We start from the raw sequence: 72089 nt of genomic DNA on the forward strand, positions 1-72089 counted from the left end.
AAAGAATAAGAAGTAGCAAAAATACCTTACAGAACCCCAAAAAAGGAGTAAGAACCCAAAATAGCAAAGGGGTAGTCATAAAAGCCAATGATACAGACTTAAAACATAACTTTTAATAATGTGCTCATTATCAAGTGATAAAAAATCACTATTTAAAATCGTGAACCTAATAAAAATGACACATAAACTAATTGGCCACCAAGCTCAATTGGACCAGAGTAGCATGTGAGGCACATCATAAACCAAACATCCCATACCGTACCAAAAAAACACCATTAAAAATGGCTAGAAAAGACGCCACAACACCCACAGAGAAGGAACCGCCTTCAAATGAAGTAGATTGGGTTTAATGTAATGGGACTATATATAATGCCAGACCTTCTTAATACAACCAGGATCCCACCCTTCACCACCTTAGATGGGTCCCGTTCAAAAAAAGGAATGGTCCTACCATAAACAGATGGGCATATATTTAAAATTCAAGCCAAGGCTTCACTTTGGTTACCATCCAGTGGAATTTATAAATACCAGATGTTGCCTTAAATCTGGATTTTTTAGGTTCATGATTTTAAATAGTGATTTTTTTATCACTTATTAATGAGCACATTATTAAAAGTTATGTTTTAAGTCTCTAACATTGGCTTTTGTGACTACCCCTTTGCTATTTTGGGAAGCCTCAGAAAGCATGCTAATGATATCAAGTATGGCACTGGGGCTTCCCTGCAATATCTTGCAGTTATCATTAGAGTTGAGCGCGGTTCGTGGTTCGTGGTTCTCCAGTTCTAGGCTCGAGTGATTTTGGGGCCTGTTCTAGATCGAACTAGAACTCGAGCTTTTTGCAAAAGCTCGATAGTTCTAGAAACGTTCGAGAACGGTTCTAGCAGCAAAAAACCAGCTAAATCATAGCTTGGTTTCTGCTATAATAGTGTAAGTCACTCTGTGAATCACACTATTATGACATTTCAGTGTATAGTGTGCGTGAACAGCGCCTTCAGATCACTGCTGTTTCTATAATGGCGATCGCCATTTTTTTTTTTTCTTGTCTTCCTTCCCTAAGCGTGCGCGTCTTGTGGGGCGGGCCAGCATGTCAGCCAATCCCAGACACACACACAGCTAAGTGGACTTTGAGCCAGAGAAGCAACGGCATGTGTGATAGGATGTCCATGTCACATGTACCTGCATTATAAAACCGGACATTTTCTTCCAGGACGCCATTATCTGCCTTCTGCGTCTTTGGTGTCAGACATCACTGTCGCAGCTCCGTCCTCCTCCTGAGTCCTATCGCCGATACAGCTGTATGCGCTGCATACACAGCGTTAGACAGCTTAGAGAGAGCACTTTATAGCAGTCCTTTTAAGGGCTCAAACCGGCTGTGTCAGAGAGCCATAGGTGACAGGTCCTGAAAACAGCAACAGCGTCTGTGTAGCCAAGGTCAGGGATTTCCTCCCTGCATTTCACCATTAGGAGGGAATAGAAAGGCAGGCTTCCATTCCTCTACCCAGAGCCCCACAATCCTGCCACTGTACCCTCCTGTCTTATGCACACTCCAACTCATTATAACTAAGCCATTATACTAGCAAACACTCAGTGTACCTAGTGGCATCCTAAACGTGGCTATTGGACTTTGCTATAGTCCCACTAGTGCAAAGACATTTGCAGAGCACGTCTGCCTGCATTGCACACTCCAACTTTTTTAAACTAAGCAATTTTACTAGCAAACACTCAGTGTACCTAGTGGCATCCTATACGTGGCTATTGGACTTTGCTATAGTCCCACTAGTGCAAAGACATTTGCAGAGCACGTCTGCCTGCATTGCACACTCCAACTTTTTTAAACTAAGCCATTATACTAGCAAACACTCAGTATACCTAGTGGCATCCTAAACGTGGCTATTGGACTTTGCTATAGTCCCACTAGTGCAAAGACATTTGCAGAGCACGTCTGCCTGCATTGCAGACTCCAACTCTTTTTAACTAAGCCATTATACTAGCAAACAGTCAGTGTACCTAGTGGCATCCTAAACGTGGCTATTGGACTTTGCCATAGTCCCACTAGTGCAAAGACATTTGCAGGGCACGTCTGCCTGCATTGCACACTCAAACTTTTTTAAACTAAGCCATTATACTAGCAAACACTCAGTGTACCTAGTGGCATCCTAAACGTGGCTATTGGACTTTGCTATAGTCCCACTAGTGCAAAGACATTTGCATAGCACGTCTGCCTGCATTGCACACTCCAACTTTTTTAAACTAAGCCATTTTACTAGCAAACACTCTGTGTACCTAGTGGCATCCTAAACGTGGCTATTGGACTTTGCTATAGTCCCACTAGTGCAAAGACATTTGCAGAGCACGTCTGCCTGCATTGCACACTCAAACTTTTTTAAACTCAGCCATTATACTAGCAAACACTCAGTGTACCTAGTGGCATCCTAAACGTTGCTATTGTACTTTTGTCTATTCACACTATTGGAACGATATTTGCAGCACGTCTGCCTGCATTGCACACTCAAACTTTTTTAAACTCAGCCATTATACTAGCAAACACTCAGTGTACCTAGTGGCATCCTAAACGTGGCTATTGTACTTTTGTCTATTCACACTATTGTAAACATATTTGCAGCACGTCTGCCTGCATTGCACACTCAAACTTTTTTAAACTCAGCCATTATACTAGCAAACACTCAGTGTACCTAGTGGCATCCTAAACGTGGCTATTGTACTTTTGTCTATTCACACTATTGTAAACATATTTGCAGCACGTCTGCCTGCATTGCACACTCAAACTTTTTTAAACTAAGCCATTATACTAGCAAACACTCAGTGTACCTAGTGGCATCCTAAACGTGGCTATTGTACTTTTGTCTATTCACACTATTGGAACGATATTTGCAGCACGTCTGCCTGCATTGCACACAAACTTTTTTAAACTCAGCCATTATACTAGCAAACACTCAGTGTACCTAGTGGCATCCTAAACGTGGCTATTGTACTTTTGTCTATTCACACTATTGTAAACATATTTGCAGCACGTCTGCCTGCATTGCACACTCAAACTTTTTTAAACTCAGCCATTATACTAGCAAACACTCATTGTACCTATTGGCATCCTAAACGTGGCTATTGTACTTTTGTCTATTCACACTATTGGAACGATATTTGCAGCACGTCTGCCTGCATTGCACACTCAAACTTTTTTAAACTCAGCCATTATACTAGCAAACACTCAGTGTACCTAGTGGCATCCTAAACGTGGCTATTGTACTTTTGTCTATTCACACTATTGTAAACATATTTGCAGCACGTCTGCCTGCATTGCACACTCAAACTTTTTTAAACTCAGCCATTATACTAGCAAACACTCATTGTACCTATTGGCATCCTAAACGTGGCTATTGTACTTTTGTCTATTCACACTATTGGAACGATATTTGCAGCACGTCTGCCTGCATTGCACACTCAAACTTTTTTAAACTCAGCCACTATACTAGCAAACACTCAGTGTACCTAGTGGCATCCTAAACGTGGCTATTGTACTTTTGTCTATTCACACTATTGTAAACATATTTGCAGCACGTCTGCCTGCATTGCACACTCAAACTTTTTTAAACTCAGCCATTATACTAGCAAACACTCAGTGTACCTATTGGCATCCTAAACGTGGCTATTGTACTTTTGTCTATTCACACTATTGTAAACATATTTGCAGCACGTCTGCCTGCATTGCACACTCAAACTTTTTTAAACTCAGCCATTATACTAGCAAACACTCAGTGTACCTATTGGCATCCTAAACGTGGCTATTGTACTTTTGTCTATTCACACTATTGTAAACATATTTGCAGCACGTCTGCCTGCATTGCACACTCAAACTTTTTTAAACTCAGCCATTATACTAGCAAACACTCAGTGTACCTAGTGGCATCCTAAACGTGGCTATTGTACTTTTGTCTATTCTCACTATTGTAAACATATTTGCAGCACGTCTGCCTGCATTGCACACTCAAACTTTTTTAAACTCAGCCATTATACTAGCAAACACTCATTGTACCTATTGGCATCCTAAACGTGGCTATTGTACTTTTGTCTATTCACACTATTGTAACGATATTTGCAGCACGTCTGCCTGCATTGCACACTCAAACTTTTTTAAACTAAGCCATTATACTAGCAAACACTCAGTGTACCTAGTGGCATCCTAAACGTGGCTATTGTACTTTTGTCTATTCACACTATTGTAAACATATTTGCAGCACGTCTGCCTGCATTGCACACTCAAACTTTTTTAAACTCAGCCATTATACTAGCAAACACTCATTGTACCTATTGGCATCCTAAACGTGGCTATTGTACTTTTGTCTATTCACACTATTGGAACGATATTTGCAGCACGTCTGCCTGCATTGCACACTCAAACTTTTTTAAACTCAGCCATTATACTAGCAAACACTCAGTGTACCTAGTGGCATCCTAAACGTGGCTATTGTACTTTTGTCTATTCACACTATTGTAAACATATTTGCAGCACGTCTGCCTGCATTGCACACTCAAACTTTTTTAAACTCAGCCATTATACTAGCAAACACTCAGTGTACCTATTGGCATCCTAAACGTGGCTATTGTACTTTTGTCTATTCACACTATTGTAAACATATTTGCAGCACGTCTGCCTGCATTGCACACTCAAACTTTTTTAAACTCAGCCATTATACTAGCAAACACTCAGTGTACCTAGTGGCATCCTAAACGTGGCTATTGTACTTTTGTCTATTCTCACTATTGTAAACATATTTGCAGCACGTCTGCCTGCATTGCACACTCAAACTTTTTTAAACTCAGCCATTATACTAGCAAACACTCATTGTACCTATTGGCATCCTAAACGTGGCTATTGTACTTTTGTCTATTCACACTATTGTAACGATATTTGCAGCACGTCTGCCTGCATTGCACACTCAAACTTTTTTAAACTAAGCCATTATACTAGCAAACACTCAGTGTACCTAGTGGCATCCTAAACGTGGCTATTGTACTTTTGTCTATTCACACTATTGTAAACATATTTGCAGCACGTCTGCCTGCATTGCACACTCAAACTTTTTTAAACTCAGCCATTATACTAGCAAACACTCATTGTACCTATTGGCATCCTAAACGTGGCTATTGTACTTTTGTCTATTCACACTATTGGAACGATATTTGCAGCACGTCTGCCTGCATTGCACACTCAAACTTTTTTAAACTCAGCCATTATACTAGCAAACACTCAGTGTACCTAGTGGCATCCTAAACGTGGCTATTGTACTTTTGTCTATTCACACTATTGTAAACATATTTGCAGCACGTCTGCCTGCATTGCACACTCAAACTTTTTTAAACTCAGCCATTATACTAGCAAACACTCAGTGTACCTATTGGCATCCTAAACGTGGCTATTGTACTTTTGTCTATTCACACTACTGCAAATCTATGTGCAGCACCTCTGCATGACAACCTCCTGCTCTGTTTTTAATAAGCTATAATGATAGCACAAAATACTGCCATTTAGTGGCATCATAGAACTGGCTGTTGTATTCCATTAGTGCCCCACTGGTGACAAGCTATTTCTAGCACCTCTACATCACACCCTCATGCACATTTTGCTACGCTAATGTTATAGCAAACTCATGGAATTCATTGCTGCATTTCATAATTCGGAGGGATAGAAAGTCAGGCTTCCTTTAGCTTTTCCTTCTGTTCATAGACAGCATCTCCAAGAGCAATTTCCCCTCCACGTCTGTGTGGAGAGGCAGCTAGTGCGCATGCGTGTGCCGATGTACCCCAGCTGCAGCATAATTACAGTGTTTCGCGTAGTGAGTATGCTCAGCCTGACTGTGTTATTCCTGACGCTAAGTCTTCTTTTCGGGATACAGCGCATGCTCCCACACTAAGTGTGAAAAGCCTCTTTGCACAGGTGCTTGCATTCCGTGCCGGGTCTAAGTCCTGTTTTGTGCCTAGACACCATGCTAAAGCTGATAGTCTTTTTTCAGAGACTGTATTTCATGCTACTGAGCATGCTCAGGCACTTCCTGCATCTGAGACTAGGTCCGGTAATGAACTCTTTGGCCCTGGCCCTGATGTGGGGGTCCCATATAGACCGCAGGGCATCAGGTGTCCTCCCAAATGGCTTGTAGAGGCCCACACCTATGACTTGTCACCGCATTATTGATGGTCAGACGATGACTGGTGAGGTGTTTGGGTCATGGCAGCCATGAGGTCATCATTGAAGTTGCGTTTCCAAATAGGACACTAGTTATGCCACTCATGACGTGTCACTCTACTTTTGTCTCCAGGAGGTGCATTGTGGTTCACCCTGGTTTGGGGCAGACCCAGGTTATAAAAGGGGCTGGAGCCAACAAGGAGGTGCGCAGTCTTCTATTATGCTCCGAAAGAGCACACCTCCATGTGTTGAACCCATTGCGGCTTTAGGCCAGAGGTAGGCAGGGATAGGGTGGTGGATGCAGGCCACCACCACAGTTGGTAACGCAGAATGGTTAAGACCAGCTCCTGTCCTACCAGTCCTGCTTGTGCAGCCCAGTGGCATTAACAGGCCTGCTGCTGCTGATGCGCCTGCTGTCCACAGGTGTGGCCCCTACGCACACGGTCAGCGTACTCAATGGCCCCTGTGTTGTTAACAGTGAGTTCCTGGGCTGGGTGGGCATGTGGACCCTGTGACGCTAACAGGGCTCACAGTCTCCAGATCCGAATGGCGTCTAACTCGGTTCAGGCTACTATTAGTTTCATAGCCACACAGCTCTGTATCCTCCACCAAACCTTCCAGTTGCCAACCTCTCCTTTTCCAACTGGGAGCACGGTGGACACTGACTGCTGATGGGGATATATACCTTTCTCTTTCTTTTCTTATTAATTTTCGTTATATAGCGGTCACAGATTATATACCACTTTATCCAAATCTGCCAGTCCCACTGTAACAGATGGTGTTTCTTCAGCAAATGTTACAGTTGCTTAACCACCAAATCCACGGACCAAAACTTTTTTCCCCTTTCCAACACACCTGTTCCCCTTTCCAACAGCATCTGTCCTTTTTCAACTCATTTTGGGATATGACCAAAAGTGCAACTGTGCATGGACACCGTACTCAACGCCATCTCAGCACAGCAGCCATCCCTCGGTCCCTCCGATGTGGACAAGTAAAAGACCATTTCCTCCTATCCATGACAAAGCGTTGTGATTCACTCTGTGCAGCACTGGTGTTTAGTGGAAAAGTAGATCTAAGATTGCGTACCACATTCTGCAGATACTCCTGTATACGTGCGTCCATTTCTATGGCAGGAATTAGTTTGCCAAATTTTGTCTTGTACCGGGGATCTAACAGTGTGGCAACCCAGTATTCAGGATTACTTCAAATTCATACAATCCGAGGGTCATGTAGGTAGTGCAGCAAGAAGGCGCTCATGTGTCTTGTGCATCCAGGAGGACCAAGTCCTTGGTGTGTTGGTGGCAGAGAGGTGAGAATCGTGCCTCCTTCCTCTGCCCTCTCCCCACAACCTCGCACAACCGAAATGTGAGCAAGCTCTCACTCATCTGCTGAGTCTTCCATGCCCATCGCCAGTTCGTCCTCCATTTCTTCATGGGCTCCTGCACTTTCATCAACACTTTTTGCTGATACTATGCGCCCTTGTTAATCCCTCTCCCTCACCATGACTGCCGCATAGGTGCCGCTGACCATCTGGACCTCGTAGATCTTGTTATCCCTTCCGCATATGACTCCTCTTGTACTTCCTCCCCTTCCTCTTGTCCCAACACCTGACTCCGAATAATAATTACAGTGTGCTCCATCATGTAGATGACCAGAATTGTCACGCTGAGAATGACATTGCCAGTGCTAAACATCTTCGTCGACATTTGTGAACTGTGTAGCAGGGTGCATAGGTCCTTGATCTGACACCACTCCAGCAGCGTGATCTGCACCACCTCTGGATCAAGTTATCCCAGGATATATGTCATACCGTATTTCAGCAGGGCTCTGCGGTGCTGCCACACACGCTGCAACATGTGCAGATTCCAATTCCTGCGTGTCGGAACATCGCATTTCCGGCGTTTAACTGCCAGACCCTAAGACTTCCGGAGTGATGAAAGTTGTTGAGCTGCTGTGTGCGCACGATGGAAGTGAGCACATAGCGAGCGTGCCCGCTGCACAAGGCCATGTAGGCCGTGATGGTGTTTTAAAAATTGCTGGAGAATTCGGTTCAACACGTGAGCCATACAAGGCACGTGTGTCACATTGCCCTGAGGATGGCCCGCAGCCAGGTTTGCATCATTGCCGCACACGGCTGTTAAGTCACCAACGGAGTCCGCTCCGTCAATTTGTACTCCGGTCGCCAGGTGACAACGTGTTCCTTTCATGAATAGTGCTGATGATGGGAGAGTAGTCGATGCCAGCGGCGCAGGTGGACGCAGGTTATGCTCACCCACTGGGCTGCATTACCTTGACAGATGCAGAATCTCTGGCTGAATGTAGCTGGTGGGTATCTCACAGATGAAATACCATCATTCAGCTACAACCAATGGGAAGACACCACACCCTTTTTTATGCCCATCCTGTCTGCAGACCACTGCCAGACATAGCTATGAACCTCTGGTTAATTTTACCCCCAGTTCAGTTTTATGATTTTGTGTGCTTGTTACCTGACTACTTTTCCTGCTTGCTGTTTATGTACCTTGTTGGCCGATCCGCATTTCACCTCTGCTTGTTTTCTGATTAAGTCCTGGCCGTCCCATTGTGTTCCTGTTCCTCAATTAATGTTTTGACCCTGCCTGACTACTATTCTCTGGAATAGCGGTGTGACTCACATTTCCCATACATTTCAAAGTAAAACTTTGACCGCCTGATGGCATTGAGCTCTGCTGCCAGCATAGTAAGGAGGTGTGTGGTAGTCCTTGTGCGCAGTTGCAAGGAAGGGTGGCCTGACCACACAGGGTTTGCGCCAAGGTGGAGGACCCACATGAGGTTGAAGAGGCAGAAGCAGTGTATTAACTTCTACACACAGAAGAAGGATTGAAACAACTCGTGGGGACGGCAAGACTTGTACAGCAGACCCTTCTCCATCTCTCACCATAGTTTGCCAGTGCCCAGTCAGTGAAATGTAATGACCCTGTCTATGCTTACTGGTCCAAGTATCTGTGTTGAAATGCACCCTGTCGCACACAGATTTTCTCAAGGAAGTGGTGATGTTGTGTGCGACATGCTGGTGTAGCGCGGGCATGCTTTTCTTGGAGAAGCAGTGGTGATTGGGCATCTGGTACTGGGGCACAGCGACAGACATAAGGTCTGTAAAATCCTGTGTGTCCACTAGGCGTAAAGGCAGCATTTCGGTAGCCAACAGCTTACAGAGGGATAGAGTCAACCACTTAGCTTTGTCATGGGTCGCAGTAAGTGGCCTTTTATTTGACCACATCTGAGGGACAGAGATCTGGCTGCTGTCTGTAGACGGTGTTGAGTAGGGTGTCCCTGGAAAAATGCAGGTTTGTGAGGAAAGTGCAGGCGGAGACATGATGTTGCCTTCATCTTGCCTTCAGATCTGTTCATCTTGTATCATTTTTAAAAAACACAGCAAGCAAGGGTTACTCCAAGCGGAGTCTACCTTTTTTCCAAAAATTGGGCACACAGACACCCCATCAGTGGCAGCACTTGTGCCCTAGTTGCAAACAGGATGTTTTGATTTGCATCAAGCACATTCAAAAATACGCCATAATTAACCGTCCCCAGCATGACACCGGGGTAGGTAGATAAAGTCTTTGCTGAACCATGACTTGGTCATCTTGGCTCCTTTTAAAAACAATGTAAGCAAGGGTTACTCAAAGCGGAGCCTCCCTTTTTTCCAAAAATTGTGCCCCACACACACCCACCCATTCAGTGGCAGCAGTTGTGCCATAGTTGTACACTTCACAGCTAGATTTGCATCAAGCACATTCCAAATCCACAAGCATTTACTCTCCCCAGGATGACACAGGGGTTGTAAATTCCTTCTGGATCCATGACTTGTTAATTTTGATGAACGTCAGTTTGTCCACATTGTCACTGGACAGACGCGTGCGCTTATCTGTCAGCACACACCCAGCAGCACTGAAGACACGTTCAGAGACAACGCTGGCAGCTGTACACGACAAAATCTCCAAGGCGTAACTGGATAGCTCTGGCCATTTTTCTAGATTTGAAGCCCAAAATGAGCAAGGCTCTATTTGCAAAGTCATGGCATCGATGTTCATTTGTAGATACTCCTGTATCATCCTCTCCAGCCGTTGACTATGTGTCAGACTTGTTGTCTCTGGTGGCCTTGCAAAGGAGGGTCTAAAAAAATTATGAAAAGATTCCATTAAATTGCTGTTACCAGCACCAGATACGGTCCTACTGGTACGTGTAGACTGTTGAAGATGACGAGACCGTCCCATGTTTGTCAAGTTACAACTGGGAGATTCCCTCCCTGCACCTGCACGGTTGTTTGGTGGAAAAGCGGATCTAAGATCGAGTAACAGCTTCTGCTGATACTCCTGCATAAGTGCGTCCCTTTCTATGGCTGGAATTATGTCACAAAATTTGGACTTGTACCGGGGATCTAATAGTGTGGCAAGCCAGTAGTCATCATCACTTCTAATTTTGACAATACGAGGGTCATGTTGGAGGTAGTGCAACAAGAAGGCACTCATGTGTCTTGCGCAGCCATGCGGACCATGTCCACGCTGTGTTTGTGGCATAGAGGTGCTAACCGTTCTTTCTTCCTCTGACATCTCCCCCCAACCTCTTTCAACTGAAATTTGACCAAGGTCCCCCTCATCTGCTGAGTCTTCCATGTCCATGGACAGTTCGTCCTCCATATCTTCATGTCCTCCTTCACCTTCCTCAACATCTCGCCTGCTACCATGCGCCCTAGTTGATCCCTGTCCCCCATGGTCTCATGCCTGCCGCGTTGGTGATGATGAACGTCTGGACCTTGGTGATGTTGTTGTGTCTTGCGCATATGAATCCTCCTGTAGTTCCTCCCCTTCCTGTTGTCCCACCCCCTGACTCCGAATAGTGTTTAGCGTGTGCTCCAGCATGTAAATGACTGGAATCGTCATGCTGATAATGGCATTGTCAGCGCTAAACATATTCGTCACCATGTCAAAACTGTGCAGAAGGGTGCATAGGTCCTTGATCTGAGACCACTCCATCAGGGTGATCTGCCCCACCTCTGCATCTCGTTGGCCCAGGCTATACGTCATGACGTATTGCACCAGGGCTCTGCGGTGCTGCCACAGTCGCTGTAACATGTGGAGAGTTGAATTCCAGCGTGTCGCCACATCGCATTTCAGGCGATGAACCGGCAGGCCGAAAGACTTCTGGAGCGATGCAAGTCGCTCAGCTGCGGCGCTTGAACGGCGGAAGTGAGCAGACAGTTTTCGTGCCCTGTTCAGAAGGCCATCTAGGCCGGGATAGTGTGATAAAAATTGCTGGACGACAAGGTTCAACACGTGAGCCATACAAGGTACGTGTGTCACCTTGCCCAGGCGAAGGGCCGCACCCAGGTTTGCAGCATTGTCGCACACGGCCTTACCAGGCTGCAGGTTGAGTGGAGACAACCATTTATTAAACTCGGACCGCAGAGCTGACCACAACTCCTCAGCTGTGTGACTCTTATTCCCAAGACATGTCAAGCTAAAGACCGCCTGATGCCGTTGCGCTCTGCTGCCAGCATAGTAATGAGGGGTGCGTGATTCCTTCTGCGCAGTGAGAACGCTGGTGGCCTGACCAGGCAGGCTTGGGGCGGAGGTGGAGGACCCAGATGAGGTGGAGGATGCAGAAGCAGTGGCGGAACTTGGACAGACAGAGGATTGACACACAAGTCGTGGGGACGGCAAGACTTGTGCAGCAGACCCTTCACCATCAATCACCATAGTTACCCAGTGGCCAGTCAGCGACATGTAACGTCCCTGTCCATGCTTACTGGTCCAAGTATCTGTGGTGAAATGCACCCGTTCACACACAGAGTTTCTCAAGGAAGCAGTGATGTTGTGTGTGACATGCTGGTGTAGCGCGGGCACACCTTTCTTAGAGAAGTAGTGGCGACTAGGCATCTGGTACTGGGGCACAGCGACAGACATAAGGTCTCTAAAATCCTGTGTGTCCACTAGGCGGAAAGGCAGCATTTCGGTAGCCAACAGCTTACAGAGGGATAGAGTCAACCTCTTAGCTTTGTCATGGGTCGCAGGAAGTGGCCTTTTATTTGACCACATCTGAGGGACAGAGATCTGGCTGCTGTGTGTAGACGGTGTTGAGTAGGGTGTCCCTTGAAAAATGCAGGTTTGTGAGGAAAGTGCAGGCGGAGACATGATGTTGCCTTCATCCAACGTTGGTGCTATCGATGTTTGAGAGAGCTGTACACAATCACTTGTTTCCCCTTCCAAACCAACTGACGACCTACCAAGCAAACTGCCTGTTGCGGTTACAGTGGTGGAAGTTGTGGGTGGAAAAACAGGTGTGACAGCTGTCCCCACAGTCCTAGAAGATGACGAGCGCGCGGATGCACTGGAAGGGGCAGGCGGTGGATGGTTGGCTCCGCTAGGCCGCATTGCAGCACGGTGAGCTTCCCACCAGGCCATATGATATTTATTCATGTGACGATTCATGGAAGAAGTTGTCAAACTGCTGAGGTTTTGACCTCTAGTAAGATAACCATGCCAAATGTTACAGATCACATAATTTGGGCGATCTTTTTTTATGTCAAAAAAGGACCAGGCTAGGCAAGGCTTAGAGGCCATGCGACCTGTTGATCCACCCCGAATAATGCTCAGAGGCAGAGTGGTGGCTGAGGATGCAGTTGTAGACGTGCTACCAGTGCTCCGACTGTGTCCAGGAAGGCGCAAGGTTACTTCGACGTCGGTTGCATCCTCCTCCACCGCCTCTGTTGACCTCCTCGAGTGTCTGACTGTGGGTTGACAGTAGGTGGGATCTAGAACTTCATCATCAATTGTTCTGTTTGCACTCCCCTCCCCCTCAGACCGAGCCTCTTCTTGCCCTGACCGAATATTTAAGTTGTCATCCCAATCGGGTATCTGCGTCTCATCTTCATCAGTATGTTCCTCATTGTCTATAACCACAGTTGTTGGAAAGGCAGCATTTTGGTAGCCAACAGTTTGCAGATGATGAAAGTCAACCTCCAAGCCATGTCATGCCCTTCTAAAAGCATGTAAAACACAGCGAGGGGACTCCAACCACAGTCTCCCTCGTTTCCACTAACTGGGCCACACACACCCCACTTGACTGGCATCGGTTGAGCCCCCTTTTGAAAAAGAAAAAGATGCTTTGCATGAAGCACTCTCAAAAATACGCGTGCCTTTCCCGGCCCCTGGCTGACCCAGGGGAAGAAAAGTCCTCTGAGAGCCATGACTTGTTCATCTTGGTTCTTTTAGAAACACAGCGAGGGGACTCCAACCACAGTCTCCCTCGTTGCCACTAATTGGGCCACACACACCCCACTTGACTGGCATCGGTTGAGCCCCCTTTTGAAAAAGAAAAAGATGCTTTGCATGAAGCACTCTCAAAAATACGCGTGCCTTTCCCGTCCCCTGGCTGACCCAGGGGAAGAAAAGTCCTCTGAGAGCCATGACTTGTTCATCTTGGTTCTTTTAGAGACACAGCGAGGGGACTCCAACCACAGTCTCCCTCGTTTCCACTAACTGGGCCACACACACCCCACTTGAATGGCATCGGTTGAGCCCCCTTTTGAAAAAGAAAAAGATGCTTTGCATGAAGCACTCTCAAAAATACGCGTGCCTTTCCCGTCCCCTGGCTGACCCAGGGGAAGAAAAGTCCTCTGAGAGCCATGACTTGTTCATCTTGGTTCTTTTAGAGACACAGCGAGGGGACTCCAACCACAGTCTCCCTCGTTTCCACTAAATGGGCCACACACACCCCTCTTGAATGACATCAGTTGATGCCCCTTTTCAAAATGAAAATGATGCTTTGCATGAAGCACTCTCAAAAATACGTGTGCCTTTCCCGTCCCCTGGCTGACCCAGGGGATGAAAAGTCCTCTGAGAGCCATGTCCACATTGTCAGTGGACAGACATGTGTGCTTATCTGCCAGCAGACCCCCAGCAGCACTGAAGACAGGTTCCGAGAGAACGCTGGCTGCAGGACACGACAAGATCCCCAAGGCGTACGTGGCGAGCTCAGGCAATTTATCAAGATTGGAAGCCTAAAATGAGCAGGGCTCAAGTTGCACAATAATGGAATCGATGTTTCCTTGCATATACTCATATATCTGTGTCTCCTCCTCTTTTTCCTTGTCCAGCTCTTTTGTTTTCACATGAGTATATGTCCTTGTCACTTTCCCATGTGTTGTGAGTTGTTTGTCACCTTTTGGACACCTTTGAGGGTGTTTTCTAGGTGTTTTTCTGTGTTTGTGATTGCCTGCCATTGTTTCCTATGCAGTTCGAGTTCGGTTCGTCGAACGTTCGACGAGCCGAACTCGAACGGGACCTCCGTTCGGCGAACCGACCTCGAGCCGAACCGGGACCGGTTCGCTCATCTCTAGTTATCATATTACATAGCCTAGCTCAGGCAATCAGGGGGTACTATTAAAGCAAGAATAACAGATGTTGGATAGTCAAACATCACCATTTTAGGATTTTATAGCTTAGTAAGTCAGAGCGCACAACTCATTCCACACAGGGATAGGAAAATACCCAAAATAATTGTGGTGTACTACTGCAGTTGTAGCCTTAGTCTGTGAATAATAATTCAAAGATAAAAGTGATATAGGGAGGTGTTGTACCTCAATAGTCAGTGTGACCTACTTGCAGTAACAGCACCTCACTAACAACATTTTTTTATTCTTTGCACACTGGAAAAAAGAGAATTTTATTACCCCGCTGCACTAATCTTACTACTAACAAAAGTCCTTAAACTATGGCTTGTATGTAGCAGAGACTGTGCTTACTGGTTTAAGAAACAGATAAGACATACTTAAAAAAAGAAAACGCTATAAATCAAAAATGTAAGAACAAATGTCTACCTCAAATTTTTGGGAAACATTTGGCAAAGCTGACAAATATTACTTTTAAATGATCCGCTCATCTCTAGTTGCAGTTTATTCACATTGTGCATTTAATATAGATTTTTGCTGCAATTTTTAACAGTGTGCCAGGAAAGCTTTTATGGGATGTATTTAGGAAGGACTTTGTTAAAAGAAAACAAAATGTGCCTAAACACTAACCTGCAGGTAGTTGTTAACTTTTCAATCCCACCCTCTCAATAAAGAAGTGTGGAAAAGAAGCCATCACTCTGTTGATGTGAAATCAGCAGAACCATCTGAATTGCTGGCAGAATCAGTATGTGCCACTGATGGTGTGAGCACAACAGACAGGTAGATAGCAACTACCTAGGTGTTGATGCTTCATATTATCACAGATGACCTACAATCTAGAAGTCCACTAATATTAAAACAAATCACTTTCTTATATGAAATAAAAGGCTAAAAATTAACTTTTATTAGTCTTCTAAAATAATGTGTATGACTCATTCACTTTTATTCTGAAGCCTATCTGAGTCCCACAATTTAAATCACAACTGGACTCAGATACTCATTTTGATATATTTATCTGGACCAATCTCTTAATATTAACACTAATTTACCGCAGTGATTCAATATTTGTTGCACCTTTACACTACATAGATCGCCACCTATCCACCATTTAGTTTATTATATGCATGCAGCCGGCACCTCTGTTTTAAAGTGACTAGTGCTTAATTGTAAACAACTGTGGACATTTTTATAATTTGCGTTGGTCAATATATTCTGAACAAGCTATACTGTTATACCTGCACTCTCTTGTTAGATCTATCTATTAAAACCACCCATCATTTCCAGTGTTTTCTAACCTATTCAATGGGCTTGGAGACCAGTCTCATGTCACCTGCCTGTATTATAGTCTCCTATATGGTCTCTGCCTTAATTAGAGGCAATAATTGAGGCTGAGACCATATCAGTGAGGCAGGAGACTACAGTTATGGCCAAACGTTTTGAGAATGCTACAAATATTAATTTTTACAAAGTCTACTGCTTAAGTTTTTCTAATGGCAATTTGCATATACTCCAGAATATCATAAAGAGTGATCAGCTTAACAGCAATTACTTGCAAAGTCAATATTGGCTAAGAAAATGAACTTTAACCCCCAAAACACATTTCAACATCATTGCATTCCTGCCTTAAAAGGAGCAGCTAAATACAGAAAAGTCCGGCTGCAACTGCTACAGATAGGTGCTATCGGGTAATAAATTAGTAACGAGTAATGGGGAACCCGAGCACTCAATAAGAGAGGAGAGGAAAATTTGAATGCAAGTGTTTTTATTCACAACCGACAAAAATTGCAAAATGTGAACCCTGACACAAAAGCAACAAACCAACTTTTCGGTTTATCAGACCTTTCTCAAGGTAGTTGCTTATAATAGAGACGCAGAGGTATACGGGTCACAGGGACAGCCGTCAGGGTAGAGGGTAAGTGGAAGGCGTCACATTTAGCATTAAGCGGTATCAGAATGGTGGTGATGTGAGGATTAAACACAGAGGCAGAGGAGCAGCTAACATTGTTTTAGTGATTGTTCCATTAACACAGGTGTGGGTGTTGATGAGGACAGGGCTGGTGATCAATCAGTCATGATTAAGTAAGAATGACACCACTGGACACTTTAAAAGGAGACTGGTTCTTGGTATCATTGTTTCTCTTCAGTTAACCATGGTTATCTCTAAAGAAACACGTGCAGCCATCATTGCTCTGCACAAAAATGGTCTAACAGGGAAGAGTATCGCAGCTACAAAGATTGCACCTCAGTCAACAATCTATAGCATCATCAAGAACTTCAAGGAGAGAGCTTCCATTGTTGCCAAAAAGGATCCAGGGCACCCAAGAAGGACCAGCAAACGCCAGGACCGTATCTTAAAACTGTTTCAGCTGCGGGATCGGACTACCAGCAGTGCCGAGCTAGCTCAGCAATTGCAGCAGGCTGGTGTGAATGCTTCTGCATGCACTGTGAGGCGGAGACTGCTTGAGCAAGGCCTGGTTTCAAGGAGGGCAGCAAAGAAGCCACTTTTCTGCAGAAAAAACATCAGGGCCCGACTGATATTCTGCAAAAGGTACAGGGAGTGGACTGCTGAGGACTGGGGTAAAGTCATTTTCTCAGATGAATCCCCTTTTCGATTGTTTGGGACATCTGGAAAACAGCTTATTAGGAGAAGAAGAGGGGAGCGCTACCACCAGTCTTGTCTCATGCCAACTGTTAAGCATCCTGAAATGATTCATGTGTGGGGTTGCTTCTCAGCCAAGGGAATCGGCTCACTCACAGTCTTGCCTAAAAACACAGCCATGAATAAAGAATGGTACCAGAATGTCCTCCAAGAGCAACTTCTCCCAACTGTCCAAGAGCAGTTTGGCGCCCAACAATGCCTTTTCCAGCATGATGGAGCACCTTGCCATAAAGCAAAGGTGATCACTAAATGGCTCATGGAACAAAACATAGAGATTTTGGGTCCATGGCCTGGAAACTCCCCAGATCTTAATCCCATTGAGAACTTGTGGGCAATCATCAAGAGACGGGTGGACAAACAAAAACCAACAAATTCTGGCAAAATGCAAGCATTGCTTATGCAAGAATGGACAGCTATCAGTCAGGAGTTGATCCAGAAGTTGATTGAGAGCATGCCAGGGAGAATTGCAGAGGTCCTGAAGAAGAAGGGTCAACACTGCAAATATTGACTTGCTGCATTAACTCATTCTAACTGTCAATATAACCTTTTGGTACTCATAATATGATTGCAATTATATTTCCGTATGTGATGTAAACATCAAACAAACACAATTAAAAACCAGAGGGCAACAGATCATGTGAAAATATAATTTTGGTGTCATTCTCAAAACTTTTGGCCATGACTGTATAATAAATGGCAGGTGATATGAGAATGCTTTCCAAGCCTATTGAATAGGTTAGAAAACACGGGGAAATGATGCATGGTTTTAATAGATAGATTTGACAAGAGAGTTCAGGTATAGCAGTATAGCTTGTTCAGAATATATATATTCAGAGATTGGTCCAGATACATATATCAAAACTAGTATCTGAGCCCAGTTGTGATTTAAATTGTGGGACTCAGATAGGCTTCAGAATATAAGTGAATGAGTCGTACACATTATTTTAGTAGACTAATAAAAGTTAATTTTTAAACCTTAAAGTCCCGTATAGCCACTTTAAGCCTAATTCAAAAATCTGTGAAACACAACCTGAATACATATCATGATGCACGGACTAGCAGCGTGTTCATTGACTGGTCTATAGACATTTGTGAGGCTGCCAAGTTCAGGTCAATGGACCAGCAGCTAATCAATGCATCATGATCTGTACTCAGAGTATCTTTCACAGATGTTGGAATGAGACTTTACACTTAGCTCAGATAATTTAATTTGTTATTAATTTCTACATCAAAGAATCTCCGTTTAAAAAAAAAAAATCCCATGTTTGAATGGATGCACTTGTTTAGACAGTATGTATTTGCAGAAATATTCAAATTCAGTGGAAAAAAACACGCCTAACATCTAAAGAGATTATTTAATGAAGTAAGCATCTCACATTTCATAGTCTGCAAGAAAACAAGGGAAAATGTACTTTCTGAGCAAAAAATTGGCTTAATTAAATGTTTGCACTAATGGATTTTCTATTAGTAGCCTTACATCTATTTCATTTTCACCAAGTCCAATATACTCTTTCATAAATGTTATTACAAGCATAATACTTTAGATTTTCAAAAATGGGGATAATGGGGAGAGCCGACAAGTGCCCTTTGCTGAGATAACACAAGTTTGATGCATTATTATAATACTATTCTAATGGATTTTTGGTATGTGACTGTTTTGATTATTACATTGCAAATTGCAAAACTGTAAGGAAGGACACCAAACCCCTGATTGCTTCATGAAAGCTTTACATTGTATGCGTTGAATACCACACAAAGAAAAACCCACTATGTGTATCTTATCCATTAAAGCAAAACTAGTAAAACATTTTTCATTGTTTTGGTTTGTTAATTCCCTGTTTTGTTGCATATAAGAAGTATTTTGTAAAGAAGGAAGAGTGTTTTATACAAAAATGAAAAAGTGATTCAAAGAAATTGTTTAATGATTGATGTAGTGGAAATCCTGAATTGTTATTGCAACATTGTCTTGATGTAAGGCAAAGTTCTCATGATAAGCATGTGTTTTGTTTTTCATAGTTCAGGTTTTCAGTATCATTTCTGCACCAATTAGATAAATTAGGTTACTTCTGTTTTCTCATTGCATTTTTAGTGTTGGTGTCATGTGTTTTTATCACAATTCTTATGCTGCGGTTTTTGTGTCCTTTTCATTTGTCAAGTTTTAAAATAAAGTTGCCTTGTTATAGAAATTACTTGTTTTTTAGCCTTGACCACATTTTATTGATAGTAATTGGGGATTAAATGTGCTTTTAGTTGGTTGAGGTTTTGTTCCCATAATAAGCATTTGGTGAGTTGCTCATTTTCCAGATTTTAGTTAATTAGGTTGCTTGATTTTTTTTCATTGCATTTTTGAGGGTTTTTTTACATATGCTTTTTATTACATTTTTGACATGAAATTTTTATCTTTCTTGTATGTCATGCTTTATATAAAACTACTTTGCTTTTGATACTGCCTGATATTTGGCTTTATTACAGTTTTATGAGGAGTACTTGCATTTTACGTGTATTTCTGCAGCAAAAGATGCACTTAACAAGCATATGTGCTTTCTACATGCAAATTTTTCATTTCTAATGAAACAGTAACAGTATAGGTAAAATCCGTCCATATAATCACAAGACAAAATGACATATTGTATTGGGATTTATTAAATGCACGGTGCATTTAAAAAAATAGAGTGGCAAGAAATTTAAATAAATCTCATTCACTTTGCTGGAATTAGAAAATGCTGAGTTACAGTTAGGTCCAGAAATATTGGGACAGTGACTGAATCTTTGTGATTTGGCCTCCATATACCACTATTTTTGGTTTAAATTAAGACTATATTTAGGAATCGCAACCATTTTTCTACAAAGCCTCCTCATATCAGAGACTCAAAAGTATTTATACAAATTACTTTACCTTAAATGAAATGTTAATTTTTAATTCTTCATAGAGAATCCTTTACAGGCAATGACTGCCTGAAGTCTGGAAGCCAAATACATCAGCAAACTCTGGGTTTCCACCTTTGTGATGCTTTGCTGGCCTTTACTGCAGATGACTTCAGTTGTTGCTTGTTTGTGTGTCTTTCTGGCTTAAGTTTTGTGTTGATTATGTGAAATACATGCTGGATGGGCTTGAGATCTGATGATTGACTTGGACATTGAAGAACACTCCACTTCTTTGCCATAAAAACTCCTGGATTACTTTTGCAGGTCATTTTCCATCTGTATTGTGAAGTGTATGTATGCCCATGCCTTCACACTGCCTGCACCATGTTTTACATACTTTCTGATACCCATAATTCCGGTGCAGGTTGATCTTAATTTCATCTGTCCATACAATGCTTTTCGAGAACTGGGTTGGCTTCTTTAGATACTTTTTGACAAAGTCTAATCTGGCCTTTCTAGTTTTAAGGCTGATAAATGGTTTGAACCTTGTGGTGATCCCTCTGTATTTGCACTCAGGAAGTCTTCTCTTTATGGTAGACTTAGATACTGAAACACCTACTTTCTTGAGAGTGTTTTTCACTTGGGTGGATGTTATAAAGGGGTTTTACTTCACTAAGGAAAGGATTCTGTGATCATACACCACTATTGTCTTCCTTGGACATATAGGCCTCTTTGAGTTCCCATGTTCTCCAGTGTGCTCATTTTTTTTCAGAATATACCAAACTGTTGATTTGGCCACCCCTTAACATTTCTGCAATCTCTCTGATGTATTTTTTCCTTCTTTCAGCCCAATGATGTGTTTTTACTCCATTGAGAACTGTTTTGACTGCATGTTGTGGGTTTACAACAGCTTCCAAATGCAATTGCTACATCTTAAATCATAGCTTCAGATCTTTTATCTGCTTAATTGATGCTGAATTAATGATGGAATAGCCCAAGCAGCCTATTAAAGAGCTTTTGAGATAATTGTCCAATTACTTTTGCTCCCTTTAAAAGGAGGCAGCTGCATTTTAAAGAGCTGTAATTCCTAAACCTTTACTCCAATTAGGATGTGAATACCCTCAAATTAAAGCTGAGAATATGCACTTAAAAGCACATACTGATTACATAACTGTATAGAGAAAATGTTTTGGTAAAGAGGTAAAATGCCAAAATGTATGTCACTGTCCAAATAGTTCTGGCCCTTACTGTATTTGCACATCGTAAATATGCATAATTAAAAATACACATTGTGGGAATTTAGCCTGAAGAGTACATGTTATCATGTTAAAAGGTCAGTTTTAGCTCCTGTTTATATCTTCTGCTCTTCTGAATATTTTTTTCTGAAATTCACTATATGGTTAAAGAGATATTGTAATTTTTTTTTTTGCACCCAATATGCTAATTTTTATGGTCTGTAGTAAGATTCTCTAGTGCCTGGAAGTTTAAAGAATAAAATGTGTGCCCTTGAAACTTATCTACATATTTTGGAGAGCACAGTGGCTCTTTAGTTAGTATTATAGCCTTGCAGCACATGGAGTCCTTGGTTCAAATCCTACCAAATAAAAAGACCAGCAGGGACTTTATATTTTCTCCAAATGTTTGTGTAGGTTTCCTCCAGATGCTCTGGCTTCATCCACACTTCACAGATATCGAACTTAAGGCCATGTCTAACTAAGCGACATCGCTAGCGACATTGCTGCTGAGTCACGGTTTTTGTGATGCAACAGCGATGTTGCTAGCGATATCACGGTGTGCGACATCCAGCAGCGACCTGGCCCCTGTTGTGAGGTCGCTGGTCATTGCTGAATATCCTGTACCATTTTTTGGTCATTGCTCTCCCGCTGTGAAGCACACATCGCTGTTTGACAGCAAGAGAGCAACGATATGAATGTGCAGGGAGCCGGCTTCTGCGGACACTGGTAACCAAGGTATACATCGGGTAACCAAGCAAAGTGCTTTGCTTGGTTACCCGATATTTACCTTGGTTACCAGCATCTGCAGCTTCTGTAAGCTGGCTCCCTGCTCCCTGCACATGTAGCCAAGTTACAAATCGGGAAACTATAAGCAAAGTGCTGTGCTTAGTAACCCGATGTGTACTATGGTTACCAAGCACAGCATTGTTACATGGGTCGCTGGTGGCTGGTGGATAATCTCTGATCGCTGTGGAGATCTGTCTGATTGACAGCTCACCAGCGACCATGTAGCGATGGCTCCAGCGATCCCTGCCAGGTCAGATCACTGGTGGGATCGCTGGAGCGTCGCTAAGTGTGACGGTACCTTTAGATTGTGAGCCCCAATAGAGACTGTGATGATGATGTGTATATAGCACTGTGAAAACTAATGGTGCTATATGAGCAAAATAAAGAAATAAATGGAGCTGCACTTTTCAGTTTTGTTCAAAGTTGTGACAATCAGAGCAAATAAGGGATTTATGGAGGTTTTAGACTGATATAATATTGATAACCTATTATACTACTAAAATTCAGATTAATATGTTTTCCCACCATGATAATGTTTAAAAAACACAATTGTACTAGTGTTTCATACAGTATAAAACAAACATTGGTGTCAAAAGCAAAAACATTTCATTTATGATGAACATATAGATATCTAGAAAACTCATATAAATTAGGATGGATTTGTCATCTGTACTTAGCCATGCCTCCACACACTTGTGCAGATTTGTCAAAAAGTTCCTTGAGCTAGCCTCAAAGCACCAAAAGTCACTTAATTTTTGCAGAACTACAACTTTCAAAAATGTTTTGCAACAATTGTAAGACAGAATTCTGGGCCGTTGAGTTAGTTGAAGGGTATGTAATTTTTTTTCCATAAATTAATAGTACACATCAAAATAATCAAAACATATGTTATCTGAGTAATTTGCTTCTTTCTCTTCTTTCTGTAGATTGAACCTCCATTTTCAATTCATGGGTAAAATCTGTGGCCAGTGAAGACAGATTTTCCCATTACTGAAAAAGGAAATCAGAGTTGGTTTTCTAAAATTGTATAAATTGAAAATAGGAAGAAGGGGGATCATACACATGGACAGTCTTTAGGAATCGCTCCTGAAACAACAGTTTTAGTACTGCATAGAACTATAAGAGCTGAATGTCATCTCCGATCTAAAATTTTTAAAAAATCTCCAGTATAAAAATCTCTCCTGTCCATTCATTATTACATACGCCCTTGGAAAAAGTCACGGCGAAACGCGTGTCGGTGTTCTTCTGGTAAGGTCCTTCAGCATGTGACTGGGCTGTATATACACCTGGGCTGCATATGGCTACTTTATTTCTTTGAAGACTTTTTTTGTTTATCAGGATGCACGCTTTATTGCATTATTTATTCATGATCATTGTAATATAATTTTATGTCGCTCTGTGACATTATTTACTGATATTTGTTATTATGTTTCATTATCAGTATTATCTTTGCGCATCCTGTTATTTATTTATATATTTATTTATTTATTTATTTATTTAAGTATGCAGTGTTTTTGCAGCTACAATATTACAAGCAATTTACCCAGGTATCCTGTGCCTTTTTTGCCATTTTCAATTTGCTGTGCATCTGTTTTTTTATGGTTGTAACTGTATTCTCTCATAAAGATTAAATTTGTGTATTATTACCAGTGTAGTCTTTTTTTCTATAGCTTTTTATATAGATCTAACAAATTGGTAAATATTTTACTCAGAAATTCAGAATTTTGAGAATAATCGATAAGTCTAGAATAATGAAGCAGATTTTTCTAAAAAGATGCTAAAAAGTTTCCTATCTTCTTATGTACAATTGATTTAGGTGAGAAACTTAAAAGGATGAATGCTCTTTAAGCATACCATAGCATACCATAGATCAAACATAATTCCATCATAACGCTACGTACAGGGAAGTACCAAGTGAACAGCGAAAAGGAAAGGGAAACCCTGTATCTAACAAAAGGGAAGATGGTGTTCCCTGACCAAATCTACTGCTGGTCCCTGGGGTCCCTCAATACCCTACACTGTGTACAGAATTATTAGGCAAATGAGTATTTTGATCACATGATACTTTTTATACATGTTGTCCTACTCCAAGCTGTATAGGCTTGAGAGCCAACGACCAATTAAGTAAATCAGGTGATGTGCATCTCTGTAATGAGGAGGGGTGTGGTGTAATGACATTAACACCCTATATAAGGTGTGCTTAATTATTAGGCAACTTCCTTTCCTTTGGCAAAATGGGTCAGAAAAGAGATTTGACGGGCTCTGAAACGTCCAAAATTGTGAGATGTCTTGTAGAGGGATGCAGCAGTCTTGAAATTGCCAAACTTCTGAAGCATGATCACTGAACAATCAAGCATTTCATAGCAAATAGTCAACAGAGTCGCAAGAAGCGTGTTGGGCAAAAAAGGCACAAGATAACTGCCCATGAATTGAGGAAAATCAAGCATGAAGCTGCCAACGTGCCGTTTGACACCAGTTTGGCCATATTTCAGAGCTGCAACATTACAGGAGTATCCAAAAGCACAAAGTGTGCCATACTCAGGGACATGGCCAGGGTAAGAAAGGCTGAAAAACTACCACCTTTGAACAAGACTGTTTCCGGTGAGTGTCTACCGACTTCTTGTAACGCTCCTGAGCCGAAGCCAAAGAGTCCTTTAAAACCTCCAGATTTCGTTGTAGCTCCGTCAATCTGTCCTCCACCGCTGGCACTGAAACCGCCACCGGTAACCTAGGCAAAATATTCGGATGGTAACCCAAGTTAGCGAAAAAGGGCGTTACCTTAGTGGAGCTGCTCTGAGTGTTGTTATACGAGAACTCCGCCAAAGGAAGCAGCTGCAACCAATCGTCCTGCAGATGGCTGACATAACATCGCAGGTACTGTTCCAGGGTTTGATTAGTCCGTTCGGTTTGCCCATTTGTCTGGGGATGGTATGCAGAAGACAAACAGACATCAATATGGAGTGCCGAACAAAACCCTTTCCAGAACTTAGAAGTGAACTGCACGCCCCGGTCAGAGATGATTTCATCCGGTACCCCATGCAACCGAAAAATATTCTGGATAACCAAATCCACTGTCTCTGCGGCTGAGGGAAGACCGGTACATGGAATAAAGTGAGCAGCCTTTGTCAACCGATCCACTACCACCAAAATGTTATTGTTACCGCCCGAGACGGGCAACTCCACAATAAAATCCATTGAGATGGATCCCCAAGGGCGAGATGGTATGGGTAACGGTTGAAGGAGTCCCGTAGGAGCCACTCGAGGGACCTTGCACCGGGCACAAACCACACATGAGTGGACATAGTCTTTCACATCCTTTAAACAGGTAGGCCACCAGAAAAAACGACTTAGAAATTCCTGCGTCTTCTGTACCCCCCTATGACCTGCCAACACGGAGTCAGGGACCAACTTTAGAACCCGAAGTCTTACAGCCTCCGGGACATAAATACGTCGCTCTCTCAACCACACACCATTCCGAAGGACAAGAGTCACATCAGTCGGGGGGGCAGCAAGGAATACGTCACCATCATAGGCCAGCTTGATGTCCTTCCACAAGTCCTGGTCCCGGATTACTCCAACAAAATTGGCATCTGATAAAACGGTCTGAGACGGGGTTCCAGGCACGGAGTCCATGGCGTGGATTCGGGACAAGGCATCGGCTTTCCCATTACGTGACCCTGGACGATATGTAACGATAAAATTGAACTGGTTAAGGAACAGGCTCCAACGGGCTTGCCGTGGAGACAGGTACCTGGCAGATTTAAGGAATTCTAGGTTACGATGGTCTGTGAGAACTATCACTTGTTGCGCTGCTCCCTGTAAGTGGTGTCTCCATTCCTTAAAAGCAGAAATAATCGCCAACAATTCCTTGTCCGCAATGTCATAGTTCTTTTCTGCAGGGGACAACCGGTGAGAAAAGAAAGCACACGGGTGCAAGAGACTCTTGTCCCCAGTCCTTTGTGAAAGGATAGCCCCTAATGCATAATCGGAAGCATCGACTTCCACAATAAAAGGGAGTGCGGGATTCGGGTGTATTAGTATTGGCGCTGAGGTAAAACAAAACTTGAGACGATTGAAAGCTTCCTGGGCCTGGGCGGACCACACAAACTTCTGCCCCTTTTTGGTTAACAGAGTGATAGGACGGACGATCTCTGAAAAGTTGCGGATAAAGCGTCTGTAAAAGTTAGCAAAACCGACAAAGTGTTGTACCTCCTTGATGTTTCCCGGTTCCGGCCAGTTTAGAATTGCCCATATCTTGCCAGACTCCATGTTCAGTCCCTGAGGAGAGATGACATATCCTAAAAATGGTATCTTTGAGCAATGGAATTCGCACTTCTCCAGTTTAATATACAGGTGGTTATCCCTCAGACGGGTATGTACTGTCTTGACGTGCTCCTGGTGTTCCTGTAGGGAATCAGAAAAGATCAAGATATCATCCAGGTAAATCACCATGAACTGGTCCATTATATCCCTAAAAATATCGTTGACTAGGTGTTGGAAAGCCGCAGGGGCGTTACAAAGTCCGAAGGGCATCACTAGATACTCATAATGTCCATATCGACATCTGAACGCTGTTTTCCACTCATCCCCGGGACGTATGCAGAGTAGATTATATGCCCCACGGAGATCCAATTTAGTACATATTTTGGCCTGTTGTACTCTCTCCAATAGTTCGGGAATTAACGGTAACGGATACCGGTTCCGGATGGTTATCTTATTTAGTTCCCGGTAGTCGAAACAAGGTCTCAGAGTCCCCTCTTTCTTCTTCACGAAAAAGATGGGTGCCCCTGCTGGTGAGGTAGAAGGTCGAATAAATCCCTTGGCTAGGTTTTCATTGATGTAATCTTTTAGTGCTTGTAACTCAGGTGCCGCCAACGGGTAGACATGACCAAACGGGATCTCTGCCCCTGGGAGTAAGTCTATGGGACAATCATACGGTCTATGCGGGGGAAGCCGATCTGCTTTTTTTTTGTCGCCTATATCAGCGAAGTCATTATAAACCGGGGGTAGAACAGGTAACTGTACAGTGCCCTCCGCATTCGGTGTCACTGGAACCGGTACAATTGGACTAATGGTCGGACCACTCTGGGGTGGGAAGGATATTTCTTTAGTCTCCCAATCGATGACTGCATTTGTAGACCGCAGCCAAGGAATTCCTAAAATTATCGGAAAATGGGGAGAAGAAATCAACATGAAAACAAGGGTGTCCTGCTGACAGTAAAAAACAGTAAAAAACTGAAAAGCGATAGTGTTGGCCCCCTTAAAAATAGTCTTGGTGAAATGGTGGAAGGGGATGAGGGTAAAGCCAACCTGCTGAATGACTTTTTTCTACGGTTTTTATACAAGAAAATGCCATGGCAGATGACATGACCAGTGATACCATAAATTCACCCTTGAATATTACCTGCTTAACCCAGCAGGAAGTACGCCGCCGCCTCGAAATCACTAAGGTTGACAAATCTCCGGGCCCGGATGGCATACATCCCAGAGTACTACAGGAATTGAGTTCTGTGATAGACCATTATTTTTAATCTTCACAGATTCCTTAATAACAGGGTCAGTACCGCAGGACTGGCGCATAGCAAATGTGGTGCCAATATTCAAAAAGGGGACAAAAACTGAGCCGGGAAATTATAGGCCGGTAAGTTTAACCTCTACGGTTGGTAAAATCCTTGAGGGTTTCTTGAGAGATGCTATACTGGAGTATCTCAAGAAAAATAACTTTATGACAGAGTATCAACATGGGTTTATGAGGGATCGATCCTGTCAAACTAATTTGATCAGCTTCTATGAAGAGGTAAGTTCAAGTCTGGACCAGGGAAATGCAGTGGATGTTGTGTATATGGACGTTTCAAAAGCTTTTGATACGGTGCCACACAAAAGGTTGGTACATAAAATGAGAATAATGGGGATAGGGGAAAATATGTGTAACTGGGTTAAAAACTGGCTCAGTGATAGGAAACAAAGGGTGGTTATTAATGGTACGTACTCGGACTGGGTCTCAGTTCATAGTGGGGTACCACAGGGGTCAGTATTGGGCCCGCTTCTTTTCAACATATTTATAAATGACCTTGTTGGGGGCATGCGGAGTAGAATTTCAATATTTGCAGATGATACTAAACTCTGCAGGGTAATCAATACAGAGGAGGATAATTTTATATTACAGGGAGATTTATGTAAATTGGAGGATTGGGCTGAGAAGTGGCAATTGAAGTTTAATGTAGATAAATGTAAGGTCATGCACTTGGGTAGAGGAAATAACATTTATGATTATGTACTTAATTGTAGAACACTGGGTAAAACAGACACAGAAAAAGACTTGGGTGTATGGGTGGATGGTAAACTTCACTTTAGTGGACAGTGTCAGGCAGCTGCTGCCAGGGCTAATAAAATAATGGGATGTATTAAAGAGGTATAAGTGTTCATGAAAAAAATATAGTTCTACCTCTGTACAAGTCACTAGTGCGACCGCACTTAGAATACTGTGTACAATTCTGGTCACCGATATATAAGAAGGACATAGCTGAACTGGAGAGGGTGCAGAGAAGAGCCACCATAAATATATGAGGGGACAGTACAGAGACCTTTCCAAAGATCTTTTTACACCTAGGCCTGCGACTGGAACACGGGGGCATCCGTTACGTCTTGAGGAAAGAAGGTTTAATCATAATCACAGACGAGGATTCTTTACTGTGCGAGCAGTGAGACTATGGAACTCTCTGCCGCATGATGTAATGTAATGTAATGAGTGATTCACTACTAACATTTAAGCAGAGCCTGGATGCCTTTCTTGAAAAATTTAATATTACCAGTTATGTATATTAGATTTTATGACAGGGTATTGATCCAGGGAACTAGTCTGATTGCCGGATGTGGAGTCAGGAAGGAATTTTTTCCCCATTGCCACATTGGGGTTTTTTTTTGCCTTCCTCTGGATCAACATGTTAGGCTACGGGTTGAACTAGATGGACTTAGAGTCTCCCTTCAACCTTAAAAACTATGATACTATGATACTATGGTTTCATCACACATTCAAGGGGTACTGTCTCCCAATCAACTGGCCCAGAAACTAATGGAGAACCGTTTACCATCTCCATGGTAAACAGTGAGGATCTTTGTTGAGTCTGGATACCGTGTTTCCTGGCAAAAGAAGAGTCCATGAAATTTCCCCCTGCCCTAGAGTCTATCATAGCAGATGTAGGAATTAACTGTCCCTCCCACTGTATCTGAATGGGAAGCGAGCAATGGGTGTATTTCCCTTCTGGGTCCTTAGGTGAAGTTGACATCAATGGTGAGGGAAATACCGCATCCAGGTGTAAACTTGCCTCAGAGATATCGGACTCTGCGTCCGTGTTGTCACACTCTGCCATTGCTGCCAGTACCTTATTCGGGCGATTTGGATGTTTTAAGCAGTCAATCAGAAAATGGTCCAATTGACCACAATAGAAACACAAACGCTCACGGAGCCGATCTTCACGACGTTCGTTGGTCTCTCGCCTTTGTAGAGAGTCTACTTGCATAGGAACATCCTCGGCCTCCCGTGGCGTCTTGTGAGCGGGTTCTCTAGAAGGAAACGCAAAGTTGGTTACCCGGTTTACAGCTGCTCATTTTTCCTGTCTGCGTTCCATCAAACGGGTATCGATACGCACACAGTGTTGGAGAAACAGTTCAAAATGCTGTGGAGATTCGGCACGAGCTAACTCGTCCTTGATGGTACCGGACAAACCCTTTCTGAACACTTACAATAGTGCATTATTTCCCCAGTCGGTGTCTACCACTAACCTTTTGAACTCAGTGGCGTATTCGACGACAGACCACTTTCCCTGACGTAAGGAAAGCAGAGCCGATTCAGCGGTAGCACGGCGATTAGGATCATCAAACATTTGCGCCATTGCTGTTAAAAAGTCATCCAGGTTATCTAAACGGATATCACGATTCTCAATCATAGGATTAGCCCAAGCCAGTGCTCGTGAGGTTAACAACATGATTATACATAACACTTTTGACCGGTCAGACCGGTAATAATCAGCATGTACATCAAAAAACAGTATACACTGGTTAACAAACCCACGGAACTGACTTCGATCACCACAGAAAGGAAATGGAGATAACCTAGGCATACTGGGAGCTGATAAGGATGTAGCGGGGGTGGCTTCCTGAGCCTTCATTTTGGCTTGCAAATCCTGAATAGCCGGACCCAGTACCTGGTGATCATGGCCCAGCTGTACCTCCACATCTCTAAGCTTAGTTTGCACCGCCTCCATCTCCTGCTGCAAGGAGTTAATCATGTAGAAAAGCTGATCTACTCGTGTCTCCGTCATTGCCCCAGCAAAATCCTCCTACAGGCCTGAGTATAATGTAATACTATTGTATGAACTGAGGATTTCGATTGCGTTAGGGCAATGACAACCAGAGACGGGTTCTTGGTGCAAAGACGTTTTATAATATGTAACCACAATATGAGAGCAGAATATACACAGTAGAACATAAACACAGTAAATACCTGCCGGGTTCGGAGCAAAGGGGGAATTCCCGGGACCGCGCACCGGACTCCCCCAGGGAGACCACCAGGAGTGAACCCCTATACAGGGGCTGTCTGGCAATCACCCCAGAAGGCCTAAATGCGCAGCAGCCGGGACACGAAAAGGCAACAGGTATAGTCCAAAAAACGTCCGTACGTGATGTGAGTCCTAGGGTGGATATGAAACGGAAGGGACCGGGCAGAAGTACCGACCAGAGACGGCAGACAGAGTCCGAGCACAGCTTGATGAGACAGGTGAAGTCCAGAGCTGGTGTTACGGGGGGCTGTCTGATAATAACCTAAAGGAGTATCAGACAGTCAGGGTCCACCGTGCAAAGACTCTGCTGCAGACTATGGCAGAGTGAAATACCTCTGTTAACTCACAGAAGGATATAATAAGTAAGTAAAGCAATTCCTCCCTTACTTGGAGGGTGTGTGGAATGATCTCTGTTAATAATCACAGAGACAAAGGCAATGTGTGCGAAAAGGCACCTACCTAGGTCCGCTCTTCTAGTGGTGCAAAAGAGACGAACAGCAGCGTAAGCCGCACAAAGCTCCTACCTGCGTTCGCTCCACTAGTGTGCGAGGACACGAACCACTAGATATGGCACCTGCCTAGGTCCGCTCTTCTAGTGGTGCAAAAGCCCCTAGTGTGCGAGGATACGAACAACTGCTAGTCGCAGTATAAGAAATGTTACCCTAGCGGCAACGACCACCTACGAGTCGAACCACAAGGCCCAGCCAGACCATGTGCCTCAGGCACCTGCCTATGTCCGCTCCCCTAAGAGGTAAGGATACGGACAGCAGCCGAAGCTGTAAAGTATAAGAACGCTACCCTGCCGGTAGCGCTCACCTAGCATAGACAGAGAAATGCCTAGAGGAACGTGCACAGAGCGTCTACTCTTATGCATGAACCAAGAGGACTGAGCGCCATGCGGCGTGTGTCAGGGTCTTATATAGACTCTGTGCCTCATCCAAGATGGAGGACACCAGAGCCAATCCGCTGCCAGAACGACAGGAGTGACATTATGCTGTCCTATCACCGAGCAAGGCATCACAAGCACATGACCAGCGACCAATCGGCATAGAAGGTGTCAGAGACATGTGACCTCGTGTCAGCGATGATGTCACCCGCACATGTGCAATGCCTCCAAGATAGGACTAAGGGGCACTTTGCACACTGCGACATCGCAGGTGCGATGTCGGTGGGGTCAAATTGAAAATGACGCACTTCCGGCATCGCATGCGACAACGCAGTGTGTAAAGCCTGGATGATACGATTAACGAGCGCAAAAGCGTCGTAATCGTCTCATCGGTACAGCGTCGGCGTAATCCATAATTATGCTGACGCGACGGTCCAATGTTTTTCCTCGCTCCTGCGGCAGCACACATCGCTGTGTGTGAAGTCGCAGGAGTGAGGAACCTCTCCTACCGGCCTCACTGTGGCTTCCGTAGGATATGCGGAAGGAAAGAGGTGGGCAGGATGTTTACATCCTGCTCATCTCCGCCCCTCCGCTCTGATTGGCCGCCTACCGTGTGACGTCGCAGTGACGCCGCATGACCCGCCCCCTTAACAAGGAGGCGGGTCGCCGGCCACAGGGACGTCGCACGGCAGGTGAGTGTGTGTGTGAAGCTGGCGTAGCGATAACTTTCGCTACGCCAGCTATCACCACATATCGCTGCTGCGACGGGGGCGGGCACTATCGCACTCGGCATCGCAGCATCGGCCTGCAATGTCGTAGTGTGCAAAGCCCGCCTTAGTCTCCGGCGCTCGCACATGTGCAGTAGCAAGAAATCTGGACTTAGTCTCCAGCGCTCGCACATGTGCAGTAGCAATAAATCTGGACATAGTCTCCAGTGCTCGCAGCAACCGTAACAGCTGGTGTCGGGTGTTTCAACAGGATCCAAACAGCAATCAGGAGATGAGAGTAGCAGGGCAGGAGTACACAGGAAGCAGTATACTCAGGCAACTAGACTAGGGGCGGGCTTTTAAACAGATGAACAGGAAGTAGGGCAACAGAACAGAAAATTCCATGTTAACAAAGGGCAAGATCCTTCAGAAGAAAACTGGAAATCCCGGAACTCTGACAGAGGGAAAACAGTACATATCTCAGAACAGTGTCTGGGAGGCTGTGGTGGCTGCTGCACGCAATGTTGATCATAAACAGATCAAGCAACTGACAGAATCTATGATTGATACACTGTAGAGTGTCATAAAGAAAGGTGGCTATATTGGTCACTAATTTTTTTGGGTTTTGTTTTTGCATGTCAGAAATGTTTATTTCTAAATTTGGTGCAGTTATATTGGTTTACCTGCTGAAAATAAACAAGTGAGATGGGAATATATTTGGTTTTTATTAAGTTGCCTAATAATTATGCACAGTAATAGTTACCTGCACAAACAGATATCCTCCTAAGATAGCCAAATCTAAAAAAAAAACCACTCCAACTTCCAAAAATATTAAGCTTTGATATTTATGAGTCTTTTGGGTTGATTGAGAACATAGTTGTTGATCAATAATAAAAAAATCCTCTAAAATACAACTTGCCTAATAATTCTGCACACAGTGTAGATAGGCTCCACACCTATGTGCCGAGCCGGATATCTGGCCCTACATATCCCTAGTGCTGAGGCCTAAATAGGGAATGGATAGTATGAGCACTTCATCAACCCCACTAAACACTATAGAAAACACAAGGAGTACTCATAGGGGAAAAATGCATGAACTACTTATCTACAGATAACAGATAGAACTTTAGCAAAGATTTCAGCAACAATACCACACAGGAGTACAAGGCACCTGCTTGCAACCAAGTCTTGAATGAACTGAAAAATATCACCAGCACCAGTCCAATGAAAGAAGGAGTTCTAAGCACCAAGAGAATGAGGATGAACATCAACGGGGTGGAAGGCAAGCTCTTGCTGGGTTCAAAGGCGTAGAAAAGAATTCAGCAGGAACGCTACCTATACCAATGAATACTGACAGCAGGAACAATGGAAAGGCAGAGAGCATTCCTCACAACCAAACATTGTGACCTTATATGGCCAGAAACCACATGACTGTTTGTCACACGTGACACACCCTTGACAAGTATATAACTACATGTACATTTTACCATTAGAAGTCCCAGTCAAACTTTTACTTTATGACAGAGAACTTTACATATATATGGCCATTGTTGTATTGGTGATAGAGAACTTATTTTTCAAATTCATTTAGTTTGCAAATTGTATACTGTATATTATTAAATGTTGGAACTGTTTTGCATACTGAACAACTGTCATGTTGTATGACTTGTGCTAATTTTAATTCAAGCTTATTTGTCTATTCAGCTGGTGAGGTCAAAATTTATTTTTACAAATTCGTAACAGCAGCCTATGGTTGTTTCTTGAATCAACATTTTTTTTGTTTTCTGGAAAACATCTAAGTTATTGTTCATGTATTATTTTTTTTAAACAAAGCTCATAGCAGACTCAAAAGGAACATGGAATAATAAAAGGACATCTCCATTCTAAACATTTCTGGTTTCAAAAAAACTCCATCAAAAACTGCAGTAGATTTTTAAAAAAAATAGTGTTTAAAAATACCCTTATGGTATATTCACATGATGCAGTCAAAGTTTTCTCATTGCAGAATTATTTAGCAGAAATCTCTGAGTGTCCGATTTATCTGAATAGCGCTTGCAGAAATCCAAGTGCTTGCTGCAAAAGCAATCTTATTAGGTATATCTTAAGACAGAGCTAGCAATAGACTGAAATACCAGACTTCGCTACCAAAATTGCATAAACAGTGTTAAAATGATCCCTTGGTGGGGTGTCAGATGCATTCATTGATGTTGTTTATAGAAAGGTGGGCGAATGGAAGTAGCAGAGTATAGTATGCTGCAAGCCAACGGAATTGTTTTTTTAATGTAAAAAGCTCTTCTCTGTATAGAAACAGGGGCCTGTTTTTGCAGCTTATGTATTTATGACTTGATAAGATGTATTACACTTTCCATTAATTTTGCTATTTAAAAACTTGGATCTTTAAAATATATTTTCATTGCTTATTTTCTTTTGTAAACATGTAAATTGCAGAAAAAATGTATCGAGTTAGATGAAAGCATGTCAGGTGGGCTGTACTGCGGGAGTAAATCAACAATGAATGAACTCTTCAACAATGAAGGCAATAAGGTTTTTTATTCATAACTCATTTCACAATACCGGTACTCTTATCAAGTGAAAAAAAAAAACCCACAAATGTGCAAAACATGACAACAGATGGATTTTTAAGCACCCCAAATGGATGCCAATTACATATGGGAACACCCACAAGGATGTTTAGACCAATAGGAAAATAAGAAAGGGGAGGGAAATTTTATTGGCATTTTAAAGCCCACTTTACACGCTACAATATATCTTATGATGTGTCGGCGGGGTCACGTCGTAAGTGACACACATCCGGCATCGTAAGGTACATTGTAGTGTGTGACAGGTACGTGCGATTGCGATTGAACGTTAAAACATTCATCGCATATACGTCGTTGAATCCTGACGAATTGCACATCGGGTTGTTCAATGTTCCCGGGGTAGCACTCATCGCAGTGTGTGACATCCCGGGAACATTGAACAGATCTTACCTGCCTCCCGCGGCTCCAGCTGGCACTGCGGAAGGAAAGAGGTGGGAGGGATGTTTACGTCCCGCTCATCTCCGCCCCTCCGCTTCTATTGGCCGGCAGCCGCGTGATGTCGATGTGACGCCAGACATCCCTCCCACTCCAGGAAGTGGTTGTTCGCCGCCCACATCGAGGTCGTATGGATGGGGAAGTACATGTGATGGGAGTTAATCGTTTGTGCGGCACGTTGAACAAATTGAACATGCCACACATATGATGGGGGCGTTGTAAATCGCATACGATATCGTATGCGAAATTGCAACGTGTAAAGCAGGCTTTAGAATCATTAAAATTAATTTAATTAAAGAAATTATACAAATAGATGATAAAATATATATAGATGAATTAGTGTTGAGGGGAAGGCAGTGGAAGAAAAGCCAGAAAAAGAACATTTTAGGAAGGGGCTACCTTGGGAGATTAGGGAAAGAAGACAAGAAAAAAATAGCAAAATATAGATTTAAATAAGAAAATATAAATAGAACAATAAAGGGCAAAGTGTTAATGACAGAGAAGGGCAATTATAGGAATGCAGGAGAAATTTAATAGAACCTAAGATGGGCCCATAAATAGGATCAAGAAAGAGAACAATAAATGGAGGAGCCACTTAAGGAGATACGCTAAATGGCACAGAGTAAAACAGTAAACTGTACATATAAATAAAATATAAATAGATGAAAATAGGAGAAAGTGATAATGAGAAAGGAGTGAAATGATTAAAGAAGGAGAAATGGGATGAGAACTGAGGATGGGCCTTTGAATAGAAGCCAGAAAGGGATGAAAGTTGGGATACAAGTAATAAGTGGAGAATTAGAAGTGAAATAGAAGAGAGAAAGACTCAAGAAAAGATATTCAGGACTTGGGTAGAAGTGCAGTGTAGTGAGCTGGAACATGAAATTAGTGCCATAAATATTAAACTGAGATTGGGTATTTTTGCAGTAAATGGTGCTGTTGAAAGTGGTGAGAATTAAAAAAAAATAGATTTTTCATTAGAGAGGAAGTCATTCCAATGAATGGAGATTTTTTCTGAGGGAAAAAAAATATGGTAAGTAAATTATAAGAGTAGATTGAAGAATGAAAAAAATGAACTGAGCGATTAGCTTGGTGTGTTACTTTGACTCGAGATGGGAGAATTAAATGATGAAAAAGTTAAAGCTTCTATGCTTAAAATGATAGAATGCACGGTAAGACGCAACGAGACTGAGAATGGGATATAACTGAAAAGAGCGAAAAATATAGCAAATTAAATTATTTGAAAACAATCATTATGTTTCTATTAACTTGTGATTATGACTTGAATATTTTCAACTATGATTGAGCAGAAGGTCCGATCATCACATGATTATTGAATTCAGATTAGATTGCTCTGATGAAGATGAAGATTTGGTGCTGAACCTTATACACCATATTCCTGGCAAAAAATCGCATCAATACCGCATCATATAGCATTGTGTTTAGATGTTTTTTTGCAAAAAGATGCAGATTTGGTGAAGGAATATGGTGTATAAATTTCAGCACCAAATTTGCATCTCTTGGCAAAAAATTACAGCTTTCTACCAGGAGATGCAGATCTGTGTGCTCCATCGCTTCCCCTGAGTTGAGGTCACTAAGTTTAATGTGGTCACCTGAGGTCAGTTTACCTGAGGTCACAAATGGGCTACTGTGGGAACCTCCAGTGATGTCACCACTCATCGTAGCAGCTCAATCAGTCTCTTCCTGAAGCCCACAGCATGTGAACATGTTCTGTGCCGATACACTGTGACTTCAGTATGTTTGTAGCAGAGCCGTGATCGTTGTAGTAGCTCGTGTGGATTGTCAGAACTAGGTTTTTGGAATACTAAAGGGGTGAAAGAGGATGTGTTGTACATATGTGCCGCCCCCGTGCCGGCAGCATGCCGCTGCTCGGGTCCGGGCCTTCTGGTGGGTGGCTCGAGGGTCTCCGGACCCGGGGGATCCCGTGGACAATCCGAATGAAAAGGGTTGGGGGATGGTGGATGTAGGACATACATGTACGGACTGGGCCGTACTAGGTTCGTGACGCCATCCACGGTATGTGGTGAGTTTGGACACCCCGCTGCAGATACGGGGCCCCCGGGGGAGATGTTGTGCAGCAAGTTGTTAACCCCTCCGTGGGCAGGGATGGTGACCCCAGGACCTGTTGGGGTTTTGTTGGTGCAGGGAGATGGGCGACCGCAGGGTGCTGGTGTACTCACTATTGAAGGAAACATACAAGTCTCTGGTAAACCAAGGTGATGGTGGTCGGTGCCTGCAGTCGGCCGCATTCTGGTTCCTCCACCCGGCTGGTGGTCTCTGTCTTTTTCCTGCACCTTTGTAAGATGGTGGACTGCCTGTGCTTGCAACTTCAGGAGTCCGCTCCTGGCTGGATGTGGCCTAAGGAGCCTTTGCCCACAGATGCTGGCCCGTGGGATCTCTGAGCCCTGGCGGTGGCCCTTTTATCCCCCTCGGTGGGCTGTTGCCTTCTAATAGGGACTTTGGGTGGGACAGGACCTCTAGTCCTGGCCTCAATCGGTAAATTAACCAGCTCAAGTAGCTTCTGGACTTGACTTCAGGGTCCGAGTACCCCCCTGTGTGCTCCGGCTTCCGAGTCGGTTCCCCGGGTCGGTACTGGCGGGCAACTACCCTGTCCCGGTCCACCTCGGTTCCACCGAGCCGTCTTCCCGCCTCCTGCAGATGGAGACCGCCGTCTGCCTCCTAGCCACTGGCACTAGGGCTCCTACCCTGGCGCCATTCAATTTGGGGTATTCGCCTCTGCTGGAGCTGCACACAGCTCCAGCCCACACTCTCTCTAACTTGAACTCCAACAGAATCTACACTAACTTTCCCGCCCCCAGGCTGTCTAGACTCCTTGGTGGGCGTCTTCCAACCGTCTGGTTCCGCCCCCTGGTGTGTCCATCCAGCCCTGAGGGGGGTGACTAGGGTTTTAAAGGTTGGCTGATGTCACCTGTGAGGGAAAGGTGTTGTTCAGGGGCCTATCTGTGACTTCCTGGCCTGGCCAGGGCGTCACGCATACAAAGACAGCATGTGTGATACCAAGCAGTCAGACATACTGTCCCACATGGTGCGTGTGCGATCTAACTCTAACCAATCACAGGCGCCAGGACTGTTGGTGGTCGGGGAAGCAATGCATATATGACCTATCAGGTCGTCACAGGGTATTGTGCAATCTGCCCTTCTGCATAGTATCCACCCTCCTTGGTTAACGGATCCCAGTCCTTTGGTGTTATTAACAGCTTGTCCAATCAAAATCCTAGGAACACTTCCTACTTGAACCTACCAGACACACCATTGGGGGGCCTGAAGGGAATAAGGCTGCCAACATGGGGGGTTGGTGAGGAGAAAGTGAGGACAGTTGAGAGTTGAGAGTGAAGGAGAGAGGAGGTGAAGTGGCTCTTGTGAGGAGAGGCCATGGAGGAGAGCTCCTGTATACTAGTTAGCAGACGTTTGTCTGGGCCTGGTAGGAGCTGGAACCTGGTCGCAGGGGACAGTATCAAGGGGCACGGACTGCCGAGCAGGGCAGCCGGCGGCCTTGAGCTATCACTGGGCAGAGGCCAGGGCACGACGGGGTATGTGGAACCCAGGCCGGAAAATAGCTTCACGCGTTCCGGTAATTTACCCAATGGGGGTGAAGACTTCAAGTGTCATCCCCAACCCGCTCCAAAATCGGGGTACTAGCACACCGATGGGATAGGACTTTCCCTCTACAGTCCAAAGAAATCCTAAGCATGAACCCTGAGAGCAAGCTCACTCTGTTAGCCATACAGGTGAGCGGGACCCGGATAGTTTCATACCAACGGGTCCAATCGAGACTAAGGTGCCAGGGATAGGGCCACAGACCAACAACAACACCAAGAGTACGGATCCAGGCGTGCTCCCCGCAGACTACAGTGGTGCTCAGAACTTTGGTTTACAAGCTGTCGGTGTGGTTATTCTGGGACTGAGTGAGTATATTGGAAACCCCTGCACCTATCCCTCCCCAATGGCACCCAAACACCAGCCATCATCAACGGGCCCCGGGACACAAACCACCTACCCACAGAGGGGTTAAACATCAGGCTGCCACACCATCATCACCGGGCTCCCCAGCGGTAGCGGTGGTTCCTCACATTACCACGCACCGTGGGTGGCGTCACGAACTTTCCAAAAAAACCTGTACATATCTCCCCCTTTCTTTTAATCGAGTGGCCGCGTGACCCCCAGGTCCGGAGACCCCTCGAGCCACCGCGGATCCATATCCGAGCGGCGGCAGCGATCCGGTTGCTCGCACAGGGGCAGTACACATATGCATTAGGAATAATGAGCAGCCCCAGAAGTAGTGTTTCATATGTACGGAGACTGGTAAGTATAACGTGTCTGCGCTAATCACCCTAGCCCTTTCTACCACCATTTTAAAGTGCATGATTCAGGTCCCCATAAACTTATATTGGGATCAGCGTTCGGGCAAATACCCAGGATTAATTCCGGTCCTGAGCCATGTTTGTTTTTTAAAATCTGGTTGGACCTGCCATTTTTGGATATTTGCGTGTTTGCCCATCACTTATAACTACTTCTTTCTAAAATACCTCTTTCAACAAATAAAATCCTTTACTTTGACCTTTGTTTAATATACAGCTGTATCACAAAGGACATAAATACTTTCATACAGCAAAGTGTAAATGAGAGGAAATATATTGTTTTAGTATCCATGCATTCTTGCTTGTAAATAAAAGCTTTTGAAGTATGAGTGAAAAATTGAGCTTTACTGAAAAAAAAAATGTTAAAATGTCAAACAAAACTGATCTTGACATTATATTCAGTTTATGTCACATCTATTGAATGACCATCTAGTGAACTGACTCATCAAGATAAAGATTAGTGATAGCAGTGTTAGTGAGATGCATAGGCATTATACATGAGCGGACCCATGGAAATTCGGCACGGCAAGTTTAGCCGCACTTTAAATGATGTTTGGTTTGGCACCCAGACTTGACCTGAATTCCATTGGAATTCACTAATTGGGCAGTTTGGGTCTCTGTCCATATGCAGCCAGCCATAAACAGAACCCTTCCAGAGGAAAGTGGGTGGGGTTTTTCCATTTTTTTTGCTTAAGCAGACTACATCTGATCTGACTATTGTTACCCCCAGTGCCAGCTGTTTAATCACTGCAAGATACTCTCACTGGGGTGAGCATGGAGCATACAAAAGCACAACAATGCTCGCACAAGAAGTTTGCATACGTAAAGCGCCCAAACTCCGAACTTAAACTCTGTTTTCTTGTAAGGTCTGTTTGAAACAAGCACCGAACACCAAACCTCACCTGTGCTTTTCTCTAATGGGCATAAAGGGCATATATAGCATGTTTATTATATCCACAGTCTTGAAGAGTAATGTATAACAAAATAAATGGTTATATTAGCATTAAATGCATACTGTTCAAAATTGAAGCTGCAATATTAATATGTAAAAGTAGTGAAATTCTGGAAATTTCAGCATTGATAGGCCAATCTACAGCTATAAATGTATCCAAGACTAGAGATGAGTGAACACAAACAGTAAAGTTTGGTACTTGTACTGAACACAGACGTTCCAAAAAAATCAGTTTTTGAGTTTGGAGTTCAAAGTTTGGGTGCTTTATGTATTCAAACTAGAGCTGAGTGAACCTGAGGTTCAGTGTTCAGTGTTCATACCAAACACAGTCTTTACAAAAAAATCAGCGTTCAGGTTGGGAGGTCAGGTGCCTTTTGTATGCAACCCACTAACATTGCTGTGCTTGGGTACGCTCGGTGCTTAGCCCACTGCAACCCACTTTCAGTGTTTGAGTGGCTCACATTGAGGGTAAGGGTATGTGCGCACGTTGCGTACTAGCCTAGCACCGTAAAAGGTGCGCTTCAGAGCGCAGCTGAAAAGCTCCGTTCTGAAGCGCATGGTGCCGGCTAGAACGTGCACTCTGCCTGCAGCTCCTGCCATAGACAGAGCAGGAGCTGCCGGCAAAGCGCACGGAAGAAGTGACATGTCACTTCTTTTTGCGCAGCGCTTCGGCAGTAGCCGAAGCGCTGCGCTCTAAAACGCCACGTGCGCACGGCCCCTGCACAATCTCCATAGACTGTGCAGGGGACGCAGGACGCATGCAGTTACGCTGCGCTACAAAGCGCAGCGTAACTGCATGAATTTACGCAACGTGCGCACATAGCCTAACAACAACTTGACCGGATGTAGTGTGCAGAAACAAAAAAAAATGGAAAAATCCTTTCCACGTTCCCCCGGAAGTCTTCTGTTTATGGTTCTCTAGATGTGGATAGAGACCCAAACTGTCCTATTAGTGACTGTTTTGTGAATTGGGGTTCAGGTCAAGTCTGGTTCCCAAATAAAGTTGATCTAAAGTCCATTTGAACCTGCCGAACCTAACTTCCACTGGTCTGCTCATCTTTAATGCAAACCACTCGAGCGAGCATCATTGTGCTCTGGTACGCTTGGTGCTTGGCCCAATGCAAGCCACTTACAGTGTTTGAATGGCTCACACTGGGGGTAAAATCAGCTTTATCAGATGTAGTGTATGCAGAAAAAATAATATTCCATTTATAGCTGGCTGTATATGGGTGGAGAGCTGAACTGCCAAATCAGTGGTTTCCAAAGAGATTTACAAATTAATCTTCTACAAAAATGTTGTTACTTTTCAAACTGTTTTACACAAGTTTCTGGAGTAAACTTTTTCATGAAACAGGACTTTTATGTCTATATTGTTTATCTAACTGAAATTTTATTGCTTTAAAATTTTAATAAATATTTGCTAACAGACATTATTTCCTGACTCAAAAGTGTAACTCTTAATATGTTATATTTTAAGATAAGATAAGATATAGTGCTGTGTCAAATGGTAAAATGGAGATGTTTTTCAACTTTTTTTATAACTCATACTGCAGGTGCTAAAATAATAATAAAAAATAATAATGTCATGCTATACAAAGGGCAAGTGAGACATAGTACAGCGTATTTCCCACTAGGTGGCAGCAGAGTAGTGAAGGAGAGTCAAAGTAACACTGTAACAGAAAGGCAGCTGAAATACAGCAGAGTAACTTCAGCAGGCAGTTAACAGGAAAACTACCAGGGGACAATAGAGTAGTCAAACAGTCAGGATCTATCCAGGAGAGTCAAGTCACAGCAAAGGGAGGATAAAAATAAAGCCAGAAAACAGAACCGAGTCGAAAGCTGGGAGATCAGGTATGCAGAGGGAAACACAAACAACAGACAGGAGCGGGAAGTCAGAGACTGGAATAGATAGAAGAATGGGGGAGGGTCAAAGTCAGGACACAGTAACAAGGAGTCAGATCAAACTGGACATCTCACCAGAGCAAGTCACCGGCTGCAGAGCAAAACTATAACCAGCACAAGAATGCAAGTGCAGCGACCAGATATAGTGTCTTCTGAAACCAGAATAAGGCTGATATGAGTTAACCCCTGACACGACCAGGTCTGGTGCGTGAAACTCTGGAGCGGAGAATACCGGTCCTGGATCATGACATGTATGCTATATAGCCTCCTCAGATGCAGAACTGTGTGGCTTTGACAGTGTATTAAACTTTTTTTTTCATATTTTTAAAACTCATTTTTTTGTTTTGTTTTTTTTTTTCAAACAAGCAAGTCGCAGAAGATTCTCTAAAATAGAACAAGGATAAAAGGGGTACATGGTTCTATGGGCCCATTGCCTTTATTGCCTGGAGGGGCCTAGATGATTCTTAATTTTTCTTTCTACAGTAAACAAATTATCATCAGAGCACAAATTACTTGTAATAAATTGTGCATTTCTATGAAGCAGTAGTGTCTTATATTGGATGGAGTATTTTAAGAGTCATTTAACAAATTCTTGATTAGCTCCTTGTAATTTTCCTCTGGTCTCTTTGTTAGTTTTACAGTGCGTTGATATTTCAACAATAAAAGCCTTGTTTGAAGCCGCAACATCATACATTTTTCAGTGATTACTTTTTAAAGACTTTATTTATTCTTCTTTGCTTTCCTTAGTTTTTAATTACCCATGTCAAATTACCTCTTGATTTAAGATTCTTCTTTGTGATAATAATTTAATAACCTTTACAGTAATAGCTGTAACTAAATTGTGCACAACTTTATAGACCTCTCAAGCTTTGAAGAGGTTAATGAGTATTTAGCATGTTATTTTAAGTCATTTTAAATGTTAAATATATTAATCACAGGCAACAAGTGCTCTTAAACTGTGTTTTTACAAAATGTTAAGTTTTATGCTGGTATTTACATTGTCATATTAATTATTTTATACATTTTATCCAATATATTATATCCAATATATTCATCAAATAAAGTTAGAAATCTAAATATTTAAAACACCAGTATAAAGAGACAAAACCCATGCATATTCACATCATGTATGAGGAATTTTTTAAAGTTTGTATTTCCTGACAACATAAAGTGAGGCAAAAACATCTAAAAAATGTGAATGGAGCTGTCTTTTTAGGTTTGGAGCAACTAAGAAAAAAAATCTGAAACATTGAGGAAATCTAACATTCTTTTTGAGGTCAAAAAAGAAGTAAGTATCTTGTAGACAAAAATTCTATCATAGGATATGCGGTAATTAAATTTCTTTTGCAACTTGCATTTTCTTTTGCATCATGAACAAATTTGTCATGTAGCCTGAGCATAAATGGACTGAAACATTTTATACATGTTAAAATAATAATAATTATTATAATTATTATTTTCATTTAGTATTACCATTTATACCAAAATGCATAGCTTTATTCGTTCATATAAAAAAGCTTGTTAAAATGAAACATATGTTTCAAAAGTATTATTGTCACAGATGTGATTATGCATTTCATGTTTCTTTTTATGGGGCTAATTTTACATGCTTCTTATGATTTGTCTGATTGCTGAGATTCCTGTAAGACGTCCAGATTTTATTATCTATAAAGCCTACCGTTGGTTTAGCATTCTGACAGAGGCAGATTTTCTGTAGTGAATTCTGAAAGAGGTGTTGAACCCCTTCCTCCATTAACCTCATAGCTAGCTAACAGAGCAGACTTTTTAATGTAGATTCACTGCATGCTCTTTTTTTGTACTGTGCAGTAGCAATGTCTTTATGGGAGAATCCTCTGTAAATTAGTATAAGATAGAATGTCTGCACGATAAGTGAGAAACAGCAAAATGGTACAGAATGAGAAGATACATTAGTTTATTAGTTTTATGAATCCTTTCATGGGGAATTTAAAATGAATTTGTCAGCATGATTTCAACCCCAAACCTATATATATATATATATATATATATATATATATATATATATATACACAGTACAGACCAAAAGTTTGAACACACCTTCTCATCTTTAGAAAATTTGAGATCTTTGGATCCAACCACCGTGTCTTTGTAGAAAAGGTGAATGGATGGACACTACATGGCTGGTCCCCACCGTGAAGCATGGAGGAGGAGGTGTGATGGTGTGGGGGTGCTTTGCTGGTGACACTGTTGGGGATTTATTCAAAATTGAAGGCATACAGAACCAGCATGGCTACCACAGCATCTTGCAGTGTCGTGCTATTCCTTCCGGTTTGCATTTAGTTGGACCATCATTTATTTTTCAACAGGATAATGACCCCAAACACACCTCCAGGCTCTGTAAGGGCTATTTGACTAAGAAGGAGAGTGATGGGGTGCTACGCCAGATGACCTGGTCTCCACAGTCAGCAGACCTTAACCCTATCGAGATGGTTTGGGGTGAGCTGGACTGCAGAGTGAAGGCAAAAGGGCCAGCAAGTGCTAAGCATCTCTGGGAACTCCTTCAAGACTGTTGGAAAACCATTTCCGGTGACTACCTCTTGAAGCTGATCAAGAGAACGCCTAGAGTGTGTAAACCAGTAATCAAAGCAAAAGGTGGCTACTTTGAAGAACCTAGAATATAAGACATATTTTCAGTTGTTTCACAGTTTTTTAAGTATTTCATTCCACATGTTTTAATTCATAGTTTTGATGCCTTCAATGTGAATCTACAATTTTCAGTCCTGAAAATAAGAAAACTCTTTGAATGAGAAGGTGTGTCCAAACTTTTGGTCGGTACTGTATGTGTATATATATATATATATATATATATATATATATATATACATATAGCTCTTTGAATGTCAAAGCAATACCTTTGCATGGCAAATCCAGCTCTCAGTCACGTAGAAATTAGCATATGAATTGGTATACGAATGGGCTGAAATATAAAGCCTCTGTCACTCCAGCTCTAAACTCCACCTACAGCAGACTCCTTCTGTTTGACTGACAACTGCTCTATGTTGTGTGACTTCAGAAACCAAGCCAAGCAGGAAGTGATGCTGGGCAGGGAATAGAGCTTGAGTGATTGAGGCTTCAGATCTGCAGCCTCAATTTCATATCAATTTAAGGGCTGATTTCTCAATAACAGAGGGATGGACTTTGTAGGTAAAGTTATTGCAGGACATGTCCTTTTATGTTCTGCATGAGCATAGAATTAGTTTAGGGGGGTAAAATTCTGCTAAAAGATTCCCTTGAAATATTGTATTACTGGAAAGAATGAAACATTAGGCAGTAATGCCTGTCTTTATCTGTTTAAATGAAAATACATACAAGATTAATATGTTAAAATACAGTACAGATCAATTCAACTCCAAAGCAGATTTTTTTCTCATCATGTGTAAGTCACTTTTAGAACAACCTAATTTGCTTTGTCATTTAAAAGGAGTCACTAAGAGGCTAAAACCTTCATAATTTGTGAAAAAGTAAATCTTTAGAAAACCCTGATTTGCCAAAACTAGAAACCAATTTATTCATATATGGCTAGAACTAATGAATTAGTCTTTTGTTGCATTAAGAACTAAGTAGAGAAAAATAATACACTGATCAGTCATGTACTTTAGCTTAGTTCTTGTATGAAGCATCACAGAGTGGATAGTGTAATTCCATTCATAAAATACAGTTCAAACACATTTACTTTCCTTCTTTCATATATGAAATATCCAAGTGAACTCTGCTTCAATGATCATTTCATCATTTCCTTCAGTGACTGATGTGATTAAGCTATCTTCTCTTTTCACCATTTTTTAATGATTGTACTACAATACTCACATAGCATAATGAGAGAAAGGCTAAAGGTACAGTATATTCTAAATCACAAGAGATTAAAGTCCATTCATGGAAAAACTGAGATCTGTCAACTCAATTTATGCATGAAATGTGTCATTTTGACTTTTCTATCAATTAGTCCTATGACTTGATTTGAAAATTACTTGAATTTTGACTGAGGAAGAAAAGAACAAAAGCCCAATTCTTTTAGTCTACAACAATACTGACAAAGTAATAAAGTTGCTACATACTGTAGATGAGATTGTAAAGTGGATTAATTTCATACATATACAGTAAATAACACTATGCTTAGCCTTCTACTTTGTAGTTAATGTATATAGATGGGACTATGCCAAGCACTCTGGTGGTTTCATTTATATAAATAAGACTATGATGGATATTTTGCAGATAATTCTGCTTTCACACTTGCGTTGAACGGCATCCGCCGCTATCTGCCGCCTTGAGGAATTACGGTATCCATTGCAGGAAACCGTTTTATTCCTCATAGACTTCTATTAACTATGGATAGCAATGGATGGCCTTGTGTTGCATCCGTCAGACGACGCTGCGTTGCATCCGCCTGGCGGATGGAACGCTGCATGTAGTGTTTTTCTGTGCTTGGAGTGTCAAAAAAACACAACATGCAGGATTCGGTCAGCGTCCGTTGTTTTTATAATGGACGCCTTTGGTGGCGGATTCCGTTAGAATCCATCATTTGACAGATTCCGTTAACGCAACCATCTTTACACAACTGCGCATGCCCAGATATGTAGTCAAGAAAAAAAAACAATAACGGATTGCGTTTTTTTGTACAATCCGTAGCATCCGTTGTGCCACTATATGCAACGCATCCAGTGCATCTGTCACATAACGCAATGCAACGGATGCCGTTCAACGCAAGTGTGAAAGCAGCCTCAAGTAGACATCTATATAGGATGCATTTACCGGATTCAGACCAGGTTTTTACTTAGACCAATCTCCCAATTAGGGAACCAACAATTAAATTTCTCTCACCTATCTGCTGAATATTCTCAACTGTACAGAGCATATAAAAAGATACATCAATTATTAATAATAATTAAAAAATAATTATCTTGAAATTGCATCTGAATATTTCTATTACAATAAACTGTAAACTTTGTAGATAGTCTTATACTAACAGAGACAACCTTGCATCCTTTATGTGTCCACTAAGTATGCATTTAGTACACTGACAAAGTAATTTGCTAGTGTAAGCTTACCTTGAAAACTATATTATTCATAATGATTATTTTATTTGTAAATAGTAATGGGTGGACCCGAACTGTAAAAGTCAGGATCCGCGCAGTTTCAAAAATATTGGGGTGCCAAAGCCGAGCCTAGAGTTCTCAAGGAACTCAGGCTAATGATCCAGATCTTGCAACTCAGGAAATAAAAATAAAGAAAATAAAAATCAAGTAAGTGCATTATACTTACCGAGTCTCCATCATGGCTGTAATTGCTCCCGAAGCTGCTCACTTTTCTTCTGGGGCCGCTCATTATTGCTCAACCATATTCACTGCTTCACCCACCCACTGGCAGTCCTGGCATCTGTGATTGGTTGCAGGTCGATGAGCACCCAGCCTGTGTGACAACATCTGACTGATTGAGATCACAGACATCTGCCGGATCTGCCGCACAAAAAATCCAACTTCACCTGTCAAAAGTGCAAACTTGTTGCCCTCTTAGAGGAAAAGGTGCAGGGACTGGAAGAAAGAATAGCAACTTTGAAGCTAATTAAAGAACATGAGGACTTCTTGGACGAGGCAGAAGCAACCATTCAGGATATGGAAAGTGAGAAAAGCGTCAGAACACATACAGAGGCTGAAAAGTGGACACATGTGACCAAAAGAAGCCAGCGTATCAAGTGGTCGTCACCACCCACACAGCTTAGCAACCAATATGAAGCCCTCATGCTGGAGAACGAAAATGGCACAGCTCAGGATGATACCATATCTACAGGAGAAGACACAGTATCATCAAAAGAAGTTACTTTGTCAACAAAAGCAGAAACAAAAGACACTCAAAAGCACTCAGGATCAACAAGCAGTGCGTCCAGAAAGAAAAGAAGAGTGGTAGTTATGGGCGACTCACTACTAAGAGGCACGGAGGCAAATATCTGCAGGCCGGACATAACTGCACGAGAAGTATGCTGCCTCCCGGGAGCAAAAATCAAGGATGTGGCCAACAGATACCAACTATCCTCGGATCCAAGGACGAATACCCGTTCCTATTGATACATGTAGGAACAAATGACACGGCAAGAAATGATCTACCAACTATTTGTGAAGACTTTGAAATTCTAGGGAAGAAAATAAAGGAACGGAACGTACAGGTTGTTTTCTCATCAATCCTCCCAGTCGATGGCCATGGTGTCAGAAGATGGAATAGGATATTAGATTTGAACAACTGGCTAAGACGATGGTGCTGGCAGCAATGATTTGGATTCTTGGACCATGGAGTGAATTACCTCTACGATGGACTTCTCGCAAGAGACGGGATACACCTCACAAAACCTGGGAAACACACGTTCGCCAGAAGGCTTGCCACACTCATCAGGAGGGCTTTAAACTAGAAGAAGAGGAGATGGGAGAAAAAACAGCAGACAAGAACATGCAGCAGAAGGACAAACTAATCAAGGATACTATATGCCGTAAAGAGGACCCAAGACAGGGTGCTAAGAAGGAAGCTAAGAAAAGGGGAGCAAAACTTCTTTCCTGCATGCTGACCAATGCAAGAAGCCTGACCAATAAGATGGAAGAACTGGAGCTGGTAATATATGAGGAAAAATACGACATAGTAGGAATAACTGAGACATGGTTAGATGACAGTTATGACTGGACGGCTAACCTGCAAGGATATGAATTGTTTAGGAGGGATCGTAAAAAAAGGAAAGGGGGTGGAGTCTGTCTATATATAAAGTCCAGTTTAAAGCCCAGACTAAGAGAAGATATTCAAGAGGGAAATGAAAAGGGTGGAGTCTCTATGGGTGGAGATACAAGGAGGGAAAACTAATAAAATCCTCATAGGGGTTTGTTCTAAGCCACCAAATATAACAGAAACCACTGAAAATGTATTATTGAAACAAATAGACAAAGCAGCAAATCACAATGAGGTGATTATTATGGGGGACTTCAACTACCCCGATATAGACTGGGAAACTGAAACCTGTGTATCTCAGACAGGAAACTGGCTTCTGTCAGTAACTAAGGATAATTATCTGTCCCAACTTGTGCCGGGCCCAGCTAGAGGGGCAGCCCTTCTCGACTTAATTTTAAGCAACAGGCCAGATAGAATAACAGACGTACGAGTGGATGGGCACCTAAGGAATAGTGACCACAATATAATACAATTTCACTTGTCCTTCAGTAAGGTGCCTTGGAGGGGGGGTTACAAAAACGATGAATTTCAGGAAAGCAAAGTTTGATCAGCTTAGAGAAGACCTTCGCCAAATTGATTGGGATAATGTCCTCAAAAATGGGAGCACAGAAAATAAGTGGGAAATTTTTAAATCGATATTAAACACCCACTGCGAGCGAGCCATACCATACGGAAATAAAAGGGATAGGAACAGGAGAAAACCAATGTGGCTAAATAAGGATGTAAAAGGGGCAATAAATAATAAGAAAAAGGCATTTAAAAAGCTAAAACAAGAAGGCAGCGAAAAAGCATTAAAAATATATAGAGAAAAAAATAAAATGTGTAATAAACAAATACATTTAGCAAAAGTAGAAACTGAGAGACTCATTCCTAAGGAAAGCAAAACAAATCCCAAACTATTCTTTAATTATATAAACAGAAAAAAGATTAAAATTGATGGTGTTGGCCCTTTAAAGAATGAGGGTAAACTCATAGAAAGCGATGGGAAAAGCAAATGTTTTAAATACTTTTTTCTCAACTGTGTTCACACAGGAAAAGCATATGCCACGGGAAATGCAGAGTGATCATGTAAACGCTTCATTAAGTATGACCTGCCTAACCCAGGAAGAAGTGCAGAACCGACTTAGTAACATTAAAATTGACAAATCACCAGGCCCTGATGGCATTCACCCTCGGGTATTAAGGGAGTTAAGTAATGTGATAGACAGGCCTCTATTCCTTATATTTAAAGACTCTATAGAAACTGGGTCTGTTCCACTGGATTCGCAGCTAGCAAATGTGGTACCGATATTCAAAAAAGGGTGTAAAAGGGAACCTGGAAACTATAGGCCGGTAAGCTTAACATCTGTTGTGGGTAAAATGCTTGAAGGGTTTTTAAGGGATACTATTATGGAATGTCTCAATGTTAATAATTGTTTACCTCCATATCAACATGGATTTATGAAGGATCGCTCCTGTCAAACTAACCTGATCAGCTTCTATGAAGATGTAAGCTCTCACATGGACCGAGGAGAATCATTTGATGTCATTTATCTCGACTTCGGTAAAGCATTTGACACTGTCCCACATAAAAGACTGCTAAGTAAAATGAGAAAGCTTGGGCTCGAGGAAAATGTGTGTAGATGGGTAGGTAGCTGGCTTAGTGGTAGAAAACAAAGAGTGGTTATTAATGGCGCATACTCAGATTGTGCCACAGGGGTCTGTATTGGGCCCCCTACTATTTAATATATTTATTAATGATCTGGTGGATGGTTTACAAAGTAAAATATCAGTATTTGCAGATGATACAAAACTATGTAAGGTAATTAACACAAAGGAGGACAGTTTGCAACTACAGATGGATTTGAGTAAATTGGAGAATTGGGCTGAAAAATGGCAAATGAGGTTTAACACAGATAAGTGTAAGGCTATGCACGTGGAAAGGAGAAACAGATGCTACGATTACTTACTAAATGGGAAACCGCTGGGGAAATCAGACATGGAAAAAGACTTAGGCATCTTAGTCAATAAGAATCTAAATTGGAGTGCCCAGTGTCAGGCAGCAGCCACCAAAGCAAATAGGGTGATGGGATGCATTAGAAGAGGTCTGGGGGCACGAGATGAAAACATCATTCTCCCTCTGTACAAATCACTCGTCAGACCACACTTGGAGTATTGTGTGCAATTTTGGGCACCGGTGCTCAAGAAAGACATTACTGAACTTGAAAGGGTTCAGAGGCGGGCTACTAAAATAATAAATGGAGTGGGTGCATTACAATACACAGAAAGGTTATCAAAATTAGGTCTATTTACTCTAGAAAAGAGAAGACTTAGGGGAGACCTAATAAATATGTACAAATATATCAGAGGGCCATATAGAGATCTCTCCCATGATCTGTTTGTACCAAGGACTATGACAAGAACAAGGGGGCATTCTCTTCGATTGGAGGAAAGAAAATTCCTACATCAGCATAGAAGAGGGTTCTTCACGGTAAGAGCAGTGAGGCTCTGGAACTCTCTTCCTGAGGAAGTGGTGATGGCCAACTCACTGAATGAGTTTAAGAGAGGAATGGATGCTTTTCTTGATAGCAAAAGTATAGAAGGTTATAAATAGCATAATCTTACAGGTAGATAGAAGAGCGACCTAGATTATTAGAGGAATGGGTGGGCTGCAATACCAAGACAGGTTATTAAACTTGGGGTTATTTAGTTTGGAAAAACAAAGGCTTAGGGGGGATCTAATCACAATGTATAAACATATGAGGGGACAGTACAGAGACCTTTCCAAAGATCTCTTTACACCTAGGCCTGCGACTGGAACACGGGAGCATCCGCTACGTCTCGAAGAAAGAAGGTTTAATCATAACCACAGACGAGGATTCTTTACTGTACGAGCAGTGAGACTATGGAACTCTCTGCCGCTTGGTGTTGTAATGAGTGATTCACTACTAACATTTAAGAAGAGCCTGGACGCCTTTCTTGAAAAATGCAATATTACCAGTTATGTATATTAGATTTTATGACAGGGTGTTGATCCAGGGAACTAGTCTGATTGCCGTACGTGGAGTCAGGAAGGAATTTTTTTCCCCATTGGAGCTGTTTGACACATTGGGTTTTTTTTGCCTTCCTCTGGATCAACATGTTAGGCTACGGGTTGAACTAGATGGACTTAGAGTCTCCCTTCAACCTTAAAAACTATGAAACTATGAAACTATGAAACACTGTCTGTGTATCCTTATTGGGGTATAAAAAAAAAAAAAAAATTGTCATCGGGTCCCCCAATATACAGCACCGATAAACAATACAGCTACAGGCTGAAGCCCCCAGCCTTGTGCTTATCTTGGCTCTGTATCAAAATAAGATGAACCGCATGTAGCTTATTTTTATTTTTTAAATATATTATTAAAAAAACATTGTGCAGTCCCCCCAATTTTGATACCCAGCCATGATAAAGCCCAACAGCTGAGGGCTGGTATTCTCAGGCTGGGGAAGCCCATGCTTATTGGGCCCCCCAACCTAAAAATACCAGCCTGCAGCCACCCAGGATTATTGCATCCATTAGATGTGACTATCCCCTAACTTTACCAGTCTTGTCCTGTTTTGTGGTCACAGTTGGAGGTTCGTACAGTAACAGGTAACCTGACCTCAATAAGTTCAGAGACTGCTTCTCTTGGCAGATAACCACAGGGGTTTTTTTTGCCAAAAGATGCAGATTTGGTGCTGAAATTTCTACAGCATACAGTCATATGAAAAAGTTTGGGCACCCCTATTAATGTTAGCCTTTTTTCTTTACAAAAATTTCGTTTTTTGCAACAGCTATTTCAGTTTCATATATCTAATAACTGATGGACTGAGTAATATTTCTGAATTGAAATGAGGCTTATTGCACTAACCGAAAATGTGCAATCCGCATTTAAACAAAATTTGACCAGTGCAAAAGTATAGGCACCTCAATATAAAAGTGACATTAATATTTTGTAGATCCTCCTTTTGCAAAAATAACAGCCTCTAGTCGCTTCCTGTAGCTTTTAATGAGTTCCTGGATCCTGTATGAAGGTATATTTGACCATTCCTGTTTACAAAACAATTCCAGTTCAGTTAAGTTTGATGGTCGCCGAGCATGGACAGCACGCTTCAAATCATCCCACAGATTTTCAATGATATTCAGGTCAGGTCTGGGGACTGGGATGGCCATTCCAGAACATTGTAATTATTCCTCTGCATGAATGCCTGAGTAGATTTAGAGGGGTGTTTTGGATCATTGTCTTGCTGAAATATCCATCCCCTGCATAACTTCAACTTCATCACTGCTTCTTGCACATTATTGTCAAGAATCTGCTGATACTGAGTTGAATCCATGCGACCCTCAACTTTAACGAGATTCCCGGTGCCGGCATTGGCCACACGGCCCCAAAGCATGATGGAACCTCCACCAAATTTTACTGTGGCTTGCAAGTGCTTTTTTTGGAATGCCGTGGTTTTTTTGCCTCCATGCATAATGTCTTTTTGTATGACCAAACAACTCAATCTTTGTTTCATCATTCCAAAGGACCTTCTTCCAAAATGTAACTGGCTTGTCCAAATGTGCTTTTGCATACCTCAGGTGACTCTGTTTGTGGCGTGCTTGCAGAAATGGCTTCTTTTGCATCACTCTCCCACACAGCTTCTCCTTGTGCAACGTGCGCTGTATTGTTGACCGATTCACATTGACACCATCTGCAGCAAGATGATGCTGCAGGTCTTTGGAGGTGGTCTGTGGATTGTCCTTGACTGTTCTCACCATTCTTCTTCTCTGCCTTTCTGATATTTTTCTTGGCCTGCCACTTCTGGGCTTAGCAAGAACTGCACCTGTGTTCTTCCATTTCCTTACTATGTTCCTCACAGTGGAAACTGACAGTTTAAATCTCTGAGACAATTTTTTGTATCCTTCCCCTGAACAACTATGTTGAATAATCTTTGTTTTCAGATCATTTGAGAGTTGTTTTGAGGAGCCCATGATGCCACTCTTCGTAGGAGATTCAAATAGGAAGACAACTTGCAAGTGGCCACCTTAAATACCCTTTCTCATGATTGGATACACCTGCCTATGAAGATCAAATCTCAATGAGGTTACAAAATCAATTTAGTGCTTTAGTAAGTCAGTAAAAAGTAGTTAGGAGTGTTCAAATCAAGAAATTGATAAGGGTGCCCATACTTTTGCTCCAGTCTAATTTTGTTAAAATGCGGATTGCACATTTTATGTTAGTACAATAAACCTCATTTCAATTTAGAAATATTACTCAGTCCATAAGTTATTAGATATATGAAACTGAAATAGCTGTTGCAAAAACCGAAATTGTTATAAAGAAAAAAGGTTAACATTAATAGGGGTGCCCAAACTTTTCCATATGACTGTATTTTAGCACCCAATCTACAGCTCTTGGCAAAAAAAATCATCACTAACATGCAACATGATGCTGTAGTGATGTAATTTTTGTCCAGGAGGTGTAGATTGGGTGCAGGAATATGGTGTAAAAATGTAATCACCAAATTTGTATCAAAATTGGAAAAAAAATGGTTCTGAAGACGTTTTGGTTCAGTTTTCTGACAGGAGGTGCAAATTTGGTGCAGAAATCTGGTGCAGACATGCAGACCTGGCAGAAAACTACACTGAAATGTAGTCAAAACCATTTATTGTTTGCGTTTTTGGGCCAAAAGATGCAATTTTTGTGAATACATTTTTATTTCTTTACAAAAATTCCTGGGTGCAGGAATATAGTGTCAAGATTTCGGCACCAAATATGCATCTCTTGGCAAAAGAAACACGGTTTTCTGCAATGAGATGCATGTCTGTGAACTCAGACGTAAGAAATACTAAGTTTACTGAAGTCAGGTTACCTGCAATCACATGTGGAGGACTGTTACGGGGGCTGTCGGATAATAAGGGAATGGAAAGCTATCCAACAGTCAGGGTCCACCGTGCAGAGCTCTGCTGCAGAGTAGGGCAGAGGATAGGGGAAACCTGCACCACCAAAGCGGTACTGACACTGTTACGTCACAGTGTCACCAAGGCCAATAGAGGCATATACTGTTTAAGTCACAGCGACTACCTCTTAGCATAACATAGGAGTGGAAATGCCAAAGAGTGAGGAATACAACATAAAAGTGCAAAGAAGTCTCAGAATCTGTGAGTGTGAAAGCACCTGTCTCAGTTAACAGTCACAGAGACTAAGTGTAGTGTGTGCAATATGGCACCTACCTATGTCCGCTCCACTTGTGGTGCAAGGATAGGGACAGCAGCAATGCTGCTAGCTTGAAACTCCTGACTATGACCGCTCCTCTAGTGTGCGAGGATACGGACTGCTGCAGGAGGCAGCGTAGTGGAGCGTTACCCTAGAAGGCAACGACCACCTGACTTACCTATGTCCGTTCCACTAAGGTGCGAGGACACGGACAACAGTACGGCTGAAAGGTACAGGAGCGCTACCCTACCGATAGCGCTCTCCTCAGAGTAGAACCACAAGGCCCAGTCAGACCATGTGCAGCAAGCACCTGTCTATGTCCGCTCCACTAAGGTGCGAGGATACGGACCACAGCATGAGCTGCAAGGTACAAGAGCGTTACCCTACCGATAACGCTCACCTAGATAGACAATAGGTGCCGCAAGGGACATGCACAGAGCGTCTACTCCTATGCAGGAACCAAGAGGAATGAGCGCCGAGCAGCGTGCGTCAGGCTCTTATAAAGACTCTGTGCCTCATCCAAGATGGAGGACACGAGCCAATCCGCTGCGAGAATCGTCAGCAATGACATCACGCTGGCCTATCACAGAGCAAAGCATCATAAGCACATGACCAGCGGCCAATCGGCTTAGACTGTGTCAGAGACATGTGACCTCGTGTCAGCGATGATGTCACCCGCTCATGTGCAGTGGCTCCAAGATAGGACTTAGTCTCCAGCGGTCACAAATGCTCAGTAGCATGGAATCAGAACATAGTCTTCAGCGCCACACAGACCTGGGACCAAGATATAGCATAGCCAGACCACAGCAAAGGATAAGGAGACACGCAGATCCCCAGAAACGGGAACCGTAACAGAGGACCATGGAAATCTCCAGATGTGACCACAAACAACCTTAGTGAAATCAGCTCTGTCTCTACAGCAGACGATCACATTCTATGGCTGCCCCCTGTCACTTCAGATGTAGCAAAGCTAGAATCGTTGTGGAACCTCGTGTGGATTATGTCAGACCTGAGTGTTTTGGGGGGTTAATAAATTGATGAAAGAGTGTGGGTTTTATATTTTATTTCAAATAAAGGATTTTTGTGGTGTTTGTGTTTATTTTTTTCCCCTTACAGTTTAGTAATGGGGGTGTCTCATAGATGCCTTCCATAATCTAGCACTTAGTGGCAGCTGTAGGCTGCTATTAACCCTTTATTACCTCGATTACCATGGCACCAGGGCAATTGGGGATAGCCAGGTAAAGTTACGGGACTGTCACATCAAATGGATCTGACAATACTGGGCAGCTGCAGGCTGCTATTTTTAGGTTGGGGAGTCCAATAAGCATTGGTTTCCTCAGCCTGAGAATACCAGCCCCAAGCTGTCAGGCTTTATCATGGCTCTGGGTATCAAAATTGGGGGGCTCTGCACATGGTTTTTTAAAATTATTTATTTAAATATTGTTTTTAAAAAGAGCCATATGTGGTTCCTCTTATTTTGATACACAGCCAAGCTAAATGCACAGCTGGGGGATGCAGCTTGTAGCCGTATGCTTTATCTGTGCTCGTATCAATATATAGAGGGACCCAATGGGCATTTGTTTTTGTTTAGTTTAAGCTACAATAGGGACCCACAGACAGGGTCTGTGATTGAAAGCAGTCAGATGCTGTCACACAGACTTGGGGAACTTCTGATAGCAAACCAATCAGAGATGCCAGTACTGTGATTGGTAGCAAACTGCTATGCACCCCCCCATGCCCTGTGTCTGCATCTGTGATTGATTGTAGTCAGTTTGTTGTATGGTATTGTAAAAAGAAATAAGCCATTTTAAAAAATGACAAAAGCTCCTGCCTATTTTAGTAGCCAGCGCAGTTAAATCATACAGCTACAGGCTGCAGCCCCCACCTGTGAGCTTTACCGTGGCTGGATATCAAGATAGAAGGGATCATATGCTGTTTTTTTCTTTAATTATTTAAATGAATAATAATAAAAATGCTTAGGCTCCCCCTATTTTTTATATACAGCCATGGTAAAGCAGAAAATGGAAGCTTGTATTATCAGGATGGGAGGATCCATGGATATTGGACCCTGAAACCTAAAAATAACAGTGCATAGTTGTCCAGAATTGGCACATCACATTAGATGTAAAAATTGTGGCGCTTTACCTTGCTCTGTCTCATCCCGACTCTTCCCATCCTGATAATACTAGACCCCACCTGTCTGCTTTAACATGGCTGGTTATCAAAATAGAGGAACCCTATGTATTTTTTTTTTTAAATTACTTATTTAAATAATTAAAAAAAGCATAGAATGCCCTCTATTTTGATATTCTGCCATAATAAAGGTAATAGGTGAAGGCTGCAGCCTGTAGCTATTCTTTTACCCATCCTGGCTATCAAAATGCCTTGACATTGCTGTGATGGGGCTGGATGTGCCTACACCGGAAAAACTTGCTGATTTGCTGCTCTGCAACCTTTCAACAAGCTTTATTCAGATGACAGAACTGAAAAGGAACCGGACAACAAGGTAAAAGTCTGTGTTTGGGTTTGGGTCTGTGTAATAAATCACATATAACTGAATAGGATAACTGAAGTGAGCACTAATATATATATTCTGAGTGCAAGCCAAAAAAATACGTACTATATAAGGATAAGGCTGCACATCAAACTTAGAAAATGGTATAATGCCTCAAGCATATGGAAAAATATTGGAAAATACAATAAAAAATGCTACTTGCTAACTTGAACATGTGAATAATGAATTGCATACCTGCCATGAATATTAGGAAAAAGGAGATATTTAGCAATCGCATTGATCAATGTAACTGAGCCCCAAAACCTCGTCAAGGTATATCTCTATATTGGGGTCCCTAGCTCTGTGACCCTAACTGTGTGTCATCTCATTGCAATTAAAAACTGCTGTGGGTGGAGAGGGGTAACCAAGGACTGTCTTATATAGGAGATGGAAAAAACATGGCCGAAAGGGGTGGAGCTGTGTTCACATTCAGAAAAAAAAAACTACATATAACTGAATAGGATAACTGAAGTGAGCACTAATATATATATTCTGAGTGCAAGCCAAAAAAATACATACTATATAAGGATAAGGCTGCACATCAAACTTAGAAAATGGTATAATGCCTCAAGCATATGGAAAAATATTGGAAAATACAATAAAAAATGCTACTTGCTAACTTGAACATGTGAATAATGAATTGCATACCTGCCATGAATATTAGGAAAAAGGAGATATTTAGCAATCGCATTGATCAATGTAACTGAGCCCCAAAACCTCGTCAAGGTATATCTCTATATTGGGGTCCCTAGCTCTGTGACCCTAACTGTGTGTCATCTCATTGCAATTAAAAACTGCTGTGGGTGGAGAGGGGTAACCAAGGACTGTCTTATATAGGAGATGGAAAAAACATGGCCGAAAGGGGCGAAGCTGTGTTCACATTCAGAAAAAAAACTACATATAACTGAATAGGATAACTGAAGTGAGCACTAATATATATATTCTGAGTGCAAGCCAAAAAAATACATACTATATAAGGATAAGGCTGCACATCAAACTTAGAAAATGGTATAATGCCTCAAGCATATGGAAAAATATTGGAAAATACAATAAAAAATGCTACTTGCTAACTTGAACATGTGAATAATGAATTGCATACCTGCCATGAATATTAGGAAAAAGGAGATATTTAGCAATCGCATTGATCAATGTAACTGAGCCCCAAAACCTCGTCAAGGTATATCTCTATATTGGGGTCCCTAGCTCTGTGACCCTAACTGTGTGTCATCTCATTGCAATTAAAAACTGCTGTGGGTGTAGAGGGGTAACCAAGGACTGTCTTATATAGGAGATGGAAAAAACATGGCCGAAAGGGGCGGAGCTGTGTTCACATTCAGAAAAAAAAAACTACATATAACTGAATAGGATAACTGAAGTGAGCACTAATATATATATTCTGAGTGCAAGCCAAAAAAATACATACTATATAAGGATAAGGCTGCACATCAAACTTAGAAAATGGTATAATGCCTCAAGCATATGGAAAAATATTGGAAAATACAATAAAAAATGCTACTTGCTAACTTGAACATGTGAATAATGAATTGCATACCTGCCATGAATATTAGGAAAAAGGAGATATTTAGCAATCGCATTGATCAATGTAACTGAGCCCCAAAACCTCGTCAAGGTATATCTCTACATTGGGGTCCCTAGCTCTGTGACCCTAACTGTGTGTCATCTCATTGCAATTAAAAACTGCTGTGGGTGGAGAGGGGTAACCAAGGACTGTCTTATATAGGAGATGGAAAAAACATGGCCGAAAGGGGCGGAGCTGTGTTCACATTCAGAAAAAAAAAAAAACTACATATAACTGAATAGGATAACTGAAGTGAGCACTAATACATATATTCTGAGTGCAAGCCAAAAAAATACATACTATATAAGGATAAGGCTGCACATCAAACTTGGAAAATGGTATAATGCCTCAAGCATATGGAAAAATATTGGAAAATACAATAAAAAATGCTACTTGCTAACTTGAACATGTGAATAATGAATTGCATACCTGCCATGAATATTAGGAAAAAGGAGATATTTAGCAATCGCATTGATCAATGTAACTGAGCCCCAAAACCTCGTCAAGGTATATCTCTATATTGGGGTCCCTAGCTCTGTGACCCTAACTGTGTGTCATCTCATTGCAATTAAAAACTGCTGTGGGTGGAGAGGGGTAACCAAGGACTGTCTTATATAGGAGATGGAAAAAACATGGCCGAAAGGGGCGGAGCTGTGTTCACATTCAGAAAAAAAAACCTACATATAACTGAATAGGATAACTGAAGTGAGCACTAATATATATATTCTGAGTGCAAGCCAAAAAAATACATACTATATAAGGATAAGGCTGCACATCAAACTTAGAAAATGGTATAATGCCTCAAGCATATGGAAAAATATTGGAAAATACAATAAAAAATGCTACTTGCTAACTTGAACATGTGAATAATGAATTGCATACCTGCCATGAATATTAGGAAAAAGGAGATATTTAGCAATCGCATTGATCAATGTAACTGAGCCCCAAAACCTCGTCAAGGTATATCTCTATATTGGGGTCCCTAGCTCTGTGACCCTAACTGTGTGTCATCTCATTGCAATTAAAAACTGCTGTGGGTGGAGAGGGGTAACCAAGGACTGTCTTATATAGGAGATGGAAAAAACATGGCCGAAAGGGGCGGAGCTGTGTTCACATTCAGAAAAAAAAAAAAAACTACATATAACTGAATAGGATAACTGAAGTGAGCACTAATATATATATTCTGAGTGCAAGCCAAAAAAATTACATACTATATAAGGATAAGGCTGCACATCAAACTTAGAAAATGGTATAATGCCTCAAGCATATGGAAAAATATTGGAAAATACAATAAAAAATGCTACTTGCTAACTTGAACATGTGAATAATGAATTGCATACCTGCCATGAATATTAGGAAAAAGGAGATATTTAGCAATCACATTGATTAATGTAACTGAGCCCCAAAACCTCGTCAAGGTATATCTCTATATTGGGGTCCCTAGCTCTGTGACCCTAACTGTGTGTCATCTCATTGCAATTAAAAACTGCTGTGGGTGGAGAGGGGTAACCAAGGACTGTCTTATATAGGAGATGGAAAAAACATGGCCGAAAGGGGTGGAGCTGTGTTCACATTCAGAAAAAAAAAAAAAAACTACATATAACTGAATAGGATAACTGAAGTGAGCACTAATATATATATTCTGAGTGCAAGCCAAAAAAATACATACTATATAAGGATAAGGCTGCACATCAAACTTAGAAAATGGTATAATGCCTCAAGCATATGGAAAAATATTGGAAAATACAATAAAAAATGCTACTTGCTAACTTGAACATGTGAATAATGAATTGCATACCTGCCATGAATATTAGGAAAAAGGAGATATTTAGCAATCGCATTGATCAATGTAACTGAGCCCCAAAACCTCGTCAAGGTATATCTCTATATTGGGGTCCCTAGCTCTGTGACCCTAACTGTGTGTCATCTCATTGCAATTAAAAACTGCTGTGGGTGGAGAGGGGTAACCAAGTACTGTCTTAGATAGGAGATGGAAAAAACATGGCCGAAAGGGGCGGAGCTGTGTTCACATTCAGAAAAAAAAAAAACTACATATAACTGAATAGGATAACTGAAGTGAGCACTAATATATATATTCTGAGTGCAAGCCAAAAAAATACATACTATATAAGGATAAGGCTGCACATCAAACTTAGAAAATGGTATAATGCCTCAAGCATATGGAAAAATATTGGAAAATACAATAAAAAATGCTACTTGCTAACTTGAACATGTGAATAATGAATTGCATACCTGCCATGAATATTAGGAAAAAGGAGATATTTAGCAATCGCATTGATCAATGTAACTGAGCCCCAAAACCTCGTCAAGGTATATCTCTATATTGGGGTCCCTAGCTCTGTGACCCTAACTGTGTGTCATCTCATTGCAATTAAAAACTGCTGTGGGTGGAGAGGGGTAACCGAGGACTGTCTTATATAGGAGATGGAAAAAACATGGCCGAAAGGGGCGGAGCTGTGTTCACATTCAGAAAAAAAAACTACATATAACTGAATAGGATAACTGAAGTGAGCACTAATATATATATTCTGAGTGCAAGCCAAAAAAATACATACTATATAAGGATAAGGCTGCACATCAAACTTAGAAAATGGTATAATGCCTCAAGCATATGGAAAAATATTGGAATATACAATGAAAAATGCTACTTGCTAACTTGAACATGTGAATAATGAATTGCATACCTGCCATGAATATTAGGAAAAAGGAGATATTTAGCAATCGCATTGATCAATGTAACTGAGCCCCAAAACCTCGTCAAGGTATATCTCTATATTGGGGTCCCTAGCTCTGTGACCCTAACTGTGTGTCATCTCATTGCAATTAAAAACTGCTGTGGGTGGAGAGGGGTAACCAAGGACTGTCTTATATAGGAGATGGAAAAAACATGGCCGAAAGGGGCGGAGCTGTGTTCACATTCAGAAAAAAAAAACTACATATAGTTAGCAAGTAGCATTTTTTATTGTATTTTCCAATATTTTTCCATATGCTTGAGGCATTATACCATTTTCTAAGTTTGCTGTGTAATAAATCAGTCTTGTGGAAAAAAAATAGCAAAGAATATGTACCATAAAGTCCCTAGGATACATTTCCCAAATCTGTTACTTGGTCTCCCTACTCAACGCATTACTTACAGCATTAATGTCTTTATGTTCTGGTTTTTTGAGGGGACTCTCTTAGGCTTCTCTAATTGTTTTTGTTCTTCTATTCTGTAGAGATTACAGTATATATTAGATAATTAGAGATACAAAAAAATAAAAGCCTGACAATTGAATCTTGTAGATTTTGATTCAAATGCTAGTGAATGCATTGAATTTACATTCTATTCAGTAAGTTTTGATTCATATCAAGATTGAACTATGTAGTAAACTAAAAATGAACTGAACTGGTTTCCATTTAATGCTTTACTCTAAAAACATTTGCTGTAAAATGTAAAGTATCAAAGATTTTACAAAATATAAATTGTTCATTAGTCTAATAACATTTTAGGCATTCTCAAAAGAATGAAATGTTCTGAAACTGAATATTAAAGTTAGTGTAAAACATACAACTATTTTCCATCTGGTTCTCTAAGATATATGATCATCATTTAGTCGCCAATTTAATTATGGTTTTAAAAAGTTTAAAAAGATTGTCTTTGGTGGAAAATATATGAACATTCAGTCTACATCTTATAAAGGACTGTGCATGACTCAATTTATGCTATGTATTTCTCTGTACCAAAACATACCAAAATTGAATGTATGAACTGGGCCTTCAAAGCTCAAATAAATAATAGTATGCAAGTCAACAGTACAGCAGCATAAACATAAATATTGATGCAAAAACTGCATGCAGTAGGAAAAAGCAAATCTGCTTCTACATATTATCTTTATAAAAGAAGATTATACATTCTTTATTCATACTGTTTCCCTGGTTTGGTTTTAGTATCCATTTTCTGAATGCACATTTTCAATCTCTTAGTAATTTAGGTTTTATCTGCCTGTTTGGCTTTTTACTTATTTATAATCTTAAAAGCCTGTTTTAAAGCCACAGTCTATTCTCAATTTTATATCTTGTGTTGTAGCCTTTGTATGTGTTTGGAATTAATGACAATAATGATGTTTTATTTATCAAGTGGCAAAATATTCTATAAACATTTTTTCTTACAGATGTTATATTTGTGATGTGCTATCAAATCTTATTAAAATATTATTTTTTCTGATAAACGGTTACTGACTACACAATCTGTAGCCTTTAAAACTATATATATATATATATATATATATATATATATATATACACACACACAGTTAAGACCAGATGTTTATATACACCATCTTAAAAGACACATATGCATGTTTTTTCACTATCTGACATGAAGTCAGCATAATCTTTTCCCCTTTTAGGTCAGTTATGATTACTAAAATGATTTATATTTGCCAAATGCCAGAATAATAAGAGAGAAAGAGAATGTTTTAAGCCATTTTTATTACTTTTTACAAACGGGTCAAATGTTTGGGATATCCTTCCACAAGCTTCTCACAGTAGTTGGTAGATATTTGGGCCCATTCCACCTGACAGAACTGGTGTAACTGAGCCATGTTTTCATAGAATCATAGAATATTAGAGTTGGAACGGACCTCCTTGGTTATCTAGTCCAACCCCCTGCTCAAAGCAGGATTCACTAAATCATCATAGACAGATGTCCGTCCAACCTCTTTTTAAAGACTTCCATTGAAGGAGAACTAACAACCTCTCGTGGCAGCCTGTTCCACTCGTTGATCACCCTCACTGTCAAAAAAGTTTTTCTAACATCTAATCTGTGTCTCCCCCCATCAATTTCATCCCATTGCTTCTAGTCTTTCCTTGTGAAAATGAGGATAAAACTGATCCCTCTACAGTGTTACAGCTTTTAAGAAATTTGTAGACAGCTATTAAGTCTCCTCTCAGTCTCCTGTTTTGCAAGCTAAACAATCCTAAATCCTGTAACCGTTCCTCATAGGACATGGTTTGCAGACCAGTCACCATTCTGGTCACTCTTCTCTGAACTTGCTCCAGTTTGTTGATGTCTTTTTTTAAAATGTGGTGCCAAGAACTGGACACAATATTCCAGATGAGGTCTGACCAAAGAGGAATAAAGGGGGATAATGACTTCATGTGATCTAGACTGTATGCTTCTGTTAATACATCCTAGAATGGTGTTTGCCTTTTTTTGCTGCTGCGTCACACTGTTGACTCATGTCCAGTCTGTGATCTATTAGTATACCTAAGTCTTTTTCACACATGCTGTTGGATAGCTCTATTCCTCCCATGCTGTATATGCTCTTTTCATTATTCTTGCCAAGATGTATGACTTTGCATTTCTCCCTGTTAAAAACATTCTATTATTTGCTGCCCATTGTTCCAGCTTGTTTAGATCTTGTTGAATCCTCTCTCTCTCTCTCTCTCTTCTGTATTAGCTATTCCTCCTAGCTTTGTGTCATCAGGAAATTTAATCAGTTTCATCTAAATCATTGATAAAGATGTTAAACAACACGGGGCCCAGGACAGAGCTCTGTGGTACCCCACTTGAGACAGTCTTCCAACTGGATGTGCAGCCATTTATGACCACTCTTTGACTCCGATCACTAAGCCAGTTACGAATCCATCTAACAGTTGCCTTGTCCATTCCACACTTGGTCATTTTTTCAATAAGGATTGTATGAGATACTTTGTCAAATGCTTTTCTGAAGTCAAGATATGCTATATCTACTGCATTTCCCTGATCAACCCAGTCAGTGGTTTTGTCATAGAAGGAAATTAAGTTAGTCTGACATGACTTATTAGGTATTCTTGCTTGCACCTTCCTTTGCAGATTTGCCCATACATTTTCAATAGGACTGACTGCATGGATTTTGTGAAGGCCATTCCAAAACATTAACTTTGTTATCCTGAAGCCACTTTGTAACCAGTTTGGCAGCACGCTTCAGGTCATTGTCCATTTGGAAGACCCATTTCCACCCAAGCTTTAAGTACCTTGCTGATGTCTTGAGATGTTGCATCAGTATTGCTATATAATCTTCTTTCCCAATGATGCCATCTTTTTTGAGAAGTGAATCAGTCCCTCTTACAGGAAAACAACTCCACAACATAATGCTGCCCCCTGTGTTTCACAGTTGGGATGGTATTCTTAGGTTTCAAAGCTTCTCCCTTTTTTCCTCCAAAAGTCATGATGGTCATTAAGACCAAGCAGTTCAATTTTACTTTTGGGAGACTACAGGACATGTCTCCAGAAATTAAGGTCTTTGCTCCTGTATTCCACTGCAAACATTAATCTGGCTATTCTATGTTTATTTTGGAGTAATGGCTCCTTCCTGGCAGAATGGCCTTCCTACCCATGTTTATATAGTACTCGTATCACTGTGGATAATAACACAAGCTTAACAGCTTCCGTCAGCATCATCACAAGGTCTTTTGCTTTTGTTCTTGGGTTGATATGCACATGTCTGACTAAAGCACGTTCATATCTGGTACACAGAACCTGTCTCCTTCCTGAATGGTATGATGGCTGGACATTCCCATCTTATTTATACTTGCATATAATTGTTTGTACAGATGAGTGAGGCACATTCAGATAGCTAGAAATTGCAAGGATGAACCGACTTTTGCAAGTCCACAATTCTCTTTATGAGATCTTGGTTGATTTCTTTTGACTTTCCCATGATGCTACACAAAGAAGCAGTGTGTTTCAGGTGTGCATAAAAAAACATCCACAGGTGTGTCTCTAATTAATTCAGAAGTTGCCAATAAACCTATCAGAAGCTTCCAAAGACATGACATCATCATATTGGCTGTCCCATATTGTTTGAAAGCATAGCACTCTAATGGATACTTTACATGCTGCGATATCGGTACCGATATCGCTAGCAAGCGTACCCGCCCCGTCGGTTGTGCGTCACGGGCAAATCGCTGCCCGTGCCGCACAAGATCGCTAACACCCATCACACGGACTTACCTCCCCTGCGACTTCGTTAAGGCCGTAGATCCATCTCCTTTCTAAGGGGGCGGTTCGTGCGGCGTCACAGCGACATCACACAGCAGACGTCCAATAGCAGAGGAGGGGAGGAAATGAGCGGCCGGAACATGCTGCCCACCTCTTTTCTTCCTCATTGCCAGTGGACGCAGGTAAGGAGATAGTCGTCATTCCTGCGAAGTCACACACAGTGATGTGTGCTGCTGCAGGAATGACGAACAACATCGTACCTGCAGAAGCAATGATATTAAGGAAATGAATGGCGTGTCAATGAGCAACGATTTTTCACATTTTTGCGCTCATTGATCGTCGCTCATTGGTGTCACACGCTGCGATGGCGCTAACGGTGCCGGATGTGTGTCACTAACGACGTGACCCCGACGATATATCTTTACTAGAAATTCATGGTGGCCATGTCTAATATTGGCGTAACACCATGAATTTCGGGCTTAGGGCCAGCTATACAGCTAGCCCTAACCCCATTATTACCCGGCGAGCCACCCGGCATCAGGGCAGCTGGAAAAGTTGGATACAGCGCCAGAAGATGGTGCTTCTATGAAAGCGCCATTTTCTGGGGTGGCTGCGGGACTGCAATTCACAGCGGGGGTGCCCAGAAAGCATGGGCACCCTGCACTGTGGATTCCAATCCCCAGCTGCCTAGTTGTACCTGGCTGGACTCAAAAATTGGGCGAAGCTCACGTCATTTTTTTTTAAAATTATTTCATGAAATTCATGAAATAATTTAAAAAAAAAGGGCTTCCCTATATTTTTGGTTCCCAGCCGGGTACAAATAAGCAGCTGGGGGTTGGGGGCAGCCTGTACCTGCCTGCTGTACCCGGCTAGCATACAAAAATATGGCGAAGCCCACGTCATTTTTTTTGTTTGGGGGGGCAAAGAAATCCTGCATACAGTCCTGGAAGGAGGATGCTGAGCCTTGTAGTTCGACAGCTGCTGTCTGCTCTCCTGCATACACTATTGGATGGAGGATGCTGAGCCTTGTAGGTCTGCTCCCCCTGACTCTCCCTCAAGCATACAGTCCTGGATGGAGCATGCTGAGCCTTGTAGTTCTGCAGCTGCTGTCTGCTCTCCTGCATACACTATTGGATGGAGTATGCTGAGCCTTGTAGTTCTGCAGCTGTCTGCTCTTCTGCATACACTAGTGGAGAATGAAGAACACATTGAAGAAGGAAATGACATCAGACCTTTTTTTTTGTTCACTGATAAAAAACGCATAAGGACGCAGTGAGCAAAAACGCAGCAAAACGCAGTAAAAAAACGCACCAAATCGCGGCAAAACTCGTGCGTTTTTTGCCGCGTTTTTTCGATGCAGGTGCGTTTTTGTGCGTTTTTAGCGGCCAAAAATGCACAAAAACGCAGCGTCAAAAAAACGCAGTGTGGGCACATAGCCTAATGGGGCGAGGATCTGCTGCTGACACTGTTATGGGGGTAATGTCCCCAAATTCTCTACTAAGGTACCCCATCCTGGTAATGATCCTCCTGCCTTTTATATGATCCTGCTATAAACCCCCATCCTGCTCATATACCCCCATCCTGCTCATATATCCCCATCCTGCTCATATACCCCCATCCTGCTTATATACCAGCATCCTGCTCATATTCCTCCATCCTGCTCATATTCCCCCATCCATCCTGTTCATATACCCCATCCTGTTCATATACCCCCCCATCCATCCTGCTCATATACTCCCATCCTGTTCATATACCCCCATCCTGTTCATATACTCCCATCCTGTTCATATACTCCCATCCTGTTCATATACTCCCATCCTGTTCATATACCCCATCCTGTTCATATACCCCCATCCTGTTCATATACCCCCCATCCATCCTGCTCATATACTCCCATCCTGCTATATGCCCCCATCGTGCTCATATACCATCCTGGTATATGACCTGTATCCTATAGCACAGAGAAAAAAAAAAAAAACATTTATACTCACCTTTTCCTCACTCCCTGCAGCACCAATCATCTTCCTCTCTGCGCTGCTGACCTGTATGTGTGGAGCCGTTCCCCTGCAGCACGCGATGTCTTCCTGTCTGTGCCGATCAGCTGATCACCACAGATCAGCTGACCGGCACAGACAGGAAGACATCGCGTCCTGCAGTGGGAAGGCTCCACACACGGGGACGGGTGAGTACACTGATTCACTGCACCCCGCGCTGATGATGACGCGTGGGGAGCAGTGAATACAGCTGCACATGATCACTCCAGCCTGTAATTGCCAGGGGTGATCATGCCGGCCGGCTCTTTACTATGCGCGCGTCCCCGCTCATCCTCCCGCCCACCTCTCAGTGTCGGCTTCTGCACTGAGAAATGGGCGGGAGGATGGGCGTGCATATGTAATGAGCGGGTCCACGTGGTCATAGCAGGCTGCTACAGCCTGCTCGCGCCCCCGATGACCCGCTCCACCGCAGCACCTCATTCCCCGCAGCCACAGTCAGACCATAAGACGCACCCCCAACTTTCCCCCAAAATTTTGGGGGAAAAAAGTGCGTCTTATGGTCCGAAAAATACGGTATATCCAAAGGAGAAAGAAAGGCGCACTCCAGATGATCACCATATCACTCCGTCTTTATTGCAGGGGAAACATGAAGGTACAAGTGGTGGGGTGGGTGAGGCAAGCCATACAACGCCGGACGACGGCGTGCCGTTTCGCTAGAACTTAGCTTCCACGGGTCCAGTGCGCACTGGACCCGTGGAAGCTAAGTTCTAGCGAAACGGCACGCCGTCGTCCGGCGTTGTATGGCTTGTCTCACCCTCCCCACTGCTTGTACCTTCATGTTTCCTCTGCAATAAAGACGGAGTGATATGGTGATCATCAGGAGTGCGACTTTCTTTCTCCTTTGGATTTATCTTGGTCTTCACCGCAAGTCTGCACCATGATCCCCTCCATGGCTCAGTAGGGCTCAAGTAGCTGAACGCGGAGTAGGTGGTGCACCGGGACTCTTACCTCTTTCATATATATATATATATATATATATATATATATATATATTTATATATACAGTACAGGCCAAAGGTTTGGACACACCTTCTCATTCAGAGTTTTCTTTATTTTCATGACTCTGAAAATTGTAGATTCACATTAAAGGCATCAAAACTATGAATTAACACATGTGGAATGAAATAATTAACAAAAAAGTGAAAACAACTGAAAATATGTCTTATATTCTAGGTTGTTCAAAGTAGCCACCTTTTGCTTTGATTACTGCTTTGCACACTCTTGATGAGCTTCAAGAGGTAGTCACCGGAAATAATTTTCACTTCACAGGTGTGCCCTGTCAGATTTAATAAGTGGATTTATTGCCTTATAAATGTGGTTGGGACCTTACAGTGTGTCATGACCACATTTTTTTGCTTAAAGTTTTATTTTCCTATTTTCTTCCTCTAAAACCAGGGTGCGTCTTATGGTCAGGTGCGTCTTATAGTCCGAAAAATACGGTGTATATGTATATATATATATATATATGTATACATATACACACATAGTATATCACAGAGAATTCCCCCCTCACATGTTTGTAAATACTTTATTATATCTTTTTATGGAACAACATTGGAGATATGACACTTTGATGCAATGTAAAGTAGCCAGTGTCCAGCTTGTATAGCAGTGTAAATTTGGTGCATCCTCTAAATAACTTACCACACAGTCATTAATGATAAACCGCTGCAAACAAAATTGAGAGCACCCCTAAGTGAAAATGACAACATTTTTCCCAAAGGGTCAATATTTTGTTTGGCCAGCATTATTTTAAAGCACTGCCTTAAATATATTTTGCATTGAGTTCCCTATAGATTCTTAGATTGCCACTGAATTCCTCTTCCAATCCATCATGAGGACATCACAAAGCTGTTGGACATTGCTTTCTCGTCCTTCCATTTGAGGATGCCCCACTAAGGCTCAATAGGGTTTACATCTAGAGAAATGCTTAGCCAGTTAGTTTCTCTAGCATGGCAGTAGGCATTCATGATTCCCTAAATAAATAAACTGTAGCTCTCCAAAGGTGGCATCACTGATGCAGCCTCACTTGATGACACTCCCACCAACATGCTTGAATGTAGGCAAAACATACTTCTCACCTGGTTGCTGCCACACACGCTTCATACTAACTAAACAAAATAAGTTTATCATGGTCCCATCAGACCACAGAACACAGTTCCAGTCATCCATGCCCTTAGTCTGCTTTTCTCCAGAAAAACTGTCTGTCGGCATTTTTGTGCATTACATATAGAAGAGGCTTTTTTCATGGATAACATCCATGCAGACAAATTTGATGCAGTATTTAGTGTATGGTGTGATCTCTGGCAGGCTGACCCCCCAACCATTTAACCTCTGGAGCAATGCCAGAAGCACCCAAACATTTATTTGAAAAGCCAACCTTTGGATATATTGCTGAGAACATGCACTTAACTTCTTAAGTCTACCATAGCAAAGCCTATTCTGAGTGAAATTTGTCTTAATAAACTGCTGTAAAGTCTTGGCCACCGTGCTGCAGCTCAGTTTCAGAATATTGGCAGTTTTCTCATAGCCTAGGCCATCTTTATGTAGATTAAAGTTATTTTTTTCAGATCATCAGAGAATTCTTTGCCATAATGTGCCATGATTATCTTCCAATGATCATTATGAGAGTGTGTGAGTGATAATACAAAATTTAACATACCTGCTCTCCATTCACACGTGTGACCTTGTAACATAAATGAGTCACATGACACCGGGGAGAGAAAATGGCCATTTGGATAGATAGTGATGAGCATGCACTAAAATGCTTAAGTGCTTGGTACTCGAATCAAGCAGGCTGATAGCTCGGACGGACCCGACTCGAGTACCGAGTAAAATGGAAGTCAATGGGAAACACAAGATGAGATGAGATGATGAAACACAAGATTCCCTGAGATGCTGTATTCTCAACTAAAAACAGAGCATGTAATATAGACAGATACATTAATTTAAAGGGTTGATCTGGTACCTAGAATGGCCTTTCCAATAGCTATCTGTCTTTACAGTCCAATCTCTTATAAAAAAGCTAATTATAAAAAATACCAAACACTTTTTTTTATCTAGTAAATCATTTAATGTGTTTTTTTTTACTTCAGTTTTAATAATGTTTTGTTTGAAATCAGACTCAAAACTGGATACTACAGAAAGCTAACGCTGCACTCACTTCCCTGTAGCATCTGTCGCCCCTCCTGGAAAAGGACATTATCATGGGCCAGCGCTGCAGTTACTACATTTTAGATAGTAGCTTTGTGAATGAAACAAGCACTACTCCTTGATGATGATTTTTTTTTTTTGGGGTGGTGATAAAAGTTGTGGGGTGGCAATCATTTCACTCAGTGCTTCTTTCTCCATCCCCTGACAACAT

Source organism: Anomaloglossus baeobatrachus, chromosome 4, assembly GCF_048569485.1.
Source record: "Anomaloglossus baeobatrachus isolate aAnoBae1 chromosome 4, aAnoBae1.hap1, whole genome shotgun sequence".
NCBI classification, from domain to species: Eukaryota; Metazoa; Chordata; class Amphibia; order Anura; family Aromobatidae; genus Anomaloglossus; species Anomaloglossus baeobatrachus.